Source organism: Daucus carota, chromosome 5 (assembly GCF_001625215.2).
Source record: "Daucus carota subsp. sativus chromosome 5, DH1 v3.0, whole genome shotgun sequence".
Lineage (NCBI taxonomy): Eukaryota > Viridiplantae > Streptophyta > Magnoliopsida > Apiales > Apiaceae > Daucus > Daucus carota.
In genome coordinates, this window is record NC_030385.2 from 8,870,436 (window position 1) to 8,922,044 (window position 51,609).

At 33.3% G+C, this 51,609-nt stretch overlaps 4 protein-coding genes across 8 annotated transcripts in view; 3 read left to right on the forward strand and 1 right to left on the reverse strand.

Moving 5' to 3' along the window:
• The window catches only part of LOC108221286 (exopolygalacturonase), a 2,311-nt gene extending 2,025 nt beyond the window's left edge, over positions 1–286 (forward strand). The window contains exon 4 of the mRNA XM_017395175.2: positions 1–286. This exon is cut by the window's left edge and continues 179 nt beyond it. Within this exon, the coding sequence (XP_017250664.1) occupies positions 1–49 (49 nt within the window). The 3' untranslated portion in view covers positions 50–286.
• Positions 287–6,212: 5,926 nt separating this feature from the next.
• Positions 6,213–11,251, forward strand: LOC108222703 (probable receptor-like protein kinase At2g42960). The gene is made up of 8 exons (XM_017396588.2): positions 6,213–6,353; positions 6,752–7,485; positions 7,595–7,699; positions 7,910–8,032; positions 8,293–8,463; positions 8,570–8,699; positions 8,847–9,056; positions 10,859–11,251. Exons 2-8 carry the CDS (start codon positions 6,851–6,853, stop codon positions 10,979–10,981), a joined length of 1,497 nt encoding a protein of 498 aa, XP_017252077.1. The 5' UTR covers positions 6,213–6,353; positions 6,752–6,850; the 3' UTR covers positions 10,982–11,251.
• A 1,148-nt stretch (positions 11,252–12,399) lies between these two features.
• Positions 12,400–41,796, forward strand: LOC108222702 (callose synthase 7). Of its 4 annotated transcripts, XM_017396584.2 has the most exons (42): positions 12,404–12,791; positions 14,521–14,621; positions 15,026–15,138; positions 15,223–15,310; positions 15,416–15,526; positions 15,618–15,740; positions 16,725–16,814; positions 17,023–17,114; positions 17,234–17,357; positions 24,134–24,268; positions 24,373–24,449; positions 24,534–24,627; positions 25,389–25,511; positions 25,586–25,703; positions 26,995–27,326; positions 27,413–27,465; positions 27,667–27,727; positions 28,397–28,478; positions 28,581–28,630; positions 28,707–28,793; positions 28,900–29,004; positions 29,892–29,986; positions 30,136–30,220; positions 30,298–30,461; positions 30,938–31,061; positions 31,194–31,297; positions 31,411–31,519; positions 31,606–31,757; positions 36,770–36,879; positions 36,965–37,075; positions 37,164–37,232; positions 37,375–37,561; positions 37,640–37,745; positions 37,856–37,978; positions 38,052–38,170; positions 38,311–38,394; positions 39,156–39,268; positions 39,335–39,564; positions 40,046–40,843; positions 40,933–40,983; positions 41,194–41,379; positions 41,493–41,796. In XM_017396584.2, exons 1-42 carry the CDS (start codon positions 12,617–12,619, stop codon positions 41,736–41,738), a joined length of 5,700 nt encoding a protein of 1,899 aa, XP_017252073.1. In that variant the 5' UTR covers positions 12,404–12,616; the 3' UTR covers positions 41,739–41,796. The 4 variants fall into 4 exon arrangements, with proteins under 4 accessions (XP_017252076.1, XP_017252073.1, XP_017252075.1 ...); XM_017396587.2 differs by lacking the exons at positions 40,933–40,983; positions 41,194–41,379; positions 41,493–41,796 and having other exon boundaries at positions 12,400–12,791; positions 39,335–39,559; positions 40,046–40,269; XM_017396586.2 differs by lacking the exons at positions 12,404–12,791; positions 14,521–14,621; positions 15,026–15,138; positions 15,223–15,310 and having other exon boundaries at positions 16,729–16,814.
• A 4,286-nt stretch (positions 41,797–46,082) lies between these two features.
• Positions 46,083–47,958, reverse strand: LOC108222055 (U11/U12 small nuclear ribonucleoprotein 25 kDa protein). Of its 2 annotated transcripts, XR_010291797.1 has the most exons (5): positions 47,577–47,958; positions 47,375–47,480; positions 47,000–47,072; positions 46,521–46,620; positions 46,309–46,335 (listed from the first exon to the last, which is right to left on the reverse strand). XR_010291797.1 is itself a non-coding variant. In XM_017395943.2 (4 exons), exons 1-4 carry the CDS (start codon positions 47,794–47,796, stop codon positions 46,231–46,233), a joined length of 531 nt encoding a protein of 176 aa, XP_017251432.1. In that variant the 5' UTR covers positions 47,797–47,952; the 3' UTR covers positions 46,083–46,230. The 2 variants fall into 2 exon arrangements, 1 of the variants encoding a protein (XP_017251432.1); XM_017395943.2 differs by lacking the exon at positions 47,000–47,072 and having other exon boundaries at positions 46,083–46,335; positions 47,577–47,952.
• Between the last annotated feature and the right edge of the window lie 3,651 nt (positions 47,959–51,609).

Genomic DNA, 51,609 nt, shown 5'->3' on the forward strand with positions numbered 1-51,609 from the left:
TGTTAAAGGAACTTCAACCGGGACACAGCGGCCTCCAGCTTGTTTATAAACCAGGCAATGCTGTTTAGTTACTCAAGTCTCAGATTACAACATCAGCTCAACAATTGGGAGATACCAAAGGGAGTTTAAGACATTTTGGTTACGTTTTATAATTTTGTGACATTCAGTTAGAAAGTAAGGTTTTGTTTTTTTGAAGTTGAGAGAATTAATTCGATTCTCTGTGAAAGTAAACAGTCTAATGTTTGGATCCCGTCCAATCGTTTAAGGACCTTATAGAAGATTTAAACGGAGGCTTTTTAAGTTGATTAGCACTAAAGTTTTATATAATTATAATATTATATACATTTTTGGAGATTTTTTTATTATTCTATCATATATATACTTTTATAAAAATAGAATTTTTTTGAATTATATTATACTAAAAAAATGAGATTGACTTCATGGAAAAGAATGAAATATGAGTTATATGATCTACGTGATGAGAGGAAGTTTATGGGTTGTGAATGGACTTTGAAAGGTAAATATAAGATATATGGATTTATTGATAAATTTAAGGCTCTCCTAATTGTAAAAAGCTTTACACAGAAATGATGAATAGACTATCAACAAATATATTCTCTGGTTACAAAATTTACATCAATAAGAATTATATTGGCTTTAGTAGCTTGTCTTGATTTAAAACTTTGTTAGATGGATGTAAAAACTAAAAACAACTTATCCTAATATTTGAAGGATTTGAGGTCAAAGGATAACAAGTCAATAAAACAAGATCTGCAAGTTAAAAAGGTCAATATATGGATTTAAGCAAGCTTCTAGATATTGGAATATTAAGTTTCATGAAGTTATAATTCAACTTGATTTTATTAAGAATAAATTAGGAAATTGTGTCTATACTTTCAAAAGTTGGAGTTCTTTTACAATATTATCAGTACATGTAGATGATATACTGTTAGTAGGAAATGACAAAGATATGTTCAATAACATCAAATTGGAACTTAGCAACAAATTTGAAATGAAAGATATGGGTGAAGCCTCATATGTTCCACATAACAAGGGATAGAAAAAATAGAACGTTGAGTTTGAATCAAGAAAGTTATCTACATAAAATTGTTAATCAGTTTGGGATGCAGAATTGCAATCCGGCACCGACCCTGTTGGTTGTAACTTGTAAGGAAGGGACTAACACGTAGTAAAGATCTTGAACAGGAGCAAGAAACGTTGAATGTGTCATATGCCCAAGCGGTCGTAAGTTTATTAATGTATGTTATATTGTGCACTCGACCTGACTTATTGGTATTACCTGTTAGTCTATAAGTAGATATCAAAGTAATCTTAATCAATCCCATTGGAGGTTGTGAAGAGTATAATAAAATACATAAAAAGTACATTGCACCATTAATTAGTCTATCAGGGAAAAGGGCCTGAAATTACTGAATACTCTGATTCAGATCTCGGAGGTAATAAGGATGATGAAAAATCTACTTCAAGACATCAATTTATATTTGATGGGGCTGCCGTAAGTTGGGAAAGTAAGAAACATGGATGTGTGGCAAGATACACACATAAAGATTAGTATGTAGCTTTTAGCATGACTACTAATCATACTGTCTAGATAAGACGTTTCTTACTAAAGTTAAATCTTAATATCATAGACGGGCCTATTGAAATTTATTGCAATAATATATCAGCTATAGATTTGATTTATAGTTGTACAAATAGTTCACAAGGACAACATATTGGTATACAATATCATTATATTAATGATGTTGTAATAGAAAAAAAGAAGAAGTGAAAGTAACATATATTCCCCCGAGTGATATGATTGCGGATCTTTTAACCAAAGGTATTCCGACAGTATTATTCATAAAACATGTTGTTTTGATGGGACTAAGAAATGGAAAATTCTAGGTACTCCAAAAATTCTTCCTAAAATTTCCCCCCAAATCTACTTGGCAAAATCTGATTGGTTCAACTCACACTAATTATAATGGGACCTCCCGTATGCACATCCCAATTAAAACTAGTCATGTGTCTGCCACGTCATTTGAGAAAATTTTTGGGAAAGAAATTTAGGGTATCTAGTATTACCCCTAAGAAATATGTAGACTGTGTAAAATGTGGGAGTCACATAAATTATTTGAAATAAAGTCAAGTGGTAGATGTCAGTTTACTAACTTTCAAATAAAAATAAATATTTGTGGGAGTTACATATATGAATTAATTATAGAATTATGTACATTAATTCTACTAATTGTGAAATAAATATGGCGGTTTCTTTTAAGGGGTGAAGGATATATTTGTATGTCTATATACGATGTTGTTGGACAAAGAAAAATATGCACAAGAAAAAGTTGCTTGTTCTAAAATACTATTCGAAACTCCTTATAATATAATATTTTCAGTTTTCGTGTCTTCAACATATATATATATATATATATATATATATATATATATATATATATATTAATTTTCTTCTTTTTCAACCCATTACTTATATTATAGTTATAATGAGAATTTTTTGTAGTTGACATGAAAATCACCAACTGTGTGATGATGTTGTAATATCGATTGCTAGTTTTAAGTATTCATATATGGTAGTATATCCTAATTTAAGTGAAGGGAAGAGTCACAATTTGAACTTAAACAAAATCTTTTTTAGAGATTACTTGTGATGATGTTCCGACTAAAGAGCTTGGTCAATATTTTTTGAGGTGTGTGGTCATTGTAGACTGTATGAGATTTGATCAAATGAATTTTAAAATTCTGAAGATGAAGATTTTTTCATTTTCTTTTCGTAGAGCTACTTTGGATTGATTCGAATATGTATCTATGATGTTTTTCGGGTTTTAGAAGAATTAAAAGTTTTTACTAAAAAAGCATCCACCAAATAAAGTGGATGAGCATTAGAAGTCTATAATAAGAAATGGAACTCAACAATATATAGTTGTGATATATGATGGTGGATAACACATTTGACTTTTATCATAACTTAGATGAATAAATAAAATCATTTTTTTAAAAAATTTATAATTTTGAATATAAAATATATGTTAATATTTCAATTAAAAAATTATAAGTTATTAATTTGATGTATTCAATCCCAATACTTGAAAATACATTAAAAATCAAACAACTTATAATCAATTAATATTCTTCTCAATAACTAAAATAAAATATGATCTAAGTCATTCATACTTATCTCTCAATCTCTCATCTATTGAATTGAATTGTATCATCATATCATTTTCTGGTTAAATATCTTTCTCTCTCCCTTGCCGTCACGGCCACCGCCACTATTCTTTTTGTTTTTTAAAAAAATACTATTTGGATCAATCTATTTCACAATTTTGATAAACATTTATGCAGTATAACTTATTTTAGAGTACTTATTTAAATGATTTGAACAAAGTGTTATGATAATTTTTTTAAGTTATAAAATTAACTATGTTATTATTTTAAATTTCACAAAATATAATATTCTTTTCTAAAATTCTTTTCTTTTATAATATTCTTTTCTAAAATTCAAATATAATATAATTGGATACACGAAACTAATGTAATGATATCTGTAAAATACAAGCTTTTATATATTTACATTTATTTTTTGTAATTTTAATATTTTTTTCAAAAGTTCAGATAATGATACTAGTAAAACAATCTTAATATTTTTTTAAAAAAGTTTAAATATAAAATAACTGGATGCTCGAAACTAATCGATAGTCCACGATAACAATATTTAAATAAGTTTAATAGATTAAGAGGTGACACAACTCATGGTCAACTTGCAGTTGGGACATTCAACTTAAAAAACTTGCAAACGGATCACAAAACTATATAACTTGATAACATTAAAAAGTTTGCACAACCAATAACTCTTGTTTGACTTTAATGCAAAACGTAGCACAATTGGGTCTTTGCATTTATTTAAATGCAAGTTTTTATTTTTTCGATAACGCAACTACAAGTAAGGGGTTACTTCGATTATTTATTAGCCTCTTAACCTGTTTTATATTCATTATTTAGAAAAAATATAGGTATTTATTTTCAGAAAAAGTACATTTTTACATAATTTTTTCTAAAGATAATGACTTATTTTTGAAAAATAAGGTAAGTCAAACGAAGTTGTTTCAACTAAATATCCATTAAAAAAAATGCCTTATTCAGTTCAAGTGCCCTATAAAATTTGAACTTTACGAAATTATAAAAATGATCTCATTAAATTTTAAAATATAAAAATATTTTTCAAAAAATTGACATTTCTGTCAGTTTCATCCATTCTATTAACGGCACTCCGACATCTATTTAAATACGGTTTTTTAATAATTCAGTTAGTTAACTGTAATTTTTTAAAGCTCAATAACCGAATAACCGAACTGGTTGAGTAACTTTTAGTCAGTGTTCCAAAAATCTTCGATCTAACCGATTATCCCTGTAATATTGTAGACCGATTAGATTTTGAAATCCAATTAATCCTTATAAATTTTTCTTAATTGAAATATATATAATAATTTATTAAATTAGGTATTATATTATTTTAAACATGAACAATTATAGTATTTATGATATAATAAATATATATTTGTTTAGGAATAACTAATTTAATAATAACTATTCTTTTTGCCAGAATTTAACTAAATTAGAATATTTTATATTAAAATACATCCGATTTTCACTCAGATTAATCTTTTCGATTAATCCTCAGTTTTCAATTAAACCTACATCGATAACTCAATCGATTAGTTGTCATTCCCTTGCCGTAAGTCTTCTGAGAGCATTTCCAACGGCGTTGGCTATAATCGTTGGCTAAATGGGACCTGTAATACATTATATAAAATTTGCTGAACCTGTAAGACATTTTGCTTCAATGGTATTGACTATATTGGTTGGTTATAATTTAAAAATAGTATGTTTTTGATATTTTAGATTGTTAAAATAGAATAAATGATGTGCAATCTTCCTACAGATTTCTTACAGACCTGTAGAGGTTCGACAAATTTAGTCATCCATAAGATGTTGGCTAAAATTATAGACAATAGCTGGGTATGATTGGACCATGAGTTTTTCGAGCTGTTGGCTAAAAGTTTGTATTTTTAATATATCAACTCATGTTTTAGCTAAGAGGTTTCAATGGTTGGAGATGCTCTAAGAGCATCTCCAATAAGTTCTTAAATAGGCTTCTAACTCAAAATTTAAAGAGTATGATAAAAAAAATGAGCTCCAAGAGACTGGCTCTTAAAAAACTTAAGAGCCTCTTCTCTCCCCTCTATTTTAAGAGTCATGTACTGACTCTTAACTTGTTTTTAATAATAAAAAATGGGATAAATATCAATGTCATCACTCATTTGGTTCAAATATATCAAATTACTCACTCATTTGAAAATTGACTCAATTTAGTCACTCACTTGTAATTTTGTATCAAAAAAATCACTCTATCGTTAGTCGAAATTCTTAAAACTATTATATTTTGAGTTTCTCACATTTTTTTTTATAAATGATATTACATCCAAGTGAAAGATTCCGAGTTATAGTATTTTAGATAATATTTTTAGATTTTTAAAACTTTATCAACTATTTATTTTTAATTTTTTGATTATTTTATTTGATTTAAATAAAAAAATAGTAGATAAATTTTAAAAATCTAAAAATATTATCTAAAATACTAGAACTTAGAATCTTTCATTTGGATGTAATATCATTTATAAAAAATGTGAGAAACTCAATATATAATATTTTTAAGAATTTCGAATAATGATGGAGTGATATTTTTGATATAAAATTATAAGTGACTGACTAAATTGAGTCAATTTTCAAATGAGTGAGTAATTTGATATATTTTAACCAAACGAGTGATGACATTGATATTTATCCCAATAAAAAATTCATTCCCTCCACTACATTAATTTGAATCTTTGACATAATGGATTTAGATAAGAATAAAATATAGGATATAGAGAGCATTGTTGGAGTATCAATTTTAAAACTACACTATATTACTAAAAATTATATTTTTTATATTATATTTAGTCTCCGGAGGCTCTCGGACTCTAACCCACTCAAATAATGATACTAGGAAAATACAAGCATGTATATCTCAACATTTACTTTAAAGATTAGAAATTTGTCCCAACACCTTTAATAAAATTTGTACAGTACTCATTCTCGAGGGCCCACTTTGAGGGCATCCTTTCTTCTTCTACTTCCAAACTACGCCTCCTCACCTTCTGAGTTGTTTTCTTCCCCTCTGCATTGCATAATTCATTATGCTTTGCAGAGCCCATTTGCTCAAAAAGGAACCCCTTCTTTTTGTTTTTTGGGAATCTCAAGCTCAATTACTTCAATCTTGATTCACCAAGGTAACTTCTTTGTCTTAATCTTAATGCCCTTTGTGTTAGATTTGCTTTCACCCCATGTTTCAAGATTTAGATTTGCTTCATTTGTGATAAAGTTAAGGCCTTTACTTGTGTTGTTTACAAGAGTTAGTACATGAGAATGTGTGGACATGTTTTGCGTACTGTATTGAGGTTTGGTATGTAACTAATTGATTAGTTGACTTGTCTTAGTTAATTGTATCTGTTTGATGTGTCTTGCTGTAAGATTCTAATCAAGTGGATGTTCAAACATTAGTCCCTTTGATTAAGACTGCTACCAACTTTTAATTGTAGACAACTTTGTATATGTTGCAAGTTTCTAGAGTCTCAAGAAGGTTTTGGTAGAATGACATTAATTTGTTTGCAATTGAATTGTTTTGCAGATATTTGACATTTTTTTTTGGATCGAGAAGGCTATGGGTTGATTTCGCAGAAACCTGAGATTTCGGAGGACAATTTAGTTTTGTTATTAGGTTAATGAAATGGCATCCGGGGATTTAAATGCACAATTAAATAAGAAAGTTTTAGGCAGTCATCTATGGGTGGTCATTTGCATAGGGGTCAGTGCGTTTATAGTATTGATTCTGTGTATCTTATCTTTGTGGGTCACATGTCGAAAAAGATCTAAGAGGACCAATAAGAAGTACAATAACCCTCAAATACCTTTTGTCTCTAAAGATATCAGGGTTGACAGTGTAGGGGTCCAAAATTTGAATGATCATCCAGAAAGGTTAGTTGTCACAGTTCCTGATAAATCAAGTGATAAGACTTCTGAGAACTTGTTAGCGCACCTAGGTAGAAGTAAATCAAGTGATGCTGATAGCCAGTGCAGCTCGTTGTATAATCAAGAGAGGCCCTACAGTTCACAATCAGGTGAAGAAGGGAGTTCTGGTACGGTTCGAAAGCAGCCCTCGTATGTAACAGCTTCTCCTTTAATTGGCTTGCCAGAAATGTCACATCTTGGTTGGGGTCATTGGTTTACTCTTAGAGATCTTCAGCTTGCAACAAATCGTTTTTCAGCTGAAAATGTGATCGGGGAGGGCGGGTATGGGGTTGTTTATCATGGAACGCTAGTCAATGGAACTGAAGTAGCAGTGAAGAAGCTTCTAAACAATCTGTGAGTACAAATTAACAAACGTGCAATTTGGAAAATCACTCTCAAGTCTCGACTCTATGGTTGCTTCATTGCATATTCTATTATAATCATCTCGTATTGTTTTCTGTAGTGGGCAGGCTGAGAGAGAATTTAGAGTTGAAGTGGAGGCTATAGGTCATGTTCGGCATAAGAATCTTGTTCGACTTCTTGGCTATTGTGTGGAAGGGGTTCACAGGTAAGCTTCAAGCTTTTTACTTATCAGTTAGTTTCTGAAATGATCCAAAAAATGTACTTAAAGTTTGTCTTGTTACTCAGATATGTATATGCCCTATAAAAAGTAAACAAGAATAGTTGAGTTGCGAGTCAGTCAGTGTACTTCTCTGTCAGGATGGTCCACCTTACTTCTATTTTGATCTAACAACTTTGTTTTTCTTTCTTATTGCAGGATGCTGGTTTATGAATATATGAACAATGGCAACTTAGAACAATGGCTTCATGGGGCCATGCGTGAACGTGGAAGCTTTACTTGGGATGCCCGTATGAAGGTCCTTCTTGGCACTGCAAAAGCGTAAGTTAATTATGCTCGAGTTGCTTGAACATTGATGTTTTTTCTTTTCATGTACATATTATATAGTCTTCCTTGTCTGCCTAATTACTTCCATCAATATCTTTTACTTCCATTAGGACCTTGTAAATTTATTATCAGTTATCAATCATCTGAGTGTTACAGTCAGTGTAATTATCTGCATGTAAAATTTACTTTGCTGATCTTATCATGTTGTTTTGCTTGTAACCATGTGAATACTTGTTTTCTATGTGGTTCTGCAGTCTTGCCTACTTGCACGAAGCTATTGAACCTAAAGTCATTCATCGAGATATAAAATCGAGCAATATCCTGATTGATCGTGAATTCAATTCCAAAGTTTCTGACTTTGGATTGGCCAAGCTCTTGGATTCAGGAGAAAGTCATATAACTACCAGAGTCATGGGAACATTTGGGTATGTACGCCCTTTTCTAATACACATGTCTGCTAGCCGTTGAGTAAGAAATTTAAATTTATCATACGGTATGGTGTCAAACATCAGTATCTTCTGTAATTTCCAGCTATGTGGCTCCAGAGTATGCTAACACTGGCTTGCTAAATGAAAAGAGTGACATCTATAGTTTTGGGGTTCTCCTTCTCGAGGCAATTACCGGAAGGGACCCGGTGGACTATAGCCGGCCCTCCAATGAGGTACGAAGGCCGTACCAGTTATTCTTTTGATTTTGACTAGTTTATCTGACTGTCTATTCATCTACTTCTAGTTTGTTGGAGTAAATATAAAAATTCACATGTAGAGTGTCTATAGTTGCACCTCTAAAATTCCTATTTGTGTGACAGGTTAACCTTGTTGAATGGCTGAAAATGATGGTTGGGGATAGAAGAGCTGAGGAAGTTTTGGATCCAAATCTTGAAATTAAGCCTCCAACACGTGCTCTGAAATGTGCACTTCTGGTTGCACTTAGGTGTGTCGACCCAGACTCACAGAAACGGCCAAAAATGAGTCAAGTTGTTCGGATGCTTGAAGCAGATGAATTCCCTCATCGTGAGGTACTGATCAGTTCCTTTGGGTTAATGTTCTCTTTATACTTCCTATATTTTGCTCTTACTTCTTGTTTTACATAAATCACATGTTCATAAGGTCATTGCAAGATTCATTTGGTTAACTTTGCATACAAACCAAATAAAAAGAATCAGCAGCCAAAAAGACTGATGTCAGTAATATAGATTCACTGGTAAATATCGTCCTGAACTGTCCCCTGCTTAATATATATTTCATTTAGGTCACTTGACTTCACACAGCACCTGCAGATCTTACTGTAAGCTTACAAATCATAGCACCTCTGCTGATTCCTGCTGATCCCCGCACAAATTATTCCAGTTTAGTGCCACTGCTATGTCTCTTTTCCCATGAGTTTTAGGGAGACCAACTCCTTGTGTGCAATTAGCAATGATATCAGCTTGGACTTGAAAATTGTTGCCACAAGAATGCCATATTTCTGTTGCCTTGTTTAATATCCTTTTAGTTAGCCTTCAAGGTAGGTCAAAGTTTTGCACATTGGCTTAGCCATATTTCCTACTTGTTTCGAGCAATGCACTTAACATCATCAAATATGAATCCCAATCTACCATATAATATGCTTTCACCTCACACATATAGGGGGTGTATTCGATTGAGATTTTAAAGGATTTTTTTTTCATGCATGAAATCTGAGGGTATTCAATTGGGATTGTTTAAAATCCATTAAATTATTGGGCTATTCAATTGGGATTTTAAATTATACTACAAAATCTGGTGGTATCCAATCAGGATTTTAAATTATGCTTAATAATCCGATGGTATTCAATTGAGATTGTTTAAAATCCATTAAAATCTGATGGTATTCAAATACTGATGGATTTTTTTGGATTTCATAAAGTGATGGATTTCGTGGGATTGCTCAGTGTATTTTAAGTTTTTTGAAATCCCGTCAAAATCCATGAGATTTTGCAGCATTGTGCTTAGATCCCAAAGAATCTGTATTAACTCTACGACATTTTATCACGAATCCGCACAAAATCAAAATCACATGCAATCCATTAAAATCCATAGATTAAAAACAATCCATTAAAGTCCCAGTTGAATACTAGACCACTGCAAACCAGCAAATTAATATATGTTCCATCATTATAATAAATTATAGTCTGAAGCACCCGTCTATCTTGTCAATTGTCAAAGTACTATGTCACTTGTTTTAGAATGTAATGAGTTACTTTTGGTCTGGTCTACCCTCTATCCTCTCTTTTCTATTACTTCACGGCAGACACCAACCCTCTGAAATTGTATATTGTATAAATAATAGATAATAGATTGTTCTGGCCTCTCAACCTTTGCTGACTATTGGTCAACCAGGTGACAAGTTAAAACAACAATATTCATATATGTATACAACTACTTCAAGCACAAATCAAGTTCATAAGCTCCTCTATGAAAGAGTTGAAAAACATTTGATAAAAAAAAAAGTGTGGTCAGTCAAACAAATTTATCAGAAACAGCATGGTCATTGACTTCATAAATTTGTCTATGACAGTGTTAGACAGGTTTTGGGACATTATCAGATTAGGTCACGTTCTTTATGGGTCGGATGTTGACTTAGTCGAGATGTTCAGGAAATCTTGATCTACCTTTTAGACTTGCCTTTTGGTTGTGACTAGCTGGGTATCGCGACAACTATGTCAAACATATTCCCTTTCTAAAATCTGATTGTATGATAGTGAACAAGTCTGCTAAATGGGATCTGGTAACAATTAATAAATAGTAATCTTTCTGAGAAACTTGGGCATCTATCAATTGCTTTTGATTGACTTTGCAGGATCGTAGAAACAGGAAGACCCGCACTGCAAGTATGGAAGTTGAAACTCCCAAGGAGAGCGGTAATTCTGCTGAGGTGGACTGCAGATCAGATAACCAAAGATCTGATACAATACATGAATAGAATGATGGTGATATGTTATCACTCGTCAACCTTCTGAGTAACCTTTTGACCAATTAGCCTACCTGCTCAGAGAGGTTTTTGCGAAAAAGTTGTATGCAAGAGGGCTGTTCGACGTATTTAGAAAAGAAAAAAAAGTAAAAAAGAGAGGGATGTTCGATGGTTGTGTTTTTGCAACTTTTGAGGGTTTTTTCCGTATTTCCTATAACATTTGTTGGTGTAAATGGATGAGGATGCTGATATAAGAGAGTTTTGTACAGTTTATTTTCTGAATCAGTGGGGCTTCCTTTGTAGTTTATTTTTAGGTGATCGGCATTCTTCTGACCTATTATATGGGTTTTCTTTTGTAGTTTTCTTTAAAAAAAAATTATTTGAGGCTCTTGGCAAAAACAGTCTCCCTCTCCCTACTCGATGGGACTAGGATGAGGTCTGCATATTTTTCAACTTATTTAGTTTTGAGTGAGTGTTGGATTTTATCTTGATTAGGTCCTTTTATGTTTCTTGCAAGAGGCAAAGGAGACTCTTTCAAGTATCGCATACTGGCTACCCAGTCGGAGGACCTTGAAACAGCCTGTTGCATCTTTGTTTGTGATGTAAACAGATATTTCAATCTCAACGGCTAAATAATTTAGCAAGAAGCATTGTTATACGGAACATGTTTACATAATTTTCGAGATTTTCTAAGGAGACAGTGACTTTTACAGAATATGTTTAACACATAATTTTCGAGATTTTCTAAGGAGACAGTGACTTTTACAGAATATGTTTAACAAAATTATATGTATTATTAATATATTTTTTCATACTTTTTCCAGTAGTATTGCTACTACTTTCACCTGTTCACCGCCATTTAGCTTATCAATGACAACAGAAAAGACGAAAGCTAGAATGGAACGAGTCCAGACTTAAGCGTAGCAATTAGAAAATGGAAGAATACATAATTTGAAGTTTTGGTATAAAACAGTTAGGTTGCATTAGGTTGCATTCAGTTGAATGAAATAGAACGAGAAGAGAATAGAATGAAGATAGAAGAGAATATGAGATAACATTGACTAAATATGAGTGATACTAAATTTACATTGACTAAATATGAGTGATACTAAATTTCTATGATGAAGATTGTAGGAAAACATGAACGAAAAGTGAAATGAGCATTCATTTCAGAACATTTGAGTTGGATTTTTAACTCAAATAATTTGAGATGAAATGATAAAAAAAAATGAATTATAAACGTTTTCTCTGTTGACCTCAAATCTAGTAGAGTACAAATTTCATTTCATTACGCTCACATCTCTTTCGATAGTAATCAGTAATTCGGTAGAAAAACGGAACACACATTTTTGACCCGAAAGCATAGCATTTTGAGCCCGAGTTGTAAAGCGGTAGTAGTATAAATACAAAGCAGATTCAAAAACTGGAATTTGGTGCCCACCACCAAAGACCCTCAATTCCTTACTTGTTCACCAAAAATTCCTCTAATCATTAATCTCCTGCCTCTTTCAACAATCCAAGAATAACACCCTCTTTCTATCTCTATATATATACATATATCATGTTCCCTGCTATGCTCATTTGCTTTCAACTTATAAGTACTTGTTACACACATTCTACTGACTGCACTTGTTGTTCTGGTCCGCCATGGCCGCCCCTCCGAGGTCATTTTCCCGGAGAATGACACGTAACCCTACCATGATTGATCCTGGTTCCGAGGTTGTGGATAGTGAGCTGGTGCCTTCGTCTCTCGCCTCCATTGCGCCTATTCTTCGCGTGGCCAATGAAGTCGAAAATGATAACCCTAGGGTTGCTTATTTGTGTAAGACTCTTTTTTTGTTTTCCTTTTTGTTTAGTAAGGCATTATGGCATATAATTTTACAAGTTTTTTTGTTTTGAGTATAATTGAACCGGGCGAGTTTTAGTAGTCTATACACTACACTGAGTTGCGAGGATGAATTTATGACAATCGTGTTAATAATAATTGATAATTCTATGTTGTTAAAAGTAACCGAAAAACAATGTTGCTATAAAATTGAGATAATACTATTCTGTATCATGAACTCATGAAGTATATACAGTATAGAATTTCGCATCCTTACTGTTGGATATTAAAAAAGCTTTAAATGATAGAATTTAAGGTGATCAGGAGGCTTGTGCTCTACAAAAACTTTCCTCTTTGTTTTTAATTATATTAAAATTAGTTATATACTATGTAAACTGTTTATGTACTTGTGTTTTTTAAGTAAAATTTTGTAATATCAATTCTTTGTCCCCTAAAATTATATATGTGAATAATTCATAAGTTTTGTGATGAAATTGATGAAATTCGAAAAAGGAAGTCTCAAGTTCGGATATAACTTTGTATTTGTAAACTTGTTTAGATAAGCCAAAGGGAAAGTTCTATGTTTATAGCTTGATATTTTTAGTTTTATACTTGAAGTCCCTAGACAAGGGAAACAGAGCAAGATCATTATTTTTAGTTTTATACTTGAAGTCCCTAGACAAGGGAAACAGAGCAAAATCATTATTTAAAGCACATTTACCATGTTCAAACCATTACCTTAAAGGACTTATATACAGAACAAGGTTGGTACCCTTGTGTCGTTGATATCAGAACTATGACCATTCATCATGTAAAACTGTGTACTTATGTTAGTGCAACTTTTCAGATGTGGTGCTTTATCTCACTCAGTTCCTAGTCAAAGGCAGAAAGGTGCCATTGACAATTTTCAGCGCTTAATTCCAAAACTGTTGTCATCCTCATATGCAGTTAAAACATTGAGTTCACTTGTATTATAATGGGGTCAACTGGTCAAGTAATGGACGACAAAAGTTTTCTGTATGTTTTCCTTGATGAATTTTCTTGAGAAACTATGTGTTGTTATAGGGTTTAAATTAAAACAAGCCTCAGGTACTCCAAAATGGAAAAACGGCGCTTAATAAAAATTCATTCCTTATCATGGATATGATATTGTTATTATTTCCATTCAGATCCATGCATTGGAGAAAGCTCACCATATGGATCCAAATGAAGTGGACTTAGTGGTGTTAGGCAGTTCAGAATGTTATAAGAATGATGCTTTGCTTTTTGTATCTTGTAAAAATTTATAGTATACAATTTAGAATTTGCATCATTACAGTTGGATTATTGAAAGAACTAATGAATAGAAAAGCTCTTCCTTTAGAAACTCTTTTACCTTTTTTTCCTATTATATTAACATTAGTTTTGAAATATGTGAATTGTTTCTTTAAAACTTGTAATTTAAGAGTAAAAGTTTGCAATATTAAATTTTTGTAACCTGAAGTATATGCATGTGAACATCTTATGACTTCTGTGCTAAAATTGATGGAATTCTAAAAAGGAAAGTCTTAAGTTCGAAAATAAGTTTAAACAAGTGATGTTGTTAAGGTAAGCCAGTAGACATTTCCTTGATGAATTTTGTTGACAACAGTGAGCTGACATAATGTTTAAATTTTAACAAGCCTCAGGTGTTTTATAAAATTCCAGAGCTCGTCGTAGATATGATTTTGTTGTTACCTCCATTTAGGTCGCTTCCATGCATTTGAGAAGGCTCACCATATGGATCCAAAATCAAGTGGACGTGGTGTTAGGCAGTTCAAGACCTACCTGCTACATAGACTTGAAAAGGTTGATATAAGAATCTTTTCTCTGTATTTTAAATCAAATACTTGCATCTGCCTATCGTATTTTGTGAGATTTCTCTGCATATATGCTGGATCATTAATAAATATTACTTCCTACATGTTTTCATGTGGTACAAACTAGAAATATATAGTCACTTCTCTAGAGTGATAGTATAAGCATAATTTACTGAAGTTTTGGCTTGCAATTGAGAAGGTGAAGATAGGCTTGATCAATATTATATTATATTACCTCAATCAGCTACCAAACAATTTTACATTACATAAAATATTTCAATATGACCTAGTGAGTAAAGTTCTCGATGTCATAGCTGATATATGTAAGATGTAGAATTTTTTCCCTAAATGATGATTTCAATGTAAAGCAACAAACTATGTCTGTTCTTGTAGGAAGAAGAAGAGACACAGCCTCAACTTTCAAACAGTGACCCAAAAGAGATTCAGAAATATTACCAGAGTTTTTATGAGAAAAATATCAGAGATGGACAATTTACAAAGAAACCGTAAGCTTGATCATGGGATTTGGATGTTTATGATATATTTAGAGTTGCTACTTCTTTCTATTTAACTTCTTCTTTCTCTTAAAGTGAGGAGATGGCTAAGATTTATCAAATTGCTTCTGTATTGTATGATGTGTTAAAGACGGTTGTACCTGCTTCAAAAATTGATCCACAGGTTTGTTTTGCATAAGCACTCAAATACATGTTCTTAGAAAGGTGTTGTATCTAACAAACTATTTACTTAATACATAAATACCCTCTACTTATACTGTTGTTGCAGACCCAAAGTTATGCCAAAGATGTTGAAGAGAAGAAAGAACAACATGAGCATTATAACATTCTTCCCTTGTACGCTGTTGCAGTTAAACCACCAATCATGGAACTCCCAGAGGTTGTTCTACAATGGTTTATTCAAACGGGCTTTTTTGGGTCTCTTAAGAAATTCCAGACCATTATGCTTTTTGTTAATTGTCAATATTCAGGTCAAAGCAGCCCTTCGAGCTTTACGCGATGTCCAAAATCTTCCGATTCTCAGACCACTAGATGAAGGACATAGGTCTGTCAATGATATTCTTGAATGGCTTTCTTCTGTCTTTGGCTTTCAGGTAACTGTCCTTGCTTTCGTTGCAAATTACGATCCCTAGGCAAACTTCTAGACAAGCAGTTTAGGCGCTGAACAAATTAAAAGAATAAGTCTCACAAGGTTAGGGACCTATCAGGCGTTTGATTTTGCCGGTGGAAAGCCAGCAGCTTTTTACTGACATTTAGTACTTAACTATAAAACATTATTAGTTATTCGTAATTATCTTGGATAGCAAACTGACTACAGTAGAAAGCAGTAAAGAGTAGACATAGAATAAGTGATTATATATCAGTGGTCATTGATTATTTAATCTTCACTCACACGGTATATACATAATATTGATGTGGTTCCATGCTTCCCAGGTTAGTATAGTTTATTCTTTAGGATTTTTTAATTATTTTTGGTTTCAGACATCTTGTATCTATCAATAAGCTGAGTTAACCAGGAAAAATTAGTAAAGTGAGAGAAAGTCCAGTGCAAGAGATATTGTATAAGCCAAACAATATAACTTCACTAGAACTTCCATGGGCAGATGCAGGATTAACAATTTGGAAAGGAATTTAAATGTGTGTGTGAGAGAGAGAGAGGGGGGGGGGGGGGAGATGTAGAGGGAGACTCTGTGCTCCTGGGAGGGGGAGAGAGGGAGAGAAGGAGAGAGGGAGAGGGAGAGGGTGAGAGGGGAGCAGGATCGGTTGAATTTCCCATATAGAATAAGTTTGATTAATAATGTTGTGATGTTATGATTATCACTAGTAACTGATATGATCTAAATTAAAGTTGTCACCTTAAACTATGACAATTGACAATGTAAAACTTGATTGCCTAACATTCTTTATTCATAAGACATTCTTTCTAATTTATTAAAATTGCTTCTTACGTAGTAAAATTATAATGATTACTCTTAATATTAAATATAATTGCTCATATTATCACTTTATTTTACATGGTTATTCTTAAGGTAACAAATCATATTAACTGACTGTTTTCTCATCATTTGTCTTCTAAGAAAGGAAATGTAGCGAATCAGCGGGAGCACTTGATACTTTTACTTGCCAATATTGACATAAGGACTAAAGGGTTTGAGAATTATGAACAGGTAAATCTACTTATTATACCCAAATATTTCAGTTAACAAATAAAAAACATTTATACACATGTGTGTGTATCACATGCATAAGTTTACGAGTTACATCTCTGTAACTCTTTGAGTGTGGTGCTATTATTACTGCAGTCACATACTCTATGATGTTTATCAGTTAATTTGTCTTATTAAAATGTTGAAATTGATAAGATTTATAATGCAGCTGGATAACAATACAGTACATCTTCTGATGGATAAAATTTTCAAAAACTATCGGTCTTGGTGTGCTTATTTGCACCATCCGGTAAATATAATGTAAGTCTACTTTGTGATCCAGGGAACTACATAATGTTAGCTCATTTTGATAATGTTTGCTGTATATTCTGTACACTCAAAGTCATATTTCTACCTCTCTCTCTGCCCTGTGTATCTAGGTATCCACAAGGTTCCGATAGAAAACAACTAGAGCTTCTCTATATTGGGCTCTATCTTCTTATTTGGGGTGAAGCATCAAATATTCGATTCATGCCGGAATGCATATGCTATATTTTCCATAAGGTTTGCATGATTTTAATCTGGCAAGTAAATATGGATTAGTTTTTAAGTACTTCTATTTATAACTGTGCTCAATATGTTTAAAATTTTGCAAGTTGACAGTTAGCTCTTATAGTACTAACTTTGCCTAGTTTATATTTTTATTGTCAATCCTTAATTAGTGTGAGCCTATTTCTTCCGGTTTGCAAGGCCGATTTGATGTCTTGTTTCCCTTTTAGATAATTCTGATTTAGAAAATCTTTAATTGGTTGTCTCTAATTAAGTTGGCTATGTTCTGCATCATCAAACATTTTGACCAAGTTCACATGGATGTCTTGCTTAGCAATATAGAGGACCGTTTATGAGGTGACATGTTTCTTCCAACTACTAGGCTTTTGTTTTTAACTTACCCTCAAAAGAGATATGTGGAACTTCCTTTCAAATTTCATAAGATTAGGGGTCATACTGCTGACAGGAGGGGTGAATACAGGAGAATTTCTTGTTATTGACACCTAGGCCTTGCATTCTAATGTACATCTTGTAGATTGTTTGGAAAGTAGAACATCCGTGCATAAACCGAACCAGTACAATTCCTTGCTAGACAAGCAAGTTGTAAAGAATGCAAAATTTACCTAGACAAGCTACATATAATATGTCATTAACCAGCAATAAGAAGTCAACATACACAGACTTAGAGTCTGGCGAGACCTCTCACATCTTAGTCGCAAAAGGTTGATGGTTTAATCCTTGATGAAGGCACATGAGTATGAGATTTAATATTCTTGTAGAAAAATCTTAGAAAATAAATTCCTGAACTCTTTGTTTTGACAACAATTTCACATGATCCTTTATACGCTGTTGCTTAAGAAGTCTCACTTTTGCTGATATATACTGACAAAGATATGAGAAAAAGCTTATATTTCTCCGATGATTTGTTATACAAACAAGCTCCTGTATTTATAGGTACAGCAGAGCTAATTAGCGCTAAAAATCAGCAAGCAGATCTCACTATATCTGCCTGGAAATCAGCCTACAGAATCCCCAATTATTAGCCTAAGTCAAGCCTAATACAACTGCACAAATCACTGATTTACAGCTAGTAAATAGCAGCTATATACAACTACTAAATAACAGCTACATTATACTGTAATGATAATTATATTGACACCCCCCCTCAAATTGATGCTGGTAAATCTAGTAGCATCAATTTGCCATTAAGAAACTTGTGCCGTTGACGTGTCAAAGCTTTTGTAAACACATCAGCTGTTTGAAGATTAGTACTAACATGAGGAAGTTCAATAACACCACGAGTAAATGCATCTCTGATATAATGACAATCAACTTCGATGTGTTTTGTTCGTTCATGAAATACTGGATTGGAAGCTATCTGAATGGCACTTTTGTTATCAGCATGGAGTGGAGTAGGATTAATTTGAGAAGCTCCAAGCTCGGAAAGAAGGCCACGTAACCAAACAATTTCAGCACAAGCTGCAGACATGGCTCTATATTCAGCCTCCGTGGAAGATTTTGAGACATGATCTTGCTTTTTACACTTCCAAGAGATCAATGCATCTCCAAGAAAAGTACACCATCCAGTTGTAGATCTTCTAGTATCCGGACATCCAGCCCAATCAGCATCACTATATGCTGTCAAATGAAGATCAGAATTTTTTGGAAAGAATAGACCACGCGTAGGTGACCCAATTAAATATCGAATAATACGCTTCACTGCAACAAGATGAAGATGCCGAGGTGATTGCATAAATCTGCTAACTATATGGACAGCATATGAGATATCAGGCCTAGTAATTGTTAGATAGATGAGGCTACCAACCAATTGTCTATATAAATAAGGATTAGGCAAAAGCTCCCCTTCATCTTTTCGATATTTAACATTCACTTCCATTGGTGTATCAACAGCAGTAGCCTCCTTTAAACCAGCCAACTCAATAAGATCTCTGACATATTTATGCTGATTTAAGAATATACCTTGATCTCGAGAATGAACTTCTAGACCCAAAAAATACTTAAGATCCCCAAGATCCTTCATTTGAAATGTACTATGCAACATATTCTTGAGTTTTGATATGAGCACAGTGTCACTGCCTGTGATGATTATATCATCGACATAGACCAGAAGAAAGACCATACCTTCTTGTGTCTTATGAAAGAAGAGAGATGAATCATATTGGCTTTGTGTAAAAGAGAAGTTGATGAGAGTATGGCGAAACTTATCAAACCATTCTCTAGGAGACTGCCTCAACCCATACAAAGTGCGCCTTAACCTGCAAACTTTATTTGGAGCTATCCATGCCATGCCATGTGGAAGTTTCATGTAAATTTCTTCTTTAAGATCCCCATTCAAAAAAGCATTTTTGACATCCATCTGATGTAAAGGCCAAGATTTAGAGGAAGCAACAGCAAGAATGGTTCTTACAGTGGTCATTTTAGCAACTGGTGCAAATGTCTCTTCATAGTTGATACCATATTCTTGTTTATTGCCAAGTGCAACCAGCCGAGCTTTGTATCGATCTAATGAGCCATCAGACTTGAGTTTCATACTATAAACCCACTTGCTACCAATTGGCTTAACATTTGGAGGCAAGGAAACAACGTCCCAAGTATGATTTTCTGCAAGAGCTTGAAGTTCTGTTTCCATTGCTTGTTGCCAACACTCATGTTCCATAGCCTGTTTATAACAAGTGGGAATAGAGATGGGAGATAAAGTAGTGGACATGGCTACTGGATTTGTATAACCATACCTGTCGGGAGGTTTTGAATTTCTAGAGCTTCTCCGAACAGGAGGTGGATCATTGGAACTCGGTAGAACAGGATCAGGTGCGTCCGAAAGAGTCGCAGGAGCCATAGTGGGAGATGTGCGTCTATGATAAACATGACCTGGTTTAAATCTTTGTGATGGGGCTGATGACTCGGGAAAATGAGGCAATATAGCTATCGATGGGAGTTGTGAAGTCATTTGTGTGCAAAAAAATGACTGATTTTCAAAGAAAATTACATTTCTAGACACACGAATACGACGAGTATTAGGATCATAGCAAAGAAAACCTTTTTGGGTACCACCGTATCCTAAAAAAGCACACTTGACAGATTGTGCAGTAAGTTTGTTCCTTTCATGTGGCTGAAGAAGAACAAAACAAACACATCCGAAAATATGAAGATCAGAATAATCTGGTGCATCTTCATATAAACGGAGGTAGGGAGATTCATTGTTTAAGGTGGGAGATGGTAATCTGTTTATCAAATAAACAGCAGTAGACAGGGCTTCACACCAAAAATGAGATGGAACACAAGACTCGATGAGGAGAGTTCGAACGACATCAAGAAGATGACGATTCTTTCTCTCGGCCACACCATTTTGTTGTGGAGTTGATGGACAAGATCGTTGTGATATGATTCCATGATTTTGAAGGAAAGATTGAAATTCATTTGATGTATATTCACCACCCGAATCAGATTGCAAAATTCTGATTTTTGCAGAAAATTGTGTCTCGATTAAAGCATGGAAAGTTTGAAATGCTTTAAAGACCTCGCTTTTATATCGAAGGAAATATACCCAAGTATAACGAGAGAAATCGTCTATAAAAGTTACAAAATACTTGTAATGTTGATGAGATACCACTGGTGAAATACCCCATACATCTGTATGCACAAGTTCAAAAGCTTTGGTGGTGTGAGATTTACGTGATGGAAAAGGAAGTGTTTTGCTTTTACCAAGTTTGCAAGATGCACAATGAATATTGTCTGTATTTGAAGAATTCGAAACTTTATTCCCAAGCAAACCAGATTTAAGTAAAATACTAAGAACATGAGAATTTGGATGTCCTAACCGCTTATGCCACACTTGATTATTACAATCAACGGCATTACAAGAGACATAATTTGACACTAGAGAAGGTGATGGGAGTAAAGGAAAGAGACGTCCCACTTTAGGCCCCTTCGCGATCATCTTCCCTGACACTTGATCCTGCACAAAACAACCAGAATTTGAAAATTGAACGGTGCAATTGTTATCAACTAACTGGCCAACAGATATAAGATTAGTAGACAACTTTGGGGACACAAAAACTGTATTCAGAGAGGTTGAAATATCACCAACAGCAGTAATAGGTAAAGAGTTACCATCAGCAGTTTGAATATGAAGATCCCCTTTATACTTTTGAACATTATTTAGGGGTACTGTTGTGCTAGTCATGTGATTTGAAGCAGCGGAATCAAAATACCAAGGCTTATGGGCAGAATTTTTGTTACCTGAAATTCCTAAAGTTGAAAATGCATTAACTATCATCTGCTGGATCATTTCAGGAGTAACAGAGGACTGACCAAAGTTCGGAGCATTTGAGGATCCAACTGAGACATTGTAAGCAGTCTCAGATTTCTTCGGAGGCCGGATTGGACAATCTTTAATAGTATGCCCAGCTTTCTTGCAATAATTGCAGAATTTTTTAGTGCAATTAGTAGCAACATGTCCAAATCCTTTGCAACTGTAGCATTGGATATTACTCATATCTCTTCCACCTCTATGCTTTCCTTGGGCAACATATGCAACAGGAATTGGAGAAGAATTCTGTGATTTCTGATCGATGAAAGTTTGTGTCATGAGCCGTTGTTCTTCTCGAAAAAGCTCACCTATGCAAGTATCGATTGAAGGAACTGGATTTCTATTCATGAGGTTGGACCTGACTGGTTCAAAATCTCCCCGCAATTTCATTAAAAACTGATCACGTTTGCTCGTCTCGTGTACACTTTGGACAGCAACTAGTCCTTCAGCAGAAACACTCTCATACACAATATCAGTGTATTCATTCCACAAATTCTCAAAAGAAGAATAAAACTCTTGAATTGTCATGCTTCCCTGACTTAGTTGTCCCAACTCAAGCTCTAATTGAAAACGTCGGGCGGCGTTGCTTTGATTGTAAACTTTCTTCAAGTAACCCCACATATCTTTAGAAGACTTGTAAGGCCTGAGATTGAGAATCATAGACGGTTCCATGCTCCCGAGAATCCAAGACATTATCTGAGCATCCTTCACCTTCCATTTCGCAAGTTTCTCCTTTTCTTTGGAGTCAGGTGCAGATTCCGTTCCATCAACAAAGCCCCATAATTCTTTTCCCTTGACAAGAATCTCAAATTGGAAAGACCAAGCAGAGTAGTTCTTCCCATTAAAACGAACAAGAAAGTTGTTAGATTGCTCCAATGACATGATTCGAAAAAAAACAAGAACCAAGAGATGAATTCCAAGAAAGATGACTAAAAAAAAACACTGATTATTAAGGTGGACAAGAAGTACAAGAGCAGATTTTCAAATAACCAGCTCTGATACCATGACAAAGATATGAGAAAAAGCTTATATTTCTCCGATGATTTGTTATACAAACAAGCTCCTGTATTTATAGGTACAGCAGAGCTAATTAGCGCTAAAAATCAGCAAGCAGATCTCACTATATCTGCCTGGAAATCAGCCTACAGAATCCCCAATTATTAGCCTAAGTCAAGCCTAATACAACTGCACAAATCACTGATTTACAGCTAGTAAATAACAGCTATATACAACTACTAAATAACAGCTACATTATACTGTAATGATAATTATATTGACATATACAGAAGCTCCATTGCTAATATAATAACCGTAAAAAAGTGATGCAAATTCAAGGCCACTTGGCACAAGTAGCATAAGGATTTAAAAACCTAAATCACTTTTATTCAGGTCACCCAATTCAACCCCCAGAATATTAGTCTGCACTGACTAAAAGAAACATAACATCTGATGTTTGTCGTTAATAGTTTATATATATATCAAGTTATTTTAAGGCTTTGAGGAACTAATTTTTCAGTTCCCTGCAATGAGGATAGAACAATGTTTTCCCAAGCTGCCATTTTTTTTAAAAAAATTGACAAGTTTTAGAAGATCTTATCCAGAGTACCCAGAGAGTTTATATTGCTTCTTTGCATAAAAATGATGTAATTAACACATTCTCCTGTATTATTATAGATATGTTCTAGCTTCGGAGAAGCTTCAAAATTACTGTCAATGAATTAAGACAAAATTTCAGTTAAGCATAGCTATATTTTTCTTTATTTGTTCCAACAATTATAAGTCTTGGCTTATTTTTCTAAAATATATTTCCGACTAGTACATGATTCTTACCAAATGATTCTTCTCTACGACTCAATTCTAGGTTAAAATGTTACTCCATCTTACCCATTTGTTTACAAATGGGTTGTGCACAGAGGTTAAGAAAAGAGATTAAAATCAGTAAAATGAGATGAAAACTAGGTAAAGTCATTGGACCTATCAATATTTAACAAATAAATGACAAGTAATTTAAAAATGAGGAGGAATGTAGTGGTTGTACTAGTGTTTTATATTATTAATAATTACTACCTTTGGGAACTTGTGAAATGTAAAAAATTGGAAGGGACATCCCAAAATGGAATATGTAAAGAAATTGGTTTGGACGAAGGAAGTATTATATTGTCTTGATTTCCTGAACACTTCATATATCATTTTTCTGGAAAGAAAGAATAGCAATAATTTAAGGATACCCACAGGGATCCAATCATTAAGTATCCGCTTTCAAGTTTCTTCACAATGAAATAAGGAGAATATCATATAACTAATTATAAAACTCATGAATATAAAGTGTAGTGAATTTGTGATACCTGGATATATTTGTGCTAACTGTTAAAGACTAATTGTGATTTGGTATGTCAACTATTTGTGCCTGTTCTTTTCACTATTTGGGAATTAACCATATTGTCTTTAAAAAATATATAAGATGTCGGACGAGATCAATGGAATTCTATTTAGCAATGTTCAACCGGTAAGCGGAGGTGCATATCAAACGACAATGCGTGGTGAAGAATCCTTTCTTCAAAATGTTGTGACGCCGATATATGAAGTCTTGCTTAAGGTACCTGGCATAACTATACCTACTATATAAATATAGTCATAGATATTGTTTTTTAAGGAGTATTTACTAAATTTTATGATTACATGTGTATTTGTGTGCAAAAGGAAGTCAGGAGACATAATAACGGTAAAGCAAGCCATTCAGCATGGAGAAACTATGATGATCTGAATGAATATTTCTGGTAGATATTTATATCTTTGTTAATCAAACGTGGTTCATAATTTTCTTGACAATCTGCCAACATTTGCCGGCTATTGCTTTTCAGGACAGACAAATGTTTTAAGCTTGGATGGCCTATGGATATTAAATCAGCTTTTTTTGTGCATTCGGAAGAGAAAAGGCCTGATGCTGCAGTAAATGTACACGCGCACACATATAATGCACATCACACACACAACACACACACTGCCTACAATCTGGATGGTATTTTATATACAGATGGAAACCTCATGTTATACCTGTTGAGCAGTTTTAATATCTAGTTATAATTTTATTATCTCCCAACAACTACAACGATGGAGGGGGGGGGGGGGGGGGTTGTGTTGAATACAATCTCTAGAAACACATATAGACAAACTAAAGAGAAACTTTTTAAAAAATTCAAGAAACAAGATCTGTAAACTGTTGTACTTTCAGTGTAGTTTGCTTTACAAACTTTGCCTAACAGATCTAAGCAAAGTAACTTGTTTTTCTTGATAAACTACGCTACTACACACTAATTGTATACTAGTGTTTACACCCCTACACTATTACAAGGAATATTCTCTTTCTAAGAAAAACAAGGCTCTTGTGGTTGTAATTTATGCTTTATTGTGAATGATGATGATCACATTTTGACAAAGAACTTCAAGGCGATATCGCAATGTGGGGGAAGTTCCCATCAGGCAACATATTCTTATGTAGATTTAGTTCATAGGAAACTTTTCGGAGTAAATAAAATATTTCATAATTTTTTGAGTCTTCTTCTTAAGTCTATCATTTACCATCTTATTAAGTAATTTATGTTCGTCCACTAAACTATTAATTGTCGAACCGTGGCAAGGTCTTTATTATGACATACCTCGATTATCTCTGTATGCTATCTGAAAGGTTATTAACAGATGCATGCATTAACTTACAGGGACGTGATCAGATCATTTCTGGAAAGAAAAAGCCAAAGACAAATTTTGTTGAAGTACGAACATTTTTGCATTTATATAGAAGTTTTGATCGGATGTGGGTATTTTTCATATTGTCACTTCAGGTAATTTTAAATCCTCGGTATTTGATTAAAACACATTACTGCAGACATTATGCATTAACACCTTATTCTTTCAGGCTATGGTAATTATTGCATGGAACCATAATGGATCCCTTGCTGTGATCTTTGAGGAAGAAGTCTTTAAACACATATTGAGCATTTTCATTACTCTCGCTCTCTTAAATTTTCTGCAAGGTATTTGTAATTTCCTTACCTCTGCGGTTTTCATAGATATGATACATACTCAGTGGCTAGGAAAGGAACTGAGTATAGGCCAGATACACATCCTTCTGTAAAAAAATACTGTTGCATTAAAACATTATAGTTCGTATTATGAAGTAAAATAATGGTGGAGGTGATCTAGACACTGTTTAGCTAAATTATTGATACATACTCTAAAAGACTCGAAGTCTCGAACAATGAAATATATAGCAATGCAATAAATTTATGATTAGAAAAAGGAAATGATGCATGTATATGTTCTTAACATCTTATCCTTTAATCCGTTAACTATCCTCTAAAAAAATAGAAATGAAAAGATTCAGGCGGGTGTTGTGTGTGTATCAGATAAAATTTTAACAGCCTCTCTTTGTCCATATATATATATATATATATATATATATATATATATATATATATATATAGCCTATATGGAGTCTTACCCCAATACAAACCAAATTAGCCTACAAACTAAAAACCAGTTTCTGGTCAATTTTTTATTACTATTTTTAACTATAGAAATCACTAATTTGCCCATCACAAATCACTAATTTATATAAAGCATATCTCGCGAATATAAATATATACATACATACAAGTATATACAACGTATATAATCATCATCTTCACCCGTACTACAATAAGGAACCTCCTACCACCATTACCAACACTTTTTATGCCACCAACTACCATCACTAATAGCCACCGCCGTTTACCCCATAACTTAGCACAATTAGCGACTACTTACCACAATCACACGCCTCCTCTCATCACTTACTACCATCATGGGCCTCCTATTACCATAGTTGATCATTAATAATCGACAACTAATAATTAAGATAAGTAGATTTTCTCAAATATGAAAAATAAAAATTTCAGATTTTACTATATAAAACAGTGATTAATGCAGTATAAACTAGTGATTCCCGTAGTTGTAAATAGTGATTTTGAAACAGGTTTTTAGTTTGTATTTAAGATTTGGTTTGTATGTGATCACTAGCCTGTGTGTGTATCAATTATAAATAAAACTAAATGAACGACCTAGTTAGAATGAAGTTGAGTGATGATGATAAAATTACAGAAAAGATCATAAAGATCTATCATACTTACATCACAATTCACACATGTATATATTATGTATGTACAAGGAACATGTAAAAGCAAATATAATATAGAGTAACTTATATATAGACTCAGAATGCCTCTTATTAATTTTCAAAGTTACTCTCTTTGTCATGAAATTTGTCTTTTACAAAATATTTCACAGCAACTCTGGATATAATCCTTAGTTTCAATGCCTGGGGGAGCTTGAAGTGGACTCAGATCTTCCGCTACATTCTGAAATTCTTTGTTGCTGCCTTCTGGGCTGCTCTACTGTCAATTACTTATGCGAGATCATTTCAGAATCCAACAGGAATTATAAAATTTTTCAGTACCATAGGAGGCAATTGGCGGGACCAGTCATTGTTTAGCTTTTGTGTTGTGATATATTTGATTCCCAACTTTTTGGCTGTCTTGCTTTTTGTGCTTCCTCCTTTACGAAGATCAATGGAGCGTTCAAACTGGCGTATAATTAGTCTTCTTATGTGGTGGGCTCAGGCAAGCATATTAAGCTTTTGCTATATACAGTATTAATTAAGTTAGTGTTGAAATATATAATTTATTTGTTTTTAACTTCTGCGCAGCCGAAGCTGTTTGTTGGAAGAGGCATGCATGAAGACATGGTTTCCCTCTTTAAGTAAGTAATCTGACTAGTAGGTGTGTTATAGGTATAACATGTAAATTTGACTTTGGTGCCTCTCGTTTCAGAAGTACAGTGCCTGCTTTCTCTCTGTGGTGTGTGTGTCACCCCCCCCCCCCCCCCTCTCTTTTGTGGAAATTGGGCAATGATATTTTTAAATTTATTTTCATCTTGCTAACAAAGACTGCACAATATCAGGTACACACTATTCTGGATTACACTGCTAATAAGCAAACTAGCATTCAGCTATTATGTGGAGGTAATCCTATTTATATCAAAAGTTTTCTGTCAATTCTGTCTGGAGGAAAGAAACATTGAAGTTGTGCCATATGCCATCAATTTTCTAATAATGATTCATCTGATAGTCAGCTGACAGAAGAAAACTGCTTTTCGATGTATTTCCTTTTCTTTTTCCGAAAACCTGAAAAGTTTTTATGAAGATATATTCGTATACTATACATAAAGAGAGGACCAGGTGTCTTAGATAGGTTAACAGATTAGTTGCTGCTAAGTGGATATAGTATGTGTGTGCATGCGTGTCTCTTTTCAGAAATCCCCACAACTAAAATGGTTCCAATTTTATGTCCCAGGCTTGTGTTCACACCTTTTATTGGCGCAGTCCTTAGGTTTTTGAATTTTTAGACATATCTGGCATTTTCTAGTTTGATATTGTGCTATTACAAAATATGGACAACTTTGTGAGTCATGGGGTAAATTGTTGATTGTTCTTGGTGCTTTAGCTCTGTATAAGTTAGGTCTTTTTCTACTCTAGAATTTATATAAGCAGGAACACGTAAATACTAAGTTGTAATATCAATCTGCCTTTAGATTTGCAACTTTCCATAGGATTTAGGCCAGCACTACTTCTCATTCATCTTGTGCATGTGATTTTTTTTTCTTGTAATCTGTTCATTTAATTTGTGTCTAGATCCTTCCCCTGGTTGCACCTACAAAGGTGATAATGAAAGTGAAAGTCAGTAACTATGAATGGCACGAGTTCTTTCCGAAAGGTGAAATTTTAATTATTTCTGGCCGAAGTCCAGAAGTCTTTTGCTTGTTTACTGTGAAGTATTTAATCAAGTTTAAGCGCCAACTGTTCTAAATTTGACTAGGAACTCGCAATATTGGTGTTGTCATTGTTATATGGACTCCAGTTGTCATGGTAAGTGGTATAGAGCATTTAGGGAAACACCTATTTTAACTTGTGATGAAACATAAATAAAGTAATTGCTATATAGGTCTATTTCATGGACACTCAGATATGGTATTCTATTTTCGCCACCATTGTTGGTGGGATCAATGGAGCTTTCAGCCACCTGGGTGAGGTTAGCTATAATCTTATTTGAACTTTAGTATTTTAAAAATAAGAAGTAATTTAGTGGTACATGACTACTGCAGTATAACATTTCACTCTCTAACATCTATATTTAGGTTCGGACACTTGGAATGCTGCGGTCTCGATTTGAATCCGTTCATTCAGCCTTCCGTCAGCGTCTTCTTCCATATTCTAAAGAGATGGTTAGGAAAGAGCATATGGTAATGCAATCTTTGTCGTTATTTTTCTAGTTTTGGGATCTGTAATGCAAGTTTGTACCCGTGGGATGCTTTGTGTATGTGGCTTTTATGCATATACTATCCTAACACTGAAAACATTTGAAAAGGATTTCAAATCATGTGACTGTCACCCCGAACAATTTATTTTGCCTTTTGGTATCCAAGGCAGACAGTAGACACTTATTTTAGGCTAAAAAATGGGAATATTTTTCCAAAATATAGCAGAGTCTGACACTTGGACATGTAGTCATATTAGAAACTTACGGACTTGTTACAAAGACATGCAATGCATACAAACATACACACACATTTCGATATTATATGATATGCTTGGAACACTAATGACAATTTTGTTGTCACACCTTTTAAGACGGTTGTTTTGGTAAAAGCATTTAGCAATAAATTGTAATAAGTGGGAAAACATTCTTTAACTTTGAAAGAATTGTATGTCAACAATAGTGATCCAAGAGAATTCACTTCACTTTGAACATTAAATCGTATTATTTTGTCCGTAAAAATAAGCAAAACCCGGTTGTTTTTTGGAATCAGGCTTAAGTTAGTACTTAGCGTGCAAGAAATTATGGATTTTTATATTTAGCGTAATTATCAATATGGTATAAGCATGGCCTGCATTTTATATGCACAAACTTTCAAGTACTGACTAACCTCAGTCAAATTTGGACGGAGGGACGCGAATCAGAATTTTTGAAAATTAAGATACTGAAACATTTTATTTTATGGTAAAGGGACCTAGACCATAAAAGGTCTAAGTTTAAGGACAGAAGAATTTATTTTTACTTTATATATATGCTTTTCTTGTACCTTCGCTTTGAATATTTTATAATAATCTGCAAACACTACAATGTCAGGATGATCCAATGGGGAAAAAGAACTCAGCCAAATTCGCCCAGGTGTGGAATGAATTTATTTTCTCTATGAGGATGGAGGATCTGGTTAGCAATAGGTTGGGACTGCCTCCTCAATTCATGTGTCTTCTTATATATTATTATATGAGCACATTTGATAAGTTATACTGAGTTATATGTCTTATTTCCCTTTCTCTATTGACATATCTCCATCTAGTTATCTGTTTATCTATGTTTGATTGTTTAGAGAGAAGGACCTTCTTCTAGTGCCGTATTCATCCACTACCACAGTCTCTGTTGTGCAGTGGCCTCCTTTTTTGCTAGCTAGCAAGGTGGGAAATCAAAGTTTGTGTTATGCATTTAAATATGCAGCAGACTTATTCAACTTGCTTCTTGTTTCTTTTTTCAGATTCCGATTGCACTAGACATGGCAAATAATTTTAAGAGGAAAGATGATGCTGAATTGTTTAGGAAGATTACTGCTGATGATTATATGCGTTCAGCTGTGATTGAATGCTATGAAACACTCGGGGAGGTACTATATGGATTTCTTGAAGATGAAGAGGAGAAAATGTAAGATTATTCAAAATACCTTCTTCGGTTATTCACTGGGGATACTAATACCTTCTTTGGGTTATTTCATAGAGGATAGTAATTCTTTAAATATATATATTTTACTAAGAAAGCCAACGAACTTCCTCAAAATATTTTTAATATAAAGGCTTCACCACTTCTCATAATTTTTTTAGATATAGTAGCACATAAAATCTATCAAAATTCAAAATTAAAAAAATTATCTATACATTTCCATCTTTCATGAAGCATCTTCGGATATAACTAAATAATGATAGTTTCCACTGCGTACAGGAAATGCTTAAAACCAGATATTTGCCTCGCTGTCATGATTTAAATTTAATATGATAATGTAATGTAATAAGAACCTCATTGACTCTTGTATTTGTGTTCTTTTCGCGAAATCATTGTGTATTGTTACACACTTAATGAATTATCCTCAAGAATCGGTTTCATAGTCTATTTTGCTCCTCCAGGATTATTAGGCAGATTTGCCGTGAAGTAGATGTTAGCATACAACAGAGAAAATTTCTAAGTGAATTCCGGATGAGTGGTTTGCCTCTACTTAATAACAAGCTGGAGAAGTTCTTAGAGCTCTTGGTAATATGTTTGTTACAGCTAAATACACCACCGACTTTACTTTATCATATGCATATACAAACTTTTTATTTTGTGGAATTGCTGATCATGGAAAGTTGATCAAATAAAGGACATAATATTGTATATCTGCAGCTAAAAGATTATGATGATGAAGAGTCATACAGATCCACAGTTATTAACATTCTCCAAGATATTATGGAGATTATCACCCAGGATGTTATGAATAATGGGCATGAGTAAGTGATGAATGCCAACAAACTAGTTATTGTGAAATTTCTTTAAGAATCATTTGTGTGTATTTTCTTTCATATGATTTATGAGTTTTGACTTGCCTCTCCACTCATAATAGAATTCTTGAGAAGTCTCATCAAATTGACACACATAATGAACATGATAAAAAGCAGAAGTTTGAACGGATAAATATTCATCTTGCTAAGAATCCAACCTGGAGAGAGAAGGTACATGTTTATAATTTATTATAGTAGATTCAGCACTACTTTTTATACTGTCATTCTTTAAAAGATTTTTTTTTTTTTTGGGATAGGTTGTGAGGCTTCATTTGCTTCTCACAGTTAAGGAATCTGCAATAAATGTGCCTATGAATTTGGATGCACGTCGACGCATAACCTTTTTTGCAAATTCCTTGTACATGAAGATGCCAAACGCTCCAACAGTTCGTGCAATGCTCTCTTTTAGGTTAGTTCAGTATGAGTCTTAGCTCCTACTCGTATATTCTTAAACACTACTCATGTGTTATACCTTTTATTCCCAAAGTTATTGAAGTTAACATTCTAACTACGAAATCTGTCTTCATAATTCTTAGCCTATAATTGCCCTTTAAATTGAGGAAAAAATTAATATCGATACAGATTTATCTACAAAATTTTCTATATAATGTATAGGAAAAGGGGATCTAAAATGAATGTGTCGTTGAAGTCACGTATTAATATCAGAATTAGGTCACCTTTCTCTCTCATCAAGATCGTGAAAGGTAATAAGTATAATTGGTTACATCCACATAGAGATAGATTACAGACATGTGCACCATTCAGTCCATTAAGTCTTAATAACTAGGTTATACCTGTGATGCTTGGACTCTCCATCTAACCTTGCCACACCTATGTCGACACGATACAACCTGGACATGAAATCCCGAGCCTTGTTAAATGAGTTCGAGCTACTTGTGTGCCGCTCAACTCAAATTATAGCCCTAGGATAAGGAGGAAGTAATTTTTTTTTTTTTTTTAAGGTAATCTCTTCCCCGGGATTGGTGGCGCCTGACCTGAAGTTAGTTTGATGTTTAGCTATAGTGTAGTAATTTTTCAATCTTTGTGTTCTCGTAAATTAGGGTATGTGACATTATGAACATAATAAAAATATTATATATTTAATAATTTTTAATATAGCATCCAAATTAATTATATAAAATCTTGCAAATATTCTTATATTTGTATTTGACTTTTAGGCACACTGTTAAAAAAATATAATTTAATAGAATGGTGTATTTAGTAACTTGGATTTTATATGAAATCTAGGATATGGTCAAATGTATGTTTGGATAAACGAAAGAATTTGAATTTGGTTTCAGTTGAAATCCAAGATAATTAAATACTACTATAGAACTACGAAACTTGTGATACCAATGAAGTCACATCATTTGAAATCAAGCATTTGAAATAATTACATGTTTCCAAATACAATCTAATGTAAACCACAATTTTCTTTATCCAAATTGGGGTGTTGGTTTCCTAAGAAATGTGCATTCTTTGAATTTTGGTGTTCGAAGAATCTAACACTTGAATACTTTACTCAAGAGGCTATCGTTGCAGAACAATTCTGTAATAATATAACCGCAAGTGAATAGTCTTACACGATTATAAAGGCAAGTGCGGGTATAACCTTAGAAAACGTGAATCAAGTTTCTAATATATATAATATTACAAGAACAAATTAAAACCTTCAAAATATTGGGTTCCCTTACCACATATAATATTCACGACATGGTGTGTGTGTGTGTAGGGCATTGCTCACAAACGAACACCCTTAAAAGAAAAACAAAGAGGAACGCTTTAGAAGCGAACATAGAATCTCATCTAAAACAAGAATTAAATTTTGATTTTAAGCTAATTAACCTTTTATTATGAATAATAATGGTATCTAACATGTTTAACAACAATTATGAATTAAAAATAATATGATTCCATGTGATATTAATCATGTAAAGAATATATATATGATTCTATTCAGGATTCTGTTTTGGATTCTATTCTGGATTCTATGATATTTCATAAAAATAATTTGGATGAGTCTGGATGTTAGTTGTCATATATTAAGTTTAGTTAGTGTTTAACTATGTAATTATAATCTTAACAAATCATTTTTTATGAAAAATAAAGTGTTATGATAGTGTTCTGTGTTGTTTTTTTAAAGTGTACTATGTGTAGTGCAACCCTATATATATATATATATATATATATATATATAGAGAGAGAGAGAGAGAGAGAGAGAGAGTCATGCTCCACTACAAACCTTCTTATTTTAGAAACTAAAAACCCAGCTGAATTATCACTTAACTCTAGGAAGAGTATCACTAAATTCTCCCACAACCCCACCTTCTCCTCCAACCCAGCCTGCCTCCACCTTCACTTCCAGCAACTTCATGCCGCCACCCCATCCATGTCTGCCGCCTCTCCATGTTTGTCTCCACCGTATCTACAACCAACGAATCCAACCCACCTCCACCACCTCCACCTGCGTCACCTCCACCTCCGTCGTCCTCACCTCCATCATCTTCCCCGATATACTCCAATTTTAAAAACCTAATTCTGTCTATTTATCAACTACAGAACAGAGCAACCTGTTAAATCCGCTGAAATTGTTGCTCCATTAACCCTTCCATGTCCACCACCTTCATCTCCACCCCCGCCTCCACCATCTCCACCACCGCCACCACCACCAGAATCAAGTACAAGAACAAATCTGCAGAGTTTCCTCGATTTCTGGAAATTTTGCAACACAGATCACTAAATTCTAAAGAGAATATGACTAAATTGTACTGAGAATAACACTAAACTGAATTGGTTTTTAGTTTTTATTTTAAAGATGGAATCTATTTGATCATGAGCCTATATATATATATATATATATATATATATATATATATATATATATATATAGGGATAGGATCAAATAAAAACTTTTTTAAGTTACTAACTTACAAACTTTTTTTTTTGAATTTTTTTATTCACCCATCGTGTTAATCCTTAGTTATAGAAAGTATCCATATTGAAAATTCTTGAAAAAACATCACAATTTTTAAAAATAATGCATAAATAAATCGTGCATTCAACACATTTTTAACTGGGGTTCAACATCGGTTGTAGGAACACCAATTATCATTGTGTTGAATATATCTATAAAGATGCTTAAACTATACCTCTGGGGTTTAGGTAGGGTCTAGAAACATAAATATTAGTTATATAATACGTTTAACTTAATTCTTACATTAAAAAATTAGTTTATGTACTTCTCCAACACAATTTTAATCGATGTTCAACAAAATATGTTAAAAAAATGTTGAACTCAAATTATATATATGTTGAACGCATAATGTTTGTAAGTTTGTAAATATCTACCAGAACCCACCCACATATATATATATATATATATATATATATATAAATACATACATACATACATACATACATACATACATACATACATATATATATATGTTTAACAACAATTAAACACAAGCGTTTGGAATAAAGACAACCAATGATTACAAATCAAATGAAGTCTAGCTATACTACGAATTCCTTACAAACTTGTGTGGATTAAATAATTAATATTGCTCACATGGATGTAATATTGCATATGATTAATACTCCTGTCCCTCTCATGTTTTGTGAATTTTCAAAGTCATAATTATCAGAAGTTGACTATTGAAATTTAAAATTATTATTTTATATTTTTATAAATTCAAAAAATAACTCTGATGAAACATCACATTAATTTTTTTGGAAAATTGTTTTGTAACATATATGTTTAACTATATATATTAGTTACTCAAAACTTTGTCAGCTTGGACTTTGAAAAGTCAAATATAGGACACGTGGATTGTGAAAAAAAGGATTAAAATATATACATATCACATATCGTATATAACATGAAATACATGACCCTTTAACTATGTCATTTATTTTATTTATATTGTATGTTATGGAACTATTTATTTGTACCGTTAAGGAGGTAATTATTATTTTACTATATCAAATAATAATTCTAATGGAGAGGATTATGTCGTCACTTGAAATCACGTGCTTCAAACACTCCCTTTCACTTTACAGCTTCACAACTTTGGCTGAAAGTCCTTATTTTATTCAAAGCATCCCATACTTTTTGAGCAAATATTATGTCTAATAGATTTTTTTTATTAAGTTGGGTGTGGCTTTAGTTAATTTTTTATAATCTAGCCAATTTATTTCTAATGTTCCACATACCACATCATTAGATCCTCTACCGCCAAGTGAAAACTACTTAAAAATACCTGATGTGTAGTGGGACATGTAAATTGATTGTTATATTAAGTCAATGCATAGCAATTCTCAGTGTTCAGATACAATAAACTATCGTACATAATACACATTTTGTACTTAATTTGATTGTCATGGAATTGATTTCAAATTCAGGAACAATTTTTAGTTCACTGTTCAAAACTATATTTAATATGGATAATATTAGGATAAATGCCCAAAATACCTATTCTGAGTGTTTATATGCCCAAAACATCCATTTTCAGAAACACTGCCCAAAATACCTACACATATTAGACACTCCTTAACTAATGGAGCATCAATGGTTATACTCCTTGTGGAGCGTCAGTGATACGCGGTCATATAGTCCTTTGTCACTGGAGGATCACACCTGATTACTGCTAGTGGAGTATCACACCTGATACTCCATTGATACTCCACTGGTATTAGCGTATTAGTGTATCATCCTGATACTTCTCTGACAGTGGAATATCCTTATTTAGGGCACTATTCACTAAATATTGGTTGTTTGGTCAAATATTGGTGATAACTGGGTATTGGGCACTCACCCATAATATAATGTATTGAGTTTAAATACTCCTAGTAGTGATATACTATTTTTTAATAGTGTCTCACAAATTATTTTAGCAAATAATATCTCATTAGCCCCTTCACATGTGGTGTAACAGTGAGCCGTGTTGATAATTTAGGTGCCGAAGTGCATAACATGGGCCTTTGACCAATAATTGCTGTGGTTCAGATGAAAGATATAGTTATATACGGGGCTCAAACTCGGAATCACACACAAAAAAAATATTCGTATGTGATATGTTTTTAAGAGAAATTAATTAGTGACTTGGATTGAACTCTCACTTATCTTATATTCAATTGGATTTCAACTCAAAGTTGATGATTAATTATAATTGCTTTTAAGAAAAACATTGATGCCTTTAAGAGATCCAACTGCCACCGTATGTAAAATTGAGTTCCAGATCTCAGTTCTCAGATCTCTTGTGAAAGTTTATTTAATTTTTACAATTTTAATGATTGTTGCTTCAACAATCAATTTACTGCTTATATGGTTGCATCCCCTTCAAAAATATAAATTAGTTTCGGTGATAGTTGCAATCTTCATTAGCATGGATCTCTTTTTATTCTTTGTTTCCTTGTCAGTGTTTTGACTCCATATTTTAAAGAAGATGTTCTTTATTCGGAGAAGAAGCTCAACCTGGAAAATGAGGATGGAATAACAACTTTATTTTACCTGCAAAAGATATATCCAGGTGTTTTGACTTTGATGCTTGAACAGGGCTGTCATGAATTATAATGTGTGAAGAGCTTACTTACATCTTTTTAACTCTGAAATAGATGAATGGAACAACTTTGAAGAGCGGATGGAGGATCCAAAATTTAACAAAGACAGGATTGAATCCATACGCCAGTGGGTTTCATATAGGGCTCAAACACTTTCTAGAACAGGTTTAAAAGTAACACAATGCATGCAATTTATCTTTGCCGTGAAATGAACATAAAAAATTTATAGCTTTCTGCTTTTATAACTCTCCAGTAAGAGGGATGATGTACTATAAGGATGCTCTTAGACTTCAGTGCTTCCTGGATTATGCTGAAGATGATGGTAAGTGGTTTCTATTAATAATTTTCTGTTTGTGTTTATATTTTAAATCGATACTTTCTCCTCCTATATCAAATCAACGTTATGATTACCCAAGTAGGACCAGGCTACTGGAATTGATTGATCACTTATGCCTGTTTTGCAGCTATCTTTGGTGGCTACCAGACGATGGATATGAATAAGGACCACAAAAATCTCATGGACCGTGCGCAGGCATTGGCAGATTTAAAGTTTACCTATGTTGTTTCATGTCAGGTCTATGGTGCACAGAAAAAATCCAGCGATCTTGAAGATCAGAATAGTGCAGCCAACATTTTAAATCTCATGCTAACGTAGTCTACACTGGTTTTGGATATAAATATGTAGACATGGAAAGTTGAGTGTAATTTTAACCTCATGATAAATTTCAGGTATCCATCGCTACGTGTTGCTTATATTGATGAAAGAGAGGAAACTCACGACGGAAAAAAGGTTTATTACTCTGTTCTAGTCAAGGGAGGAGAGAAGTTAGATGAGGTGAGTAAATAACAATAAGAATTTTTCTAGGAAACTGATTTGTGTAGCAATAATGACAATACAATAGGCTTCTCCTTGGGTAAAATTTTACTAGTAAATTGTGTTTTTAGGAAATCTATCGCATCAAACTTCCTGGTTCGCCTACTGATATTGGTGAAGGGAAGCCTGAAAATCAAAACCATGCAATCATTTTTACACGTGGAGAAGCCTTGCAAGCCATTGACATGAATCAGGTGACTTAACTGTTTTTGTTTTATCGTTTTCATGTAACCTGCTGTTTTCCAGCCGCTAACTGCCTGCCTTTAGGATAACTATTTCGAGGAAGCTTTTAAAATGAGAAATGTATTGGAGGAATTTCATAAAACTCATCATGGACAAAGAACACCAACAATATTGGGATTGAGAGAGCATATATTTACTGGAAGGTTTGATTATCTATTATATCTCATGAATCATGATTTTAGCGGATTTATATTTTTTTGCTACGTAAAACGGAGAAATGATAATAGAAATGATTCCGGAGTAATTATGGTAGATTTTGATATAGAACCTTCATATATTTCAGTGTTTCATCTCTGGCTTGGTTCATGTCCAATCAGGAAACTAGTTTTGTAACTATTGGCCAAAGAGTATTGGCAGACCCACTAAGGTATACCATTTTCCATTACACAATGCAAGTAGTTTTTCATGTGATTCTGCTAATATGTGCGCATCCATCACGATTTTGTTTGTGGTGAAGAGGATTGTGACGAGGATATTTTTTAGGCCTGTAATGTTTGTTTGTTTGTTTTTTGCTAAGTGAGGCCTTTAATGTTTATGCAACTAAAATGATGGCTGACAATATGATTAGGGTAAGATATATACATATGCTGTTTTCATGATAGGTGGTCTCTTTGACCTCAATTTTTCATGCTTCTGTGACCAAACTATGAAATTGTATCCACAACCAAGTTTGAGAGATATCATATCTTAATGTTGTTTCTAACTTTTTTTTATTTGGTGTTTATGTGATAGCATTGCCCTAAGTTCAGTATTATATTACTGAATCTATTTATATATCATTGCCACTGTTCATGTATAATATTCCCAGTGATTATTATTAGTACTCTTTGCATAATAATGAAAACTATGATTTCTGTCCGTTCCCTGAACCATAATTTGTAATCTAAAAGTTCTCAACATCTAATGTGCTATATGACTTCCACCACCTTTTCCTTCTCAGTACTACTTAATCCTTTAACTGATCATAGCCTGCTTCAATGATCTTTCATCTGAAGTGTGAATTGTACCGTGTATCAGTACTCGTGATTTCTGACTTTGATGATTATTTGGCTCTATATTTAGATTTTAAAATGAGTTAATAATACTTCTATGTTATACTTATCTAAATTGCACTTTTCTTTTACTCAGAGTACGATTCCATTATGGACATCCTGATATATTCGACAGAATATTTCATATAACAAGGGGTGGCATAAGCAAAGCTTCAAAAAAAGTTAACTTAAGTGAGGATATATTTTCAGGTAAACCTCATCCAAATCTAAAATTCACCATTGCTAAGTTGTCATTACTGATAGTATGTTCTTCAGGTTACAATTCCATTCTGCGAGGTGGATACATAACACATCACGAATATATACAAGTTGGCAAGGGCCGTGATGTGGGGATGAATCAAATCTCCCTTTTTGAGGCTAAGGTTGCAGGTGGGAACGGCGAGCAGACGCTTAGCCGTGATGTGTATAGACTTGGACGACGGTTCGACTTTTATAGGATGCTGTCCTTCTACTTTACCACAGTTGGCTTCTACTTTAGCAGTATGGTATATTTCATGTATCCAGTATTAGTTACTTGTACAAAATCCCCCACCCCTCTTTAAAACCCCTAAATCAACACACACACACTCCCACACACCCACAAAAGGTGATTGTCTGCTTGTGTTTCAAGCTGAAATTGCTAATTTGGCATATAATTAACTTGATTGAGAAACCCACTTACAGTACTTCGATTGGTATATATACATAAAAGAATGTTTAGCTGAGTTGAAATCTTGCAAGTATAACAACATAGATGGTATCTACATCACTCTTGACATTGTATATTATATAAACCAATAGGATTTTTGTTGGATACAACATCATGTATGTCTCTCTAAGCTAAAAATTCCCTTAATATAATCTAATATGGCGATTTCAAGACACCATCCCTAGTATTAAAGTTGTTTTACTTAGTTTCTACGGTAATGTCTTAAAAATTAAACACTGAGAATGTACTTGGCATGAACTATAAACTCATTGTTTCAGGTAACCGTGCTTATTGTTTATGTATTTCTATATGGGCGCCTATATTTGGTTTTAAGTGGGCTGGAAAAGAGAATAATAGATGATCCAAATCTTCATGTAAGCAAGTCCCTGGAAGATGCTCTGGCTCCTCAGTCTGTGTATCAGCTAGGTTTGTTGCTTGTACTGCCTATGGTTATGGAAATTGGTCTTGAAAGAGGATTTGGCACCGCGGTGGGTGATTTTATAGTTATGCAACTTCAACTGGCAAGTGTCTTCTTCACATTCCAGCTTGGGACAAAAGCCCACTACTATGGTAGAACTATTCTTCATGGAGGCTCTAAATACAGAGCTACGGGCCGTGGATTTGTTGTTTTCCATGCAAAATTTGCTGAAAATTACAGGCTGTACTCACGTAGCCATTTTGTGAAAGGATTGGAGATGGTTATTCTCTTGATTGTATATCAAGTATATGGGGAATCATATCGTAATTCAAGTCTGAACATGTTTGTCACTCTATCAGTATGGTTTTTAGCTGTTTCCTGGTTGTTTGCTCCTTTTGTGTTCAATCCTTCAGGATTTGACTGGCAGAAAACGGTGGATGATTGGACGGACTGGAAAAGGTGGATGGGAAATCGTGGTGGTATTGGTATATCACCTGACAAAAGTTGGGAGTCCTGGTGGGATGACGAACAAGAACATTTAAAACACACAAGCATAAGGGGTAGAGTGCTTGAGATAATCCTTGCTCTCCGCTTTTTCGTTTATCAATATGGAATTGTGTATCACCTTGACATAGCTCATGAAGATAAGGATTTAATGGTACATGTTTCTTTCTCGTTTTAACTTTTTTTTTCTATACCCTGCACTATTATGCAGCCATCAAGAATTCACTAATATAGGTTTCGTAGGTGTATGGCCTCTCTTGGTTTGTCATGGCAACAATACTTCTGGTCTTAAAGGTATACGTATTTAACTCATAAAAGTAGATAAGATAACCGTGATCTTAGGTTGGTTGCAAATTTTTGTGAAGCAAGCATGTCACTTTCAAGTCACAAAATGTTTATATAAGAACAGTTAGAGATTATGATATATAATCTCATTTCGTATACTGGTACTACCAAGTGAATTTCTGATATATGATATGCTATCTAATTGTATTTGTACCTCAGCTATTATCGATGGGCAGACGAAAATTTGGTACCGATTTTCAGCTCATGTTCAGGATTGTAAAGGTGCTTCTGTTCTTTGGCTTCGTCACAGTCACAGTTATCTTGTTTCTAGTATTGGGTCTTACTGTCAGTGATTTATTTGCCGCTATCCTTGCCTTCGCACCCACAGGGTGGGCTATTATCCTGGTTAGTACAGTTCTGTGCCAAAGTTTATACATGTCAGGTGCAGTATTTCAACCAAAAAACATATAAAGTGCAATTAAGCTTACTTCAAAACAACTTCTACCCTTTTTTGACAGATTGGCCAGGCATGCAAACCCTGTTTGAGGCGTATAGGATTGTGGAAATCGATAATGGAGTTGGCAAGAGCATATGAATGTGCGATGTCAGTGTTAATATTTATGCCTATAGTTGTTTTATCGTGGTTCCCATTTGTCTCGGAATTCCAAATAAGGTTGCTCTTTAATCAAGCTTTTAGTAGAGGTCTCCATATTTCCATGATTCTGGCAGGAAAGAAAGACGGAGACAAAAAATCATCCAATTGAACTTTGTAGTTGATAATTATCATCCATAATATTAATCAATAATCTGTACATTTATGCATATATTTGCTGCCTCATTTCAGTATCAAAGATTATGGTGCTCTGCTGTGTCTGCTGTCAAGTTATGGTGTGTAAGCAAATGGAATTTTTTCCAGATCGATGGTTATAACCTATAACTATGAGTTCAAACTACCCATTATTTTGTGTGTCGCCACGTCTGGGCAACATTTTATCGTGAAATTAGGAAATGGATTCAAAATTTAGTAGAAGTATCTGCAGTAGTACTCATATTGTTGTTCTAGGCTCATAGCAGAAGGGAGAGATTAGCACGAAGCAATTGGAGAGATTGTAGTAGAATTGAGAAGATCATTTCGTTTAGTAACATGTTAATCGGTGTCTACTGTAACTTGGGAAGTAACTCCATAACATACTACATAAACTGAATGTGTAGTTTCCGTGGTGTCGTATCTCATTGAAGTTGTTAGAATATTATACGATCCTGGTAAGCCATCCTCTTAACATCTTAGGTTTGAGGAGAATTAGTCACTTAACATGGTATCAGATCTCAGATTCACGGCAGACTTGTCCATTGCGTTTACAGGCTTGTGTTTTTCGAAAATTAACTTCAACTAAGAGGGGGATGAGGCTAAGTTAGTTGCTGTCAACATAGGAGATACTAGTCACTAGTGTTCTGCAATTTTAACCCAGGACAGCTCTGAGACAAAGCTGAGATTTTCAATGGTTCGGCCAGGGGGCGGCGTTAGGACAACACAAGCAGAACGGCAGTACCATGATGATAAAATTTCTGGAAAAATAATTTAAATTTATTTTCAGTCCTAATCACAAATTATACACTTGTGCTTATGTAGGACATTGTACTTGCATGCTTGACAATATGTACATACACAACTGACGTTTTGCCTTGTACTGATAGATTCATAATTATTCAAGATTAATAGATAGCAAACTGATATAATATATAGTTATTAAAAACCAAACAAATGGTGAGATTTTAACATATTGCATGAATAATAGAGTAAAAAAATGAATTTGGAGCAAAGTGTATATCTCTTTCCAGGGGATGGAAAAGAAAAGGAAGCAAAATGGAAGGGTGGGAAGCAGACAAGGCATTGCACTCATGGAAGAAATTGGAAGGCTGGGAACTAGACAAAGTATTGCACTGCTGGCTAATAAGTGTGTAGATAAAAATCCAACTGCATAACTCAACTAGTTTCTTTTACTTAAATAATCAAATCTACACATAGCTACCCATGCACAGTTGGAGGTAGGACAAATACAAGCATTTTTCCAGATATTTATCATTATATTCATCTACAAATCTATTTTCTTGAATTTTAAATATTGTATATATGCTTGAATAATATAGATGGGCGTATGCTCAACCAGCGGAAAATTGACTCATTCTAAGATTTCTATTATCTAGCGTGGAAAATTAACTCATTCCAGGGTTTCTCTCGTTCAACATTTTTTTTCCCGCTGAATATATGTCACTAACATTCGATTGTGTTTTGCAGTAGCCCCCAATATAGATACTTGTATGTTAATGTTATTATTTATAATACATTATATTTTTTGGATTTTTGATCAATGTTACTATATATTTATCAGCAGTCTGTGAAAAGTGACAAACTATTAGTTGATCAAGTGATAAGAATTCAGATGTCAAGGGCCAAGACTACTAATCAGAAACTTAATTTGGTTAAAATTAAATATAGAACATCATTATCAATTTTCAGCATCTTTTCATTATGCTTCTAACTGCTAACTTGTGCAAATTCACAACTACCACCACCACCTTGCTTCAGCAATCACTTGCATACTCCATATAAATAGATCATTCGTTACCAACAAGAAGAAAATAAGTAGGTTCATACCATATATTCTTGACTAAAACAAAAGACTTCTTCAATTCTTCTAGCACTTCCATCTTTGTTCCTATAAAATATACATGGGGAAGAAAATGAGTAAAAAGAATGTGAAAAAGTGTAAGAGGGAGAGCAATAGTACTAGTACAAGTGATGCAACGCAGAACTTTAACCATTTGGTTAAGGTTTTGAAGCCTAGAGTTTATATTACTCACCCTTCCAACTTCAAATCTCTTGTTCATCAGCTTACTGCAGGAGGAATCCCTATTCCTTCTCCAACTCCAGTTTCGTCACAATCTTCGATGCCCTCCATTGTATTGCAACCGACTGATGATCAACAAATCCAGCTTATGCCGGATAAAGTTCTTGCAGATCAAGATTTTCACTGTGGTGTCCTAGAAAGTAGTCCTGAGTGGGCTTTTGAACGTTCTTGCTCGGAAATAATTGATGTTCCATTCACCCCCTTTGGTGCATGGACTGTTTCGGAAGATTTAAGCCTGTCTGCTCAAATTTTGAGTGATGACATGATGGAGCAATTTCATTCTTCTTTATTTGGAGACGAGGTGGAGTCCTCGTGGATATCAGAGATGAACAATCCTTCTCAAGTCTGTGAGTTCGCGTATATATGATTTGTCAGGGTTGTGGTGATAGTAATGTGCATCAGGTGCTTTGTTAACGTGAATGAATGTGTTTTTTTACGTTCAGGTTCACAACTGTTGTGTTGTGTATATACCAAGGAAAACTATGTAGTTCGGTATTTAGCTTATTGTAGAAAAAGAATAATACGAAGTACTTGCATTTCGGAAAAAGTAAACAAAATAAGTTAAACCAAACATTCCCCGACCAACTAGCCGCTTGCCGCGAAAATGGCTAGCCTTCCTCAAGTTCTGTCATAATTGTGTATGGATGCTGAAATGCATTGAGTTGGGCAGGGGTAAGAGCGCAAGGAAATTCAGATCAGTTCCAACACTGGAACAAAAAATTAACCAAGTTATTTGTAAAGTTTTAATGCATTATTCATTATATGATGATCATTTTATGTTTTCTTTTGTCAAACATAGAGGCATTCCACACTTTTTCATATGTTTATTGTATACATAGTGAGTGGTACAGTTATGTCTTAAATTGTACTCTCTCCCCATCCCAACCAACCAGACATTCATTGTTTGTGCATATTTTCAGACTTCTATAAAATATAATTTTATGATAATTTTTTTATTTTTTTGTAAATGTTTAAACGTCAGGGAAAAAAATTAAAAAATATATTATAAATATATATTTTATAAAAAAAACTCAAAATACGTGTCAAAAAATAACGTAAAAAATTTACCGAAACAGGATAAATAATGAAAATTTATATCATTTTGACTGCAATTTAGAGACAAATATTCTCTTAAATAATCAACATGACATATAGAAACATGCACTAACTATAAAGTTGTTGGAGTTTTACGAGGAGATTATTAGCGGCGCATGGTAAACGAAGAAGGGAGATTATACTTTTACATATGATCCGTTGGTACGCGATAATTTATATAGTTAGTTAAGAATTTTTGAGTTGAAATCATGATAATGAAAAATTTAATCATTTTGGGACGAATGAAGGACGATGATATAAGAATATAAGATATTTAATGGATCTAAGAAAATGTGTTGCATTAAACAAGGAGCCTAACGAAAAATTGAAGGAGACTGTATTTCATAATTTGCATTAATACAGTAAGCCCGTATCACTGGAATGTGAAATTGATATAAATATTACACATAGGGGTGTAAACAAACCAAACTATTCGTGAGCTATTCGAGTTCGACTCGGAAAATATTCGAATTTGATTCAGTAATAATCGAGCCGAGCTCGAGCTATTCGAATGTTTTACCGAGCCGAGCTCGAGCTTCAAATTACTCGGCTCTTAAGGTTCGCGAGCCTTATCGAGCCTCTATTATTTTTTAACTTTTTTATTATAAATATATTTTTACAAATATATTCAATATTTTATTTTTAATTTATATATTTAATCAAATCGAACTCGAGTCGAACCGATCATATTTCGAGTTTTTGTCAATATTTGGTAACTCGATTCGAGCTTTCGAGCCGAACTCGAGCCTATCGAACTATTTACGAGCCGAGTTTCGAACTTGAAATTAAAGGCTCGGTTCAACTCGAACTCGAGCCCCGAACTTTTCAGTCGAGCTCGAGCCGAGCCCGGTAGTGTTCGACTCGGCTCGGCTCGTTTACACCTCTAATTACACAGAGATGTAGCTACGACAATTTTTGGTTCAGTTATTTCATCATTTCTCGATTACGTACCAGCAGATTTCTATGTCTAAAATGAGGCAAGTGCTGGTAATTTCAGAAAAGAAGTGGAGGGAGATAAGCTCAATAATTGAGCTTTTTCCAACAAGTGCTTCATGTGCATTGAGGAAGCATTACCATTGCTTGCTATACTACTACGAACAAGTCTACTTTTTCAAGCTAAAACTATAAAAAAATTTGACCACAAAGCTAAACATATTCTCTCAAGAACCAGGAGGGTGTAACATCAAAATTCAAATACATTACTTGTTACCACAACAGTTGGTTCCTGTCCATATTAATACCAACTCAATAATTACTGAGCCGTGAATCTTTTGTTGAGACCATGGAAGAAGCGGTGCTTTTTCCTTCTCGAATGCCTTCGAGAAGACCTTGACATGACATATGGAATGAAATGCACCTGCAGAAATATACTTTAATACAGGATTACAGGTCACTGATGGAATGTGTACTCAGTAGTGGTCAGTAAGTTGTGTTCACGGAAATATTCATCATCAAGGTCTTCATACAATAGCAACATATTAAGCCTATGATTTATTAACATACATGCATCAGGAGAGTTTCTAAAGCCTAAAGCTCTATTACCTGAGAGTTATTTCGTATGCCATAATCTTGAAGACCAACATCGTCATCAAGTAGTTTCTCATTATGATATGAAAGGCAAAAATTGCCCCAGACATGCTTCCTGAGAACAGAATAAGGATTGAGCATTTAGTTTGGTTTTATATTCGATCAGTTTGACAATCCACAAAAAGTATATGAGTGCCAGTCTATGAATATTAGTAATATAAAAGAATATTATGATGCAACCAAGAGGTCAGTTCTTATAAAACCTGTCCCTCTTTGCCAAGGTTTGAGATCCTTTCCCTTTGCATATTTATTTTGTAGGATCCGTGAAATGTATATTCTAGAAGCATTACATGACCATTCTTTGCTGATTGATCCCATATAAAAACAGCTTTGGTATACATTAAGAAAGTTATAAATATAGGCAAAACAAATTTATTCTTAATACTAAGGAGAAAACCTATCCTATACCAAATAGCAAAAGACATGTTTAGTGCCTCTTTATGGATCAACCAGCAAACAAATAAATAATGATAACCTAATTTTTCTAGAATTTGTTTCCCAAGGGACCTGCACAAAAGGTATGCAGCATCAAAAAATTTCAAACCTTGACAAATATGGGCAATCCTAATATAAATGCATCTCAGCAAGTGGTCAACACACCGCAGTTCGGTTGGTATCTCGTGAAATGTTAGCCACTTTGAAAGGTGAAATATAAGTTGAAACATAGAATTTAAACAGAGAAATTTAAAGTACAACGGAACTATTAGCCACTAAATGTGGTATTCAGCAGGATAAATGCAGCAATCAACTGAGAGGCTACAGGAAAATGTTACTAAAATCCACAAGTAAGAAAAAGGGGCAGTACAAACCAAGAAATATGACGATGACCCATCTCGGATTGTTCGCATTCATTAACTTTTTTTTTAATACCCAACTTCAAATCCTTAACTGTAGCCGTATTCATAACATGAACATCTACAAAACATATACTAAATCATCATTGTATAAACATGCACACCACATGTTTGATAAAATGCCCAACCGAACTAAAACCACATATAAAGAAATTACCGAAGGAGGTCCCGTCCATTTTAAGAACGGATATGCGCATAGCACTTCCGAGTTCGAAACTGATAAGGGTTTCGACGTCAGAGAGAGACGGCTTTTTTGGGACGTCGGAGAGAATGGCATCATCGAGGAGTGCTGCGAGAGTTAAATTCAGTTTAGACCTTTTTACATTGCTGTTGTACGGGTTTTCATCCACTTTTTCAACATCTGATGATGAACCCATTTGGAGAAGATGTACCTCTGCTACAGTTTTGATGATCAATTACTGTCCTGAAAATCGCGTACTTCGCCTATTCCACTTTTTATATTTGATTAATCAACAAACTAGTGAATATTACTCCAATCCATCCCAAACGAGCTTAGTTGATTTTGGACACCGAGCTGCATTCATAGTCCAGTTATGAAATTTATTTTTGAAAAAAAATTTGTGAACAAAAATTTCATATTTTCATTTGTAAAAATAAAATTTTTAAAAAAAATATGCAGTCAATGTACCTTAGATTCTATGTCCACAATCAACGAACTCGCTTAATTTGGGAAGGAGAAAAATTATTGAAATATATCATTAACACCCGATTATTTGACTAGTCATTGGACGATGATTTTGTTGATTAATTTCGATTTTCACTTTATACAACAATATAATTTGTGAAGCAAACAAAGAGAAAATGAGAACTTACGTGATTAAATATTATTATTAGATTATATATAAAAATATTGAGATTTAGCTCTTACTTTGTATTATAAATAAGTAATGGAAACAATATGCAATATTATCCCGATCCCAAAATCGACATCATACCTGATGTGACTTTTTGATAAGTATTAATAGCTTAATTCATTACGAGAAAAAGATGTTCTGTATTTAATAAACCGACCAAATTTATACAAATTGATTTGCTTTATGAATTTAATCTATATGGATTAGGTTGAGATTTTAAAAACCCAATTTAATTGAGATCATTTATTAAATTTTCTAAACCACCAAACCCGTAAACTGAATTAATTTGTTTTTTCGAGAAAAGACCAAATATATCACAATTTTTACAAGTGTTGCCCAAATTATCATATTCGTAAAAATAATCCGAAATATCATACATGAATTAATTTGTTTTTTAGCGCTGGACATGGGAATCCCCGTCCAGCGCTAAAAAAGCGCTAGACATATTAAAATTTTAATATGATCCTGGCCGCTAGATATGCATCCAACGGCCCAGAATCTGGGTGTTGGTTAAGCGCTCCACAGCAGCCGTATGCTGTGGACCGCTACCCATGTTTAGGATTCTAAAACGTTACACAATTTAATGTTAATAAACGAGATAAGAATGAACACCACCTTGCGTTTTGTATTAAAAATGAATTTTGGACTATTTTTATTTGAAATCTTATTCCTAAAAAAATATGATAGATTGCGTAAACAACCTTGTTTTGTTACCCTACGGATTAATGAAAAATCATGACTTTCTAAAGCGGCCTTGTTCGCCAAACCATAATAAATTTGAAGCATCTTCAATGGTGCTCCTAAATGATTCATGAAATGATAACATAAAGTGTGCCTCACAACGACTTAATATGTTGGAAAATGCGAGAACTCCAATACTACTATTTAAACTTAGCTCTTTATTCAGATTCTATATTTATTTTACATAAACGAGAGAGAAAAGTTAACTAAAATAGAGGGAATATTGGAGAGAAATTAATATTATATTCATAAATAAAAAGTTAAAAGTTACTAAATTTTCTCTAAACGAGAGGAGGGAGAGTAAGCTCTTATAAATTTTTAAAGAGGTTTTAAGACCCTTTTGGATCACTGATTCTTAACTTGCTCTTTAAATTTAGAGTTAAGAGCTTGTTTAAAGAGCTATGATCATCTCCGATGTGCTTTATAAACAAGCTCTTAACTTAAAATTTAAAGCATAAGTAAAGAATTAGTGCTCCAATGAGATCTTAGAAACTCTTTATTATAAATTAAAGAGTCTCTTCTCTCTTCTCTCTTTTAAAGAGCATGCATAGCTCTTTAACCTTTTATTTATAAGTACAATATTACTTTCTCTCAAATCTTACCTTTCTTTCAGTTAACTCTTCACTCTTAATTATATAAAATAAATATAAAATTTGAATAAAGAACTAGTATAAAGAATAGTGTTGGAATTATCACATTTTTCAATATTTTAACTCAGTGGAAGTCACATTTTATATTATTGTTTAAGAAAATGATTTAGAACGAATACATGAAATGCTCTGATTAAAGATTTCTCTTACAAGGGTGTTCTAAAAGTCGATTAATCACTGTTCGGTTGGTCACCGTCTCGATTAAGCGTTAATCAGTGAAAGAATCGTTTTTCTTGAAAAATCGGTCAAATACGGAATTAATCGGTCAGAAATCGGCAAAAATCGGCTAGAAATGGTAAATTTCAAATTTTAATATTCAAAGTAAAATAAAAAAAATTTAAAATTTAATTTTGAGACTCATTGTACAATTGTCTTATGGGATGAACTAGCCTAAATATGTAGAAAAGGGGACATTTTGTAGATAAAATCATTGATTTTTTAATTTATAAAATTATATGATCATAAGTCTTTCATAAATATTAATATACTAGTTGAGAAGCCGCGCGTTGCGGCGGGCTATAAAAATTATATTAATTATTCAATATTAAAATTTATAAAATAAAATAAATTTGCGACAAACTATAAAAAATAATATTAATGATTCAAAATTAATATTTATAGAATAAAATAATTTTATATTATAAACATCTTGATGCAATACCAATATTAATATATAAAATTGCAAAATTGAACTATAATTCATGAGTGAAAAAATGAAAATAAAAATCTACATGTAATTAACGATTCAAAACATGACAAATCTTAATTTTGGTTCTGTTTAACATAGGTGCGTAAAAGTTTAAAAGATATTGAGATACAACTCCGAAATCATCCCTAATTTTAATAGGGATAAGCATTATGTTCTAGTTGTACGAACATCTCGGGACGTATGAACTCCAATCCATGAATGGGTGTATTAGTGATTCCTTCTTTTTTTTGATTGATTGACCGCAAAAACATCAACTTATATCCATGAGATTTCGGTTTATAACTAACCTTGCAACAACCTTTATTTATGTTGTATAAACAGTCTTCACTTAAAAATTGTTTGAACTGAGCAAACAAATATTGTGAAAGTGTTGCATGAAAATCTTTTCCTATATACAAAATAAACCATATAAAAATTAACAAAAACAAACATATCCGATGAACAAAGCAAATATTATAAAAAAATAAAGAACAAACATATATTCCTAATAATTAATCTATTAACCTTTTTATCCATCAATATCATGTCAAGACTATATGGTTCTCTCGTGTTTGGATTTGTCGACTACCACATCCGACAAACTCTTATTCTTATCGGCCAATCATCTCTATCATCATTCAAAACATCTGTAACTCATTATTGTATTAGATGTAAAAGACAAATAAGCTCAAGAAAAATTGTGTGTGTTAAATTTTATGAAGTCTGGCCTTAATTTATAGGGGTTGATTTGAGAAAAGACCGGCTTATTAAAAATACTTTCTGTTTTTGATATACACCTTTTCCAAAATATGATGATAGTTTCAGATTCTGATTTGATTTTGATATTTTGAAAAAGGTAGTTCAGAAACTTTCTTCCAATATATCCGAAACTAAAAAAGGCAATTTTTATTTTTGATATTTTTTCATCCAAAAATTCCAAAAAATTAGAAAAATAGAACAGAGCTCTGTGAGAGGCGCCACCTAAACGGCTCATGCTTCTCCTTTATAATCCGCGCGTTGCGGCGGCCTATAAAAATTATATTAATGATCCAATATTAATATTTGTAGAATAAAATAATTTTATGACTGTCTATAAAAAGTATATTAATGTTTCAAGTTAATATTTGTAGGATAAAATAAATTTATATTATAAAAATCTTGATGTAATACAAATACTAATATATAAAATTGCAAAATTGGACTATAATTCATGGTGAAAAAGTGAAAATAAATTTA

Bases quoted from the DNA above. Each gene is read 5' to 3' on its own strand.
- LOC108222703 (XM_017396588.2), top strand. From the start codon at position 6,851: ATGGCATCCGGGGATTTAAATGCACAATTAAATAAGAAAGTTTTAGGC. The intron at 8,700-8,846 runs GTACGAAGGCCG...TTTGTGTGACAG, and splicing joins ATAGCCGGCCCTCCAATGAG to GTTAACCTTGTTGAATGGCT. The intron at 9,057-10,858 runs GTACTGATCAGT...TTGACTTTGCAG, and splicing joins ATGAATTCCCTCATCGTGAG to GATCGTAGAAACAGGAAGAC.
- LOC108222702 (XM_017396584.2), top strand. From the start codon at position 12,617: ATGGCCGCCCCTCCGAGGTCATTTTCCCGGAGAATGACACGTAACCCT. The intron at 24,450-24,533 runs GTAGATATTTAT...ATTGCTTTTCAG, and splicing joins GATCTGAATGAATATTTCTG to GACAGACAAATGTTTTAAGC. The intron at 24,628-25,388 runs GTACACGCGCAC...ATTAACTTACAG, and splicing joins GGCCTGATGCTGCAGTAAAT to GGACGTGATCAGATCATTTC.
- LOC108222055 (XM_017395943.2), bottom strand. From the start codon at position 47,796: ATGGGTTCATCATCAGATGTTGAAAAAGTGGATGAAAACCCGTACAAC. The intron at 47,481-47,576 runs GTAATTTCTTTA...TATGTTTTGTAG, and splicing joins AATGGACGGGACCTCCTTCG to ATGTTCATGTTATGAATACG. The intron at 46,621-47,374 runs GTTTGTACTGCC...TTCTGTTCTCAG, and splicing joins GGTCATCGTCATATTTCTTG to GAAGCATGTCTGGGGCAATT.